Source organism: Coffea eugenioides, chromosome 3 (genome assembly GCF_003713205.1).
Source record: "Coffea eugenioides isolate CCC68of chromosome 3, Ceug_1.0, whole genome shotgun sequence".
Classification (NCBI taxonomy): Eukaryota; Viridiplantae; Streptophyta; class Magnoliopsida; order Gentianales; family Rubiaceae; genus Coffea; species Coffea eugenioides.
The window spans coordinates 17,695,163-17,754,667 of record NC_040037.1 but is presented as its reverse complement, the minus strand read 5'-3'; the positions used below and the strand labels follow the sequence as shown (position 1 = coordinate 17,754,667).

General features: G+C 33.5%; 6 protein-coding genes across 8 annotated transcripts; 5 read left to right on the top strand and 1 right to left on the bottom strand.

Annotated features, from left to right (window-relative positions):
- Positions 1-3,660: 3,660 nt before the first annotated feature.
- On the top strand, positions 3,661-6,274 carry LOC113764686 (putative late blight resistance protein homolog R1B-17). The gene is made up of 2 exons (XM_027308652.1): positions 3,661-5,756; positions 5,927-6,274. Exon 1 carries the CDS (start codon positions 4,280-4,282, stop codon positions 5,717-5,719), a length of 1,440 nt encoding a protein of 479 aa, XP_027164453.1. The 5' UTR covers positions 3,661-4,279; the 3' UTR covers positions 5,720-5,756; positions 5,927-6,274.
- On the top strand, positions 3,782-4,162 carry LOC113766220 (putative late blight resistance protein homolog R1A-3). The gene has a single exon (XM_027310432.1). It carries the CDS (start codon positions 3,782-3,784, stop codon positions 4,160-4,162), a length of 381 nt encoding a protein of 126 aa, XP_027166233.1.
- Positions 6,275-18,500: 12,226 nt separating the features above from the next.
- LOC113765673 (putative late blight resistance protein homolog R1A-3) lies at positions 18,501-22,940 on the top strand. Of its 2 annotated transcripts, none has more exons than XM_027309910.1 (3): positions 18,501-18,949; positions 19,161-22,362; positions 22,570-22,940. In XM_027309910.1, exon 2 carries the CDS (start codon positions 19,431-19,433, stop codon positions 22,335-22,337), a length of 2,907 nt encoding a protein of 968 aa, XP_027165711.1. In that variant the 5' UTR covers positions 18,501-18,949; positions 19,161-19,430; the 3' UTR covers positions 22,338-22,362; positions 22,570-22,940. The 2 variants fall into 2 exon arrangements, with proteins under 2 accessions (XP_027165711.1, XP_027165712.1); XM_027309911.1 differs by having other exon boundaries at positions 18,501-19,947; positions 20,137-22,362.
- Positions 22,941-30,363: 7,423 nt separating this feature from the next.
- Positions 30,364-32,322, top strand: LOC113766219 (putative late blight resistance protein homolog R1B-8). The gene has a single exon (XM_027310431.1). The coding sequence runs from the start codon at positions 30,364-30,366 to the stop codon at positions 32,320-32,322; it is 1,959 nt and encodes a 652-aa protein (XP_027166232.1).
- A 3,963-nt stretch (positions 32,323-36,285) lies between these two features.
- On the bottom strand, positions 36,286-38,927 carry LOC113765561 (pirin-like protein). Its single transcript, XM_027309783.1, has 7 exons — positions 38,619-38,927; positions 38,361-38,410; positions 38,062-38,100; positions 37,925-37,953; positions 37,774-37,836; positions 37,559-37,662; positions 36,286-37,163 (listed from the first exon to the last, which is right to left on the bottom strand). The coding sequence occupies exons 1-7, from the start codon at positions 38,837-38,839 to the stop codon at positions 36,680-36,682; spliced, it is 990 nt and encodes a 329-aa protein (XP_027165584.1). The 5' UTR covers positions 38,840-38,927; the 3' UTR covers positions 36,286-36,679.
- Positions 38,928-52,830: 13,903 nt separating this feature from the next.
- Positions 52,831-58,175, top strand: LOC113765662 (protein CMSS1). Of its 2 annotated transcripts, none has more exons than XM_027309898.1 (6): positions 52,831-53,231; positions 54,374-54,563; positions 54,705-54,777; positions 57,047-57,096; positions 57,432-57,545; positions 57,903-58,175. In XM_027309898.1, the coding sequence occupies exons 1-6, from the start codon at positions 52,880-52,882 to the stop codon at positions 58,027-58,029; spliced, it is 906 nt and encodes a 301-aa protein (XP_027165699.1). In that variant the 5' UTR covers positions 52,831-52,879; the 3' UTR covers positions 58,030-58,175. The 2 variants fall into 2 exon arrangements, with proteins under 2 accessions (XP_027165699.1, XP_027165698.1); XM_027309897.1 differs by having other exon boundaries at positions 54,371-54,563.
- The last annotated feature ends 1,330 nt before the right edge of the window (positions 58,176-59,505 follow it).

The window sequence follows — 59,505 nt, the reverse complement described above, 5'->3', positions numbered from 1 at the left end:
TTGCAAACTGGTGAAATTGAAACAATGCTACCATTATTTTATCATTGCAAACATGTTGAAAATTGGATTCAAGGGACCACTGCAAAAGTTTTGAATAATTGGATAAAATGAAACTGTTGCAAAGCTTTGAATAATTGGACAAATGAGACCCACTCTTTCAAGCCCCTCGGGGTCAGCTCAGCTGGTGATCCCATGGGGTCTTCCTCGTGGTGGCATCGATTCGAGTCTGGCTTCATATACCGCCTGAGTGCTCTTGGGGGGCGGGGTACTCCAGGTGCAGGGGATTAGTTGGGTCCCGTAAGGATTGACCCGGACACCCCTGTGTTGACAAAAAAAAAAAAAAAAAAGACCCACTTTTTCAGCTTTTTTTGCTTCAATTATGCATGTAGCGACTGTTATGCATGTAATAGGCATTATATTCGTACCATGGGAGAGTTTATAATGCATGGGTGTAATAAAGGGTAATTGTGGATACCCCAAACAATATTTGAACTCAAAAGGGCCAAAACTAGGGTTGAATGAACTAAATTGTACGGCTTTTGAATACCATATACTAAGCCTTTCGGTTTAACTCTTCAGACTAATACCACTAATTCTTAGTTGACTGGAGGAAATTTTCCACTTAAACACTAAGAATTGATATCAAACATTTAAAAATAGGTCTGTGGTGTTATACCCATGACCCCTGTATTAAAAAGCAAGGAAAGGGATGGTTCCCTAGCCGTGCCTGACCCGAAGAACTGCCTGTCTCCCATCTCTCCCATTTTCCAAATGGTCCCCCAGAATGTGGAAGGAAGACTAATGAGTAATGAGAAGACTAGAATTAATTTCCAATGGCCCAAGTAACACTGAAATGGGCATATAACTTGGGTTTGAATATGAGATTATTTGGAATAATTTTTTTAAAAAGTATTACATTATTTTTTTGACGTGATATATATGAAATAAAAAAGTGATTGAAAAATATATTTATGAAATAAGTAGATAATTTTGTACAAATAATTAGCGTGCATTTAAGTCCTGACTCTTGAAAAGAAGTACTACTACTAATTAGTAGCAATTTTCACTTCTTTAATCCAATCATTTCTTTACCATTGTATATTGGTAACATTAATTTTGCAAGTTATCGTTTTTACTGTTTATATTTATTATCTTAGAGTTTTATTTTTTTATTGTAATTGCAGACATCCCCAATTCTTTGCTTCCACAATACCAAGGGTTGAAGAAGCCCTCAATTTTTTTTTCTCATACTTTTTACTTTGTTGGCCATGGTTATTAATCTCCAAGATCAATGGTCATGATTATTAATACGAGATAATTAGAAGAGAAAGTGATCAAATTTAGTGGTTTGCTGAAGAAAGAAAACAATGGAAGAAAATTAGAGAGCTAGCTTGAAGGTTCATTATATTTTGATCATTTATATTGTGACGTGTCCTGGATCATTTATATTTTGATGTCTCTTTGTTTTCTGGTCTTCCTAATTATAAAGTTTAACATATTAAACTGTGGATGCTTGAAGCAAAAAAAAAAAACATATTAAAACAGGGACGCGCTATAAGAGAAGGGGCGCCATTGTGTGGGAATGGAATACAATCATTCCCAATAATTCTTTGAAATTGGACCCACTACTTTATTGAGGCAATAATTAGATGTATAATAGAGAGGGGGCTGCTCCGTCTGGACCACTCTTGCTTTGGACAATAAAATCATCAAAGAGTCTTAAATCACTGCTGTTATTGTCTTAAAACATAGGCTTTTATGTGATCCCTAATATCAAATTTCCCTAATAAAATGTTGATGACAGAGTAAACTAATCTTGTTTATCAATTTCCTCCATTTGTAATTAGTTCAAGATAAATTTGGATTTTGGGTGCCTAGCTCCAATTCCACCTAGTTGAATAATTGATTATCATTGCCTGGGGTCCACCTTGATGCCAATTCCACCTAGTTGAATGGTTGGTTGTCTCAATACTCTTCTTCACCTTCTCACCAGAAACAAATAAGCAATTTTCAGGAAAGAAATACTTTGCTAGCTCTGCAGTTAGTGACATTTGTTTCTCTCTTAAAATTTGAGAGTGAAACTGACGAAAATCCCTCCAAAAGAGATGGAGATGGCCTCCACTTGCAGCATCGATCGTGTCTTACTTGATCTAGAGTCGCTCCGGAACAGCTCCGGAATATCCCTTTATCTTCTTTACGATGTTCGTGAAGCAATCAAACACATGAAATTTCTCCAAACATTTCTTATGTGTGCTAGAAAGTGGAGCCAAAGCAATGATTTGTACTTGCAATCTGACAATGTTGTGAAGAGGGTAAGTCTTCCATCTTTCTTATCTTGTATCGAAGATACCTTTCACAAATATGAGGAGGATATTCACTCTCTTTCCCGTGATAAGATATATGTAGTGTTCCGCGAAATTAGGAAACAGATCATATTATTCAAGCAAGAAATCATCCAAATTTACTTTGCTTTGGCAACTTTGGCAAGCAACAGGTCATTTCAATCAAATTCTTGTATGACAGATGATGAACTGTTGGAATTCATAGACCTCATCCTGCAAAATCTAGCGGATTTGACAAATGACGATTTGAATTGGAAAATTACTAAATCGTCCATTTATGCTGCTTTGAGTGCTCAAGTCCAAGATCTTGAAGCAAAGCTGACATTCTTGAAAAGCTCCATTCCCTTTGCCAAAATGCGAGGAACCGCAGATATTCCTGCCTTGCTATTGGCTCACTTTGAAGTGGTGGCGTTGACCGCAGCACGCCTCTCTTACATGTGTTCTTTTTGGGATGATGATGACGAAAATCAAAATCCTGGGTTCTACTCCAGAAGAACTTGCAGCTTCAAACTCCTCAGCATCATTACATACAGCAGTGATGGATGAGCGGATATTGAACAACTTCAACGATTCTCTGATAGGACGTCTCTGGGAGTTGTTATGCTGCAGCTCTAGCTTTGTGGATTCTATGAAAGATGAAATGCAAACACTCTATGCAGAACTGAGGTTTTTGAGAAGCATTTTAAGGGAGCATCATGGATGATGGATGAACAAAATGAAAAAATTGGAGCTCTCCTTAGTGAGGCAAGCATTATAATTTGCTCGCCTTCTCTAAACAGAGTGAAGGAAGGAGAAGTTAGCTTCTCAGAATTCACAGAGGACCTTGACTGTTATGATATGCTGGCCAATACCAACATCCATATCAAGCATTTTAAGGATCAGATCAGTGGCTCAAGTACTATAGAGAGTCTTCCTAATTCCTCTCATATCTTAAGAGCACCAGAAGTTAGCCAGACTTCCAGCCACATGCTATCAAAAGGTAAAATGCCAATAGACCATGAAGTCATGGTTGGTCTTGATGATGAGGCAGAAAAAGTAATTGAACCACTTATCAATCATTTTGAGGATCGGCTCAGTATCTCAAGTACTATACAGAGTCTTCCTAATTCCTCTCATAGCTTAAGAGCACCAGAAGTTAGCCAGACTTCCAGCCGCATGCTATCAAAAGGTAAAATGCCAATAGCTCGTGAAGTCATGGTTGGTCTTGATGATGAGGCAGCAAAAGTAATTGAACGACTTATATGGGGATCAGAACAGGTGGAAATTGTTCCCATTGTGGGAATGGCTGGGCTTGGTAAGACGACTTTAGCCAAAAAAGTTTACAATGATATTCAGTAACCTGTCACTTCCACATTCGCCTTTGGTGTACTGTTTCTCAAGAATTTAACAAGAAAAGCTTGTTAACACAAATTTTGTGCTCTGATGAAAAACAGTCTAGGATGGATGAAGAGCTTAAAAAATTGAATGAACATGATTTGCTTGAAAAGCTCCGTCAAAGGCTATTGAAGAATCGGTATCTTGTTGTTTTTGATGATGTCTGGGACATTGAGGTATGGAATGAGCTGAGAACTGCATTCCCCAATGACAAGAATGGAAGTAGAATCATCTTTACGAGTCGATTTTCTAATGTAGCTTCAGATTCAAAGGTTCAATATGGTGGAGAACCTCACTATCTTCACCCACTCAGTGAGAAAGAAAGTTTCGAATTGCTGCAGAAGAAGGTGTTTGGAGAAGAAGAAGAATGTCCTCAAGCATTGCATGAATTGGGAATGGAGATTGCCAAAAAGTGCTGGGGATTGCCACTTGCACTGTTGTTGTAGCTGGAGTCCTAGCAACTATAGAGCATGATATTTTGGTTTGGGAAAAATTTGCTGAAAGTTTAACTTCAACCATGGTGTCTGGTACAGACCAGTGGAAGAAGTCCTTGGAGCTCAGTTATGAGCATTTACCAGTATCACTTGAAGGATTGCTTGCTGTATTTTGCTGCATTTCGAGAAGATGAAAAAATTGGTGCCAAGAAGTTGATGCGTCTATGGATTGCAGAAGAGTTTGTGGAAATAATTGAAGGAAAGAGATCAGAGGATACTGCAGAAGAATATTTGATGGACCTAATTGGCCGAAACCTGGTTATGGTAAGTAAAAGCAGATCCATTGGTGGAGTCAAAACTTGTTACATTCACGATTTGATATTTGAGTTCTGTAAGGGCGAGGCGAAAGAAAAGAATTTTCTTCAGGTCCTGCCAGGATATGATGAGCTCTCTACCTTTAATGAGCCTCCCAACCTACGTCGGTTGTCCATTTGCTCCAGTGGAGAAGATTTTATAAAGTCAAGGCTATTTTGTCCGCATTTAGCCAGACTGCTATTCTTTGGTGCTACTCCAGGATATAAGAAGTTTGAGTTGCTTAATATCTCCTTCCTTTTTTGCATCTACAAAAATCTTAACGTCCTGAATTTAGAGGGCATTGAGCTAAGGCTGAAGGAGCTTCCAGCTGAAGTCGAATCACTTCTTTGTTTGAGGTACTTAGCCCTTAGTGCTTGGAAAATGCGATTCATTCCACCATCTATAGCCAAGCTCTCACATTTGGAAACCTTTTGTCTAAATTCTAAAGAGAAGGTTTCATTGCGAGATAGCATCTGGAACATGAAGAAGTTGAGGCATGTGTATGTTAGGGGTGGCGTCGTTATTCGTCTGCCTTCCAATGACAACGTTGTTGAAAACCTCTCCACTTTACCCAATTTAGACACACTCTCTTGTTTGTGTCTTTGTGAAGAGGGAGAGAGCCTTTATGAAGAGGGAGAGAACATATTGAGAAGCATTCCCAACGTTCGCCGACTTAAAGTTTCCGATCGTCAGACTGGAAATGGAGTGTTGAACATGAGTCGACTAGAATGCCTAGAATCACTCACCTGGTTGGCCTATTACTGCTCAAGTTCATGGGAACATGTTGAGCCTCCCTTTCCCATGAATTTGAAGGAGTTGAGTCTTCGCAATCTGGGTCTTCCCTGTAGTAAAATGTCATTGATTGAAGAACTACCCAATCTTGAAGTCCTCAAATTAAGAGACCGGGCAATGGAGGGCCAAAGATGGGAGCTGATGGAAGGAGGATTCCCTAAACTCAGGGTCTTGACGTTGGAAGCACTAGAGGTTGTTGAGTGGATGGAGACAGACCCTGACAGTGATGATTACTTCCCGTGTCTTCAGCAATTAAAACTCTTCGGAATTTTTAATTTGAAAATGATGCCTGCTTGTATAGGGAGTATATCTACTCTTGAAACAATTAATGTGAGTGTTTGCGGAGATGGCGTCAAATCTTTAGTTCGGGAAATTGAAGAAGCACAGGAATATAATGGAAACGAGAATCTGAGGATCATTTAAGAAAAATATTGAAGGGCATCAGCTGGTGCAATATCAGGTAATTCTTTTGTCATTCATGCTTTTTGCAGTTAAAGGAGTTTAATTTATATTTACCTTTTGGTAGCTTTTTTGTACTTCAGCTGCCTGTAATGCATGCACGAGCACATTGAAATTGATGAGCAAACAACTAATTATTGCTCTATTTTTTTTTCTTGATGATATCATCAGGGAGTGCTACAGTGGTTTTTCCTCTTCAGATTGTAATTGATCATCTGTGCGGTCTGGCTTTCTTTGATACTTTTGTGGAAGATGGAGATAAAAGTTGGAAAGGATTGATGGCTCTTTTCTTGTCAAGATATGGTGGAAACAATCAATGAGATTATTCAGATATTTTGGTCTTTTCAAACATGTTGGCCTATTTAAAGGGGCTCTACAGCGTCCCACTTTAGAAAACTGCATTTCTCTAGTTTCTAATCTCAACTATGATTTGTCCTGAATACTTGTGGTGAGTTTGATGAGCATGGACTTCAACTCGCAATCTATTTTCGCTTCTCTTTAGGGTAAATTCGCCGTCTATTTATTGCGAGTCAATGGAAAATTTCTCTTTACTACTACTTGATAACACTTTGTGCTAGTATATCAAGACTATAAATGAGTAACTGTTTGTTATATTTTTACAGAACTTACAAGGGTTGAGATTATGATTTTTTTTACAGCAAATCATGTCTCAATTAGTCTTTTTATAGGTTAGAGATATTAACTGTCAGTTAATAATCTTTTCAAGTCATGCCCCCCTTTCATCACACATGCTGGCTAAGGCTTAGTTAACTTTAGCCAAATGAGAACGTAAGGGTAACAAGTAACAACAATGTGGTTTGGTCCTTCTCAACTATGAAGTGATTAATCATGTAATTGTGAATCTACAATACAAAATATGATAGAATTTGCTGACATAACTTTAGACGGATTTGGCTCCTCTCTAGTGAGTTCTTTCTTCGTTTCGTACAAAGCATATTTAGATGTATGACACACGTTTTCAGTTACTAGGAAAGGACACGATCAATTTAAATTTAATTAATCCTAACTCTTGTTAATAAATAAAGATACGTGTCATACATCTAGATGAGTACTGCAGAAAATAGAGAGAGAATCAACTAGAGATGAGCCAAATCCCACTTTAGATTGATTTTCAACTTTGGCGCTTGTGTTTATTCAGTGGATCTTTACAATACAAAATATGATTACTCTTGATCTGTGAGGACATTACTATTATTTAGAGTGAAATTGCTCTAATTGTTTTGGCAATATAGCTAACCCTTTTCTATACTTTGCTACTAAGACGTACCATCGATAAGGTTTTGTTAAACAAATGATTTATATGTTTTGTGGGAGGAGAAAATTGATAGCAATATGAAATTTAAATAGTTAAATTTCTGTTCTTTTTAATTAATTTTTAAAAAAATTATATCTTAGTACGTATTCCTAAACGAAAGCCCACTATGTGCAACGCTTATGCTCCTATGCTAATTTCATCAAAATAGATCTTATAAATTTTAGTTATAAACTTATCAATTTTCATTTGAAGCTTAAAAACACCATGTAAGATAATTTTTATAGGCTTTCCAGCGGTGATTTGTTAAATATGCGACCAAAAGTATATTCACGACATCGTTCTTCCTCTTTAACTTTTTTACTCTTAACCTATCGTTGGAGCTCATTTATCCCTATCCTCGGCAAAGTCATTGCTCGGCCCATATGCTCGGGAGATTAACTTTTAGTCAAATGAGAAAGTAAAGACATTATTATTGCGATGTTGTAAGCTCCTATCTAATTTAACTACGAAATATTTTTATCCAAACACAATCAAGTAGTATTTCAGTTTAATAGAGGACTTTATTTCCTCTAAATCTTGCAGTGGAAAAAAAAATTAACATTTACGTGGGGGCAATATGCTTGTCATCATATACCCAAGTAATTATGTTACTCAATACATTGCTTAAGAAACCGTATTGAAATGTAAAAACTTCATTGTCACTTAATTACTAAGTTGAGGTTAATTTGGAAAAAGCAAATGATATTTGGACTACAGAAAAGCTTTAGGTACTCCACACTTGTCCCTTTTTTTGGTTGAAGATGACATAAAGATCCAAAGCTTATGTTCTATAATAACTTGAATACCAAAATTACCCCGAGGGCATAGTACTAGTAGTGTCCTTATTTAAATGTTAAATCAAACAACGAATTATTCACCTTGTATAAAATTATGGGGGAATTATGTGAATAAATACGAAAATTATGAGGGGATAAAATAGATATTTATGCAAATCATAAGAGAGTTAAGTGAATAATAGTGTAATTTTATCATACACACTTTTAAAGCAAGTGTGGTCTAATCGCTGTAACTGATTATGCATTTCATCCATTTTTCGCTTTATATAAAATCATAGGGGGTTACATGACTATTTTGATACCTTAGATGGATTATCTGACATTGTGCAAAACTATAGGGGAGTTATATCTAATTTACCCTATAATTTGCTAAATAACTCAAACTCTTGGTTTCAAAAGTGCAGTTTATCTACTTTTCTTTATCATATGTTCTTGCATCAGGGGAGTTATATCTAATTTATCCTACAATTTGCTAAATAACTCGAACTCTTGGTCTTCAGAAGTGTGAGTTTATCAAGTTTTCTTTTTCATATGTTCTAGCATCAGGATAGTTCGAATTGGATGGCTTTATATATAGACATAATTCATTGTCACTTAATTTGTGTACATTTTCTGTAACTATGATAATACATTGTTTGGAAATAAATCCCCAGCATAACTGAGAAGCCAATATAATGGTGCATATTAGCACATTAATCACAACTTTACATTAAAAGTGTGTGGAGTTATAAAGAAAATTTTAATTTAAGAAAAATTGTGTGGAAATCCATAACTTTACGTTAAAATATAAGCATATATTAACGGAATCAGTTTTGTGACGTCGGAAATTTCTGTTTAACTTAAAGTCCTTATTTATTTTTCCTACTCAATGGTTGCATCATGGTAAGAAGTGGGATTAATTTTTATTCTACACGCTTTGGACGGTAAAATCATCAAAGTGTCTCAAATCACAAAAAAAAACAGAGCCCAGGTGCGGATGCAGGGTCCTTCCCAGAAATATGAGGATAAATAGTCCAAAAACAATAAAAATCTAAGCGTTATGTCATAGCACTCTCTTGGTCTGGTACCCCTATAACAGTCTCTTTAGGCTCCCCCCTTAGATTATGATAGAATAGGTTATACAAATGTATCATTGCTGACAAAAAAAAAAAAAAAAAAAACCCTACAACTCAACAACAACAACCAATTAACAGGTCAAATTCCAGCAGAAATTCATGTGATATAAAGTTAGTCAAGAAAATTAATATTAGAATCGATGGAGATCTAATGCAGAGGATGGTAAAGTGGCCTGATGGTTATGTATAACTTTTAAAGGTGTAGGTGGGTTATGTATATAAAAAAAATCTATAAGGTACAAAAGTGTAATTTGCCCTATATATATATTAAAATTATTTTAACAAGGAAGAAGTAGGGATTTTTTTTTCAAAAGCTGAGAGGAGGAAGGAGAATTAGATTCCAAGACTTTTAAATCTTAGAATTTCAAGGGTAGCTAATAAAATCATTTTAGGCTTTTAATATAAATAATTTTAACATTTTAACTAATTCCAACGCAGAGGATAGAGTGTTATTTTAACATTTGTTTGGATCGAGTGTTATTTAAAATATTATTTGGAATAATTACTGTAGCACTTTTGTGAAATGATGTATGTGAGATAAAAAAGTGATTGGAAATATAAAAAGGTAAATTGGAAAATGTGTTTATAATGTAAGCGAAATATTATTTGGAATAATATGGATATCCAAACAATGTTCTTCAAAGCGTGGAGTCATGTACATTTTACCACACGATGATTATACGAAAATGCACTAAATTGTATGGGGTGACACTATAGTCTATTCGTTTGTTTGTTGATGAATATAATAGGAAGGAGGCTGATAAGTCCAGACCATTAAACTGTCTCAAATCCTAAAGTCATCGAACTGTCTCAAATTCACCACAACAACGCATCTTGCAAGTGAAAGTGCTCTAACACGCATATGTATTTTTTTTTTTTTTTGAGGGATACTCTGAAGAACCAATCCCACTTTTACAGTTAAGAAGCCAGTGTATAGGTGCATATTGCTCCTACAATGACATTTAATATTGTGTGAAACCACAGTAATTTTGGATGGATTATTAACTTTAGGTGCAAAATATCCAAAATAAATTTTAAGGTACAATTTCATGGTAATTAGTAATTTTAAAGTGCAACCTATCCAGAAATAAAAATTTGAGATGCAAAGTGGAAATCATTCAAAAGGGTGTAAAGTGAAATTGGTTGCTTATCAAGCAATCTTACAAGGAGGGAGGGTGAAAACAAGGAGTCTACTATGGATTTTTGCGGCTAATTGACTTACATTTTATAGTTTTGCTTGTTCATATATCAAGGTTTGAGGACTTTGTCAAGATGTAATTATTTTCATTCAACTCAAAGAATCCATTTAGCTGAAATATCTAATAAAGTCATTTTACAATTTTTTAATCTGTAATTGCTAAGAAAATTAAGCAACAATACTTGATTAAAAAATTGTTATTTCCCCTTCTTTGGATGGCTACATCTTTTCCTAAAGCCCCATGTCTTTGGATGGCTACATCTTTTCCTATCAATTCCCCTTCTTTGGGTGGCTCAATTAGATTTCTAAATTTTGGTTGTAAAAAATTCTCAACTGCTAACCGCTTTAATGTTCTTTGGTTTCATCTTTTTCCCGTTGTCTGTTGGGTTCTATGGTATGATAGGAATAAATTTTTGTTTGATTGTAAGTAATAAAGATTTGCAAGTTTATGTAGCACTCTATCCAATTTTGGTCATAGACCGACTAGACCATGAATTTGAAGCTTCAAGATCATTGTGCAAACAAACATTTCAAGCGGTGGTGTCATACTTGTACCCATTAATAATTTGTGATCAAAATTTTTTAGACTGTTACTTCCGTCCCTAAACCGTTTATTGTTTTCAATCCGTCAAAAGAAAATTCGTATTATAAGTAATTCTAGGCACGCACATTAGTACATTGTCATAGAAAGTAGTTTGCATGACCTAGATTAAAAATGTACACAAGACAATCTCAAGTTTACATGCTTCAATCCAAACCCCATTTTTTTTTTTTTTTGAGGTTATTAACAATCTTAACTATATGAGTTTTCCAAATAAGAACCGAGGAATTTTAAGAAATTCAGGACCATGAATAACATGTTTAATTTATTAAACATAATCAAAATTCGATTTATAGTAAGACTCCGGCATGTAAATATATACAGTCATATTTATTCTCCGGCATTTAGACATTCCCTTCATATAACTTCAACTTTTTAAAAAATAGTATTTTATAACATCTCTAAATGAGATAAACTGGGAAAAATTTTCTACATAAAAAAAAAAGAAAGGAAGAAAGAACTTTTTTCTTTTTTATATTCAGAAAACACGAACCACGTCTATTATACCCATATAAAAAGAAAAAAAGAAAGCAAAAAGAAAAGTAAAAAAAGAATATGCAGAGGACAAAGTTTGTATTCTGTGGTACATTGTTGATCATAGACCGACTAGACCGACTAGCCAAAGTGGTTGGTCTAACGTGTGCAGTGCTTTTCCAAAAGTCTGATATAAACTCAAATCAAAGATTCCATCAAACTAAAATCTCTATTGAAGTCATTTTACTATTTTCTTTTGAAAATAAAAACTAGCTATTGACTTTTGGATTATAAGATTGATTTTTGAAGCATGCATATTGAACAACATGCTTGAATTTTCAACAAAAAAGAAAAAAAAACAACGAAATAAAACTAACGTAGATGACTAATTATAAATTATCATTCTCTTCTTCCATTTCACTTGAAAATGAAAGAAACTATTTTTGTGATAACAAAAATTTCTGTTCGACTTTAATTTTTTCCTTCCTTTTTTTTTTTGGCCCCTTATATGCTCTTTTTCTCTTGAAAATTCCAAGAAAGTCTTACCTTATGGAAAGCGAAAATCTTTTAAATTTTTTTTTTTTAAAAAAAAGGGGTCTAGGTGTAGGGTCCCTTTCTTAGTGGACAATGCCGACACTGGTGCTTTTTACCTACGAAATGAGAGTGAAATAATTCATTCAAAAACCATAAAGTAATGAATTCAAAAATTCTTTGCTTTTTCTCGTGATTCCAGCACTGTCACCACTATGATTGTTTGTTGAATAATTGAATATTCCACAAGAAAAATACTTGCTAGGCGAGACTTGTTAATATTTCTCCTTATGCTACACTAAAAATTTGAGAGTGAAATTGAGGAAGTGCCTTGCATTATAAGAGCTGGAGATGATCAGTGTTAATGTTAAAAAGTATGTCTACATATCATAAGGTTTTGGAGTATTTTTTTTAATCAAACTACTTGATTTGATACTTTGATCAAACAACTTGAGCTCAGTCAGCCAATATTGAGACAGTTTCGCTGCTAAAATGCTGGTTTCCGAGAGATTCGTTTGCAGTCTTACCTAAGAGATAAATACAGCACTATGAATACCTTATTAATTCATTAGCTGTGTATAATATTATTAAATTTAACCACAAGAGAATATGAAAATGTTCTTGCAACATATATCAATTAGCCCAAAATTGTTCAGGTCCCGAAAATCTGAATATAGTTGCTCACGCATATTTAAAATGGAGCAGGTTAGAATCATAAGGCTACAGATCGATTACACATTGTGGATGAAATCTTCTCCCATCTAAAACATTGCCCCTTAAAAGGCTAAAGCTTGAATTAAGGAACAGGAAAAGGGACCGTCCAGTGGCCATTCTTGACCAGAACACTATCCGGTCTCCGTCAATCTATCGAATTCTGCACATGAATGTGGAAGAAAGACTAATGTTAAGAGTTGAATTGATTTTCAATAGCTGTAACAGTATATTATTGTATTAGCATGCATTTCGGTTCTGACTCTTGAGACTTCTGACACTAAGTGTGTTTGATAAAATTGAAATATAAAATCTAAATTTATAAAATTATTAAGTATTAAATCTGATACATTTGAATGTATATCATATTAAGTGATAAATAAGTAATTTATTACTTATTTTTTATAATATATTTGTCAATAAAATTTAGTACTATTTAATTAATTCAGATGTTTAATTTTTTATTATCAAATATGTTTGAACATGTTAAAATCTGAATCTATTAAATTTAAGTATTAAATTGAATTATTAAACAGGACCAAAATCTCAATCAACTCGTGGAAGTTTTCAACGTAAGTAATAAGAATTGATATCAAACATTTAAAAATATGGGTATGCCTTAGCCATGAACCCCTGTGTTAAAAAGCAAGGAAAGTGAGGGTTCTCTAGCCGTGCTTGACCCGAAGAACAGCCAGTCCCCTTCTCTCATTTTCCAATGGACACCCTCAATGTTGAAGAAAGAGTAATGAGAAGACTTTCAATTAATTTCCAATGGCTCAAGTAACACTGAAATGGGCAAATACTTGTGTCTGGATAGGAGATTATTTCAGATGATTTTTTTTAAAATATTGTATCGTTTTTTTTATATAATATATATGAGATAAAAAGATAATTAAAAATATGTTTATGATACAAGTAAATAAATTAGTATAAAAAATTAGTGCGCAATTAAGTCCTGACTCTTGAAAAGAAGTACTGCTGCTAATTAGTAGAATTCTTTACTTCTTTAATCCAATCATTTTCTTTGACCATTGTATATTGGTAACATTAATGCACTCATTAATTTTGAATGTTATCATTTTACTCTTTATAGTTATTATCTTAGTGTTTATATTTATTATGATTAGGACTGTCAATGGGGTCAGGCCACCTGACCTCGACTGGTTCGGCCCAACAAAATCCGATGAACTCGACCTTTCACTGAGCCGATTTGAGTTTGACCCTAAAAATTGCACCCGAATTAAATATGAGCCGAGTTTAGACCTCATTAGGCTCAAATCCAATATAGGTCCAACCCTTAAATTAGCTATATATATATATAATATAACTATATATCCAAAAATATTATTACTAAATATTAAATATATACAAATTACAAAACACAAAAATACATTTGAAGACTTCTCTACTAACTTTCTTGAGAGCCGATATTGATATTGCGTGACTAAAAGTCTAACTTTTCTTATTGGTTGAATAAATTTTTTGGTTGATTTATTTTTGGTCTAGTAACATAAATCACCAAGCATGTTTGGATTTAAGTTACAAAGGTATGAAGAAGTTCCAACTTTTGAAAATGTATTGGCTTATGACCGCATAATTTATTACTATTTTTCATATACTTTGAACGAATTAGATATAAATATTGTTGAAAAATTCTTGATTTATGTACTTTTTAAGAACTATTACTTGTTTATGTTTAGTTTTAATGTTATAGTCCTGTGAATATTAAATTAGTTTTACAACTCAATAGTTTTGGTAATCTATATCTATATAATCTATAATCATTCCAAATAATATTTCAAATAATACTCTATTCATATTTCAAACATGGATGAATTAAAATACTCAACCCTTACTCCACATCTGCTATCAAAACAAGGCTTCTTAATTACGAAGTTTAACAAATTAAACTGTGGATAGTCGATTTTTTCCTACTCACTGATTGCCTCGTGACAAGAAGTGAAATTATTGCAAAAACAGGGGCTTACAATAATTGGAGAAGGGACAGGAACGAATACCGTTATACCGTGTTCATACACGGTTGTGCATTTTACACAAAACCTTCACGCCCTGCCCCCTGTGACCTGTCTGTGGAGCCGGGACCCCATTGTGTGGAAATGGAATACAATAATTCCCAATAATTCTATGAAACCGGCCCTCTACTTATCAAAGGTTCTGCCAATACAACTTATATTCCACTTTATATTCCTCTCTATTATAAACGTATAATAGAGAGGGACTGATCCGTCTGGACCATTCTTGGTAGGGATTAATCCTACCTTTAATTTAGTTATTCTACATGCTTTGGACCGTAAAATCATCGAAGTGTCTCAAATCCCCTAAACTACTACAGTTATTGTGAATGAAAGTCGACTAAAACAGAGCCTTTTCCTCGTACGAACGAATCATTATCTTCTGTTAATGAGAAGCTAGCATACACCATCCCATATCGGTTGATCGTGGGTCTTTACTCTAGATTTAAAGTCCACAGGGGTCTCATTCTATTACCAATTGGCTGAACGTGGGTTCTTTGTGGGTCCCATTTAGATTGCTTTTAGGTCATTTAGCTGATTACTCCTGTGTGTTTAGTTAAATTTATAAGTGTGTGTGTGTTAATTTCCGATTGTGGAAAAAGAGAAGCTAGCATACAGCTCCATGTTATTCCTAAACTTGCACGAATAGTGTGTGAAACCATACTACTGTTTTGAAAGAATTAGAGTGCAAAACGGTAGAATTAACTACTTTGTTTTGGCAGTTCAAGCTTTCAAGGCCTGGCTCAGTTGTACTTATTTATATTCAACTGAAAGAATCCATTAAACTAAAACCTCTAATGTCATTTTACTTTTTCCATAGCAACAAAAATGAAAATTGTTATTTCATAGAATTTATGTATGTAAATGTAATAATAGGATGTGGCTATATGGAGTAACAATGCTTAAATTTTTCAAAGAAACAATCAATTTATAAAGATTAGAGTAAAACAAGTCTGAATTGAGCAATTGGTTAAATTTTTACGCTTTTTCAGTGTGGGTGCAGGGACCTTTGCTAATGGAAAATACCAGAGTGCTCCTTCTCAACTCCAATATGAGTATGAAATAGTCCAAAAATAATAAACTTGTCAATGAAAACATCTTTAATCTACTAAACACAAGATGACTTTATGATAATTCCAACATTTTCTCTTTTGCCTTGCTGATCTTTTGTTTCTTACTCTGTTTGTTTGTTAAACAATTGAGTATCTAATTTCTTTTCTTCACTACCCTACAAAAAAATAATAATATAAAATAAAATGAAAGAAGAGTAAATTTGATGGAAGAAAGACTTGTTGGCCCTGGGGTGAGATTTGTTTCTCCTTTACCTGTACTAATATTTGAGAGTGACATTGAGGAAAATCCCTGCATAAGAGTAGACAAGTATTTGAGGCTGAGATTCTTCGAATTTTTTTCAGAGTACAAAATTAATGTGTTTGTAATACAACATTGGTTATCGAAATGACCCCAATAGAAAATGTTTCAAGAATGCATTTTTTCTGTGAGCTGAAAAGAAGTACTACTACTGATTAGTAGAAATTTTCACTTCTCTAATCCAATCATCTTCTTTGACCGTTGTACGTAACATTAATGCACTCCAGTAACATTATTAATTTTGCAAGTTATCATTTTACTGTTTATATTTATTATTTTAGAGTTTTACATTTATTATTTTAATGCATATCCTTATACTATATAAGAATGACTGTAGGGCAAAGATTTCAACCGCAAGGATAGGGCTATTTTGGGAATATGAGAGTATTTGAAGTGTAATTTGAGTATTGAATATGAATCATTATAACTGATTTGGTTTTTTTTATAATTACTTAAATGTCCTTTCAGACATTTAAAGCTATGGGTAAGTTTAACATGTGACAATATTCGATATCCAATTAAATATTCTGTACAATTGAATTCAGCTTGTGTTTTAGTGGAATTATATAAAAATCCTTTTAATCATTTAATTGTATTAACATCTAAGTCTCTTAATTTCTTAAAGCCTTTCTCAACAGTTATTTGCAAACTTATGATATATAGATGTTAAGACACAATTAATGCTGATTAGTAGAGAAGTTTGGTTTCTTGGCCGTTACCATAGTAACCCCTATCTATTCAAATTAATTTCATTTACCTATAACTTTGTTCCACTACAATCATGTAGTATATTGAATTCAGATGTTGCTATATTAGCTACTACTCTTTCCCATTTTGCAACATCTTTCTCAATATGTTTGTTTTCTTTAGCTAATCTACTTTTTTGGTTGTAAGAAATTTGTAATCTTGCAAGTTGTATGTGCAATACTTTTTTTAGTGTTTTAATTCAATTGCCCATGTTAGATAGACTTGATAGGGAGGAGATCACATTTGTTAATTGTTATTTGTGGTTTAGAATAAGTTTGTCATCATAAATTTTTTCATTAATAGATTGCATCTACTTCTTTTGTTGTTTTAACTATTAGCTACGGTAATTTTCAAATCATTTGCTACTTTTTTGATGATTCCATTTAGGCAATTTTTCACTTCATTTGATTTGCCAATATGTTTAACTATCTACTTAAAACTATTTGGCTGCAAATCTAAAGTATGTACTTCATTACTTTTAATTGTTTTCTTAAATTGAGTGGATTAAGATGTTTTAGTACTTTTTTTGAGGTAATTATTCATCTAGATTAGCGTGTTAGTTATTGTATATCTTTGCAACTAGATAAAAAACTGATGTTTTGTGATTGTAACCCCTATCGAGAAGGAGGTGCTTTGCTATATGTCCTAAATTATATAATAAATCATAATTGATTGATTTGTCAATGTGAAACTTTCATGATGATATGTTCTTGGAATCAATATAAATCAAAGAATTTGGCTTGTAAGAACCGAAATTTCACTAGCAATGATTTCTTCAAGTATGCTAATTTTTCAAATCTCATTTATATGATAAGATAATGAGATAGATTGCCCTCATATCAAGATCAAATTCAAACTAAACGACAAAATTTAACATTCCCAAAATGCATGAGCAGATATAAGTAGATCTTTTATTCTATTAGATTAGACGCAAAGTAATTAATCATATTTTATAATTATATTTTATTGCATATTATATTTTTTGACTCAATATGTAATTTATGATTTTTCTGTTTAATATCACATAATAAAATTGTCATACTTCAATTCTTATACTACAAAATACTAAATAATAATTATTAACTATCTTTACTTATAGGTACTAAACTCCCGTGCATGGCGCGGGCTTTTTCCCCTAGTATTTTATGATATAATTGACACTAGTAATTGCAGACATCCCCAATTCTTTGCTTCCACAATACCAAGGGTTGAAGAAGCCCTCAATTTTTTTTTCTCATACTTTTTACTTTGTTGGCCATGGTTATTAATCTCCAAGATCAATGGTCATGATTATTAATACGAGATAATTAGAAGAGAAAGTGATCAAATTTAGTGGTTTGCTGAAGAAAGAAAACAATGGAAGAAAATTAGAGAGCTAGCTTGAAGGTTCATTATATTTTGATCATTTATATTGTGACGTGTCCTGGATCATTTATATTTTGATGTCTCTTTGTTTTCTGGTCTTCCTAATTATAAAGTTTAACATATTAAACTGTGGATGCTTGAAGCAAAAAAAAAAAACATATTAAAACAGGGACGCGCTATAAGAGAAGGGGCGCCATTGTGTGGGAATGGAATACAATCATTCCCAATAATTCTTTGAAATTGGACCCACTACTTTATTGAGGCAATAATTAGATGTATAATAGAGAGGGGGCTGCTCCGTCTGGACCACTCTTGCTTTGGACAATAAAATCATCAAAGAGTCTTAAATCACTGCTGTTATTGTCTTAAAACATAGGCTTTTATGTGATCCCTAATATCAAATTTCCCTAATAAAATGTTGATGACAGAGTAAACTAATCTTGTTTATCAATTTCCTCCATTTGTAATTAGTTCAAGATAAATTTGGATTTTGGGTGCCTAGCTCCAATTCCACCTAGTTGAATAATTGATTATCATTGCCTGGGGTCCACCTTGATGCCAATTCCACCTAGTTGAATGGTTGGTTGTCTCAATACTCTTCTTCACCTTCTCACCAGAAACAAATAAGCAATTTTCAGGAAAGAAATACTTTGCTAGCTCTGCAGTTAGTGACATTTGTTTCTCTCTTAAAATTTGAGAGTGAAACTGACGAAAATCCCTCCAAAAGAGATGGAGATGGCCTCCACTTGCAGCATCGATCGTGTCTTACTTGATCTAGAGTCGCTCCGGAACAGCTCCGGAATATCCCTTTATCTTCTTTACGATGTTCGTGAAGCAATCAAACACATGAAATTTCTCCAAACATTTCTTATGTGTGCTAGAAAGTGGAGCCAAAGCAATGATTTGTACTTGCAATCTGACAATGTTGTGAAGAGGGTAAGTCTTCCATCTTTCTTATCTTGTATCGAAGATACCTTTCACAAATATGAGGAGGATATTCACTCTCTTTCCCGTGATAAGATATATGTAGTGTTCCGCGAAATTAGGAAACAGATCATATTATTCAAGCAAGAAATCATCCAAATTTACTTTGCTTTGGCAACTTTGGCAAGCAACAGGTCATTTCAATCAAATTCTTGTATGACAGATGATGAACTGTTGGAATTCATAGACCTCATCCTGCAAAATCTAGCGGATTTGACAAATGACGATTTGAATTGGAAAATTACTAAATCGTCCATTTATGCTGCTTTGAGTGCTCAAGTCCAAGATCTTGAAGCAAAGCTGACATTCTTGAAAAGCTCCATTCCCTTTGCCAAAATGCGAGGAACCGCAGATATTCCTGCCTTGCTATTGGCTCACTTTGAAGTGGTGGCGTTGACCGCAGCACGCCTCTCTTACATGTGTTCTTTTTGGGATGATGATGACGAAAATCAAAATCCTGGGTTCTACTCCAGAAGAACTTGCAGCTTCAAACTCCTCAGCATCATTACATACAGCAGTGATGGATGAGCGGATATTGAACAACTTCAACGATTCTCTGATAGGACGTCTCTGGGAGTTGTTATGCTGCAGCTCTAGCTTTGTGGATTCTATGAAAGATGAAATGCAAACACTCTATGCAGAACTGAGGTTTTTGAGAAGCATTTTAAGGGAGCATCATGCGATGATGGATGAACAAAATGAAAAAATTGGAGCTCTCCTTGGTGAGGCAGGCATTATAATATTCTCGCCCACTCTGAGCAGAGTGATAGAAGGAGAAGTTAGCTTCTCAGGATCCACCCAGGTTCTTGATTTTTGTGATCTGCTGGCCAATATCAAGCATTTTAAGGATCAGATCAGTGGCTCAAGTACTATACAGAGTCTTCCTAATTCCTCTCATAGCTTAAGAGCACCAGAAGTTAGCCAGACTTCCAGCCGCATGCTATCAAAAGGTAAAATGCCAATGGACCATGAAGTCATGGTTGGTCTTGATGATAAGGGAGAACAAGGAATTGAACCACTTATCAAGCATTTTGAGGATCAGCTCAGTGTCTCAAGTACTATACAGAGTCTCCCTAATTCCTCTCATAGCTTAAGAGCAGCAGAAGTTAGCCAGACTTCCAGCCGCATGCTATCAAAAGGTAAAATGCCAATAGCTCGTGAAATCATGGTTGGTCTTGATGATGAGGCAGCAAAAGTAATTGAACGACTTATATGGGGATCAGAACAGGTGGAAATTGTTCCCATTGTGGGAATGGCTGGGCTTGGTAAGACGACTTTAGCCAAAAAAGTTTACAATAATATTTCAGTAACCTGTCACTTCCACATTCGTCTTTGGTGCACTGTTTCTCAAGAATTTAACATGAAAAGCTTGTTAATACAAATTTTGTGCTCTAATGAAAAACAGTCGAGGATGGATGAAGAGCTTAAAAAATTGAATGAACATGCGTTGCTTGAAAAGCTCCGTCAAAGGCTATTGAAGAATCGGTATCTTCTTGTTTTTGATGATGTCTGGGACATTGAGGTATGGAATGAGCTGAGAACTGCATTCCCCAATGACAAGAATGGAAGTAGAATCATCTTTACGAGCCGATTTTCTAATGTAGCTTCAGATTCAAAGGTTCAATATGGTGGAGAACCTCACTATCTTCACCCACTCAGTGAGAAAGAAAGTTTCGAATTGCTGCAGAAGAAGGTGTTTGGAGAAGAAGAAGAATGTCCTCAAGCATTGCATGAATTGGGAATGGAGATTGCCAAAAAGTGCAGGGGATTGCCACTTGCACTCGTTGTTGTAGCTGGAGTCCTGGCAACTATAGAGCATGATATTTGTGTTTGGGAAGAATTTGCTGAAAGTTTTACTTTGACCATGGTGTCTGGTGCAGACCAGTGCAAGAAGTCCTTGGAGCTCAGTTTTGAGCATTTACCATACCACTTGAAGGAATGCTTGCTGTATTTTGCTGCATTTCGAGAAGATGAAAAAATTGGTGCCAAGAAGTTGATGTGTCTATGGATTGCAGAAGGATTTGTGGAAATAATTGAAGGAGAGAAATCAGAGGATGTTGCAGAAAAATATCTGATGGACCTAATTGGCCGAAACCTAGTTATGGTAGGTAAGAACAGATCCATTGGTGGAGTGAAAACTTGTTACATTCACGATTTGATATTTGAGTTCTGTAAGGGCAAGGCGAAAGAAAAGAAATTCCTGCAGGTCCTGCGAGGATATGATGAGCTTTCTACCTTTAATGAGCCTCCCAACCTACCTCGGTTGTCCATTTGCTCCAGTGGCAAAGATTTTATGAAGTCAAAGCTATTTTGTCCATGTTTAAGTACTCTGCTATTCTTTGATGCTACTCCAGGATATAATAAGTTGAAGTTGCTTAATATCTCCTTCCTTTTTTGCATCTACAAACATCTTAAAGTTTTGAATTTAGAGGGCATTAACCTAATGTTGAAGGAGCTTCCAGCTGAAGTTGAATCACTTCTTTGTTTGAGGTACTTAGCCCTTAGAGCTTCGGAAATGGAATTCATTCCACCATCTATAGCCAAGCTCTCACATTTGGAAACCTTTAGTCTAAATTCTGATGAGACGGTTTCATTGCCAGATAGCATCTGGAACATGAAGAAGTTGAGGCATGTACATGTAGAGAATGGCGTCGTTATTCCTTTCTCTTCCAATGACAACGTTGTTGAAAACCTCTCTAATTTAGACACACTGTCTACTCTGGAGCTTTATCTTGATAAAGAGGGAGAGAACCTGTTGAGAAGGATTCCCAACGTTCGCCAACTTAAAATTTTCAATTGTGGGAAACAAAATAGAGTATGCTGCAACATGAGTCGACTAGAATGCCTAGAGTCACTCGGCTTAGGGGACTACGGCTTCTTAGGTTCACGGGAACATGTTGAGCTTTCTTTTCCCATGAATTTGAAGAAGTTGAGTCTCGGCAATCTGGGTCTTCCCTGTAGTAAAATGTCATTGATTGAACGACTACCCAATCTTGAAGTCCTCAAATTAAGAGACCGGGCAATGGAGGGCCAAAGATGGGAGCTGATGGAAGGAGGATTCCCTCAACTCAAGGTCTTGACTTTGGAATACGAAAGCATTGAGAAGTGGATAGAGGCAGACCCTGACAGTTATGATTACTTCCCGTGTCTTCAGCGATTAAAACTCTTCGGAATTTTTAATTTGAAAATGATGCCTGCTTGTTTAGGGAGTACACCAACTCTTGAAACAATTCAGGTGGCGCATTGTGGATATGGCGTCAAATCTTTAGTATGGGAAATTGAAGAAGCACAGGAAGATAATTATGGAGATGTGAATCTGAAGATCATCATCATAGATTGAAGGGCATCAGCTGGTGCAATATCTGGTAATTTTTTTTTTTTTTTGTCATCACCATCAATTGGCTTGTAGAAATAATCATGCTTTTTATTTTTAAACAAGTTTAATTTATATTTACCATTTGGTAGCTTTTTTGTACTTCAGTAGTTGCCTGTAATGCATGCACAAGCGCATTGAAATTGATGAACAAGCAACTAATTATTGCTCTATTTTTTTTTCTTAATGATATCATCAGGGAGTGCATGCTACGGTGGTTTTTCCTCTTCAGATTGTAATTGGTCATCTGTGCGGGGTCTGGCTTTCTTTGATACTTTTGTGGAAGATGGAGGTAAAAGTTGGAAAGGATCAATGGCTCTTTTCTTGTCAAAATATGGTGGAAACAATCAATGAGATTATTCAGATATTTTGTTGTTGGCCTATTTTGTGTAATTTCGTTTTGCTGAATTTAATGATGGTTTTGTGCTATTTCTTTTCAAACATGTGTCAATTTGCCGTCAAGGAACTTTGTTATCATTTTGATAGAATTGATTAACAATTTATGTTTGAGCTCATGATTCTTGGAAGAATATGATAGCCCAATTTGGAAACCTCTATGATCATCTCTTTTCTGCTCAATCTTAGGTTTGGATTTAGGATATCCAACTTTGAGATTTGCTAAATTTTCAGGATCATATTTTACTTCTTTAAATTGGAGAATTTTTGCAAAAGAATGTTTTTAACTTGGTTTTTCTGCTGCTTGTGCTAATTGCTCGAAAGGGCATTAGCTCCAAGGAGCTTTAAAGGTGATATGTTTGTATGAATATTTAATTTTCCATTTTTGAATTCAACACCATATGTTTTAGATGATATATAGAGTTACGGATAAAATACCCAGATTGGATAGAAAACGAGTATAAATTTCACAATTGTACAATGGGTCAATGCCTTTATTTATACGCTATGTCAAGTGAACCTAGACAACTAGTACAATGAATTTTGGGCTAATTAACATATAATCAAAAGAAAAAAAAATGAGATTTGGAGATTTTCATAGTTTAAAAAAAAAAAAAGAGCAGCTAACTAAATTCTTCGTGATGCGAAGAACCAAAAAAGTAATCTCACTCTTTCTAAATACATGAATGAAATTTAATTGGATAAAATAGGAATCACATTTTGCCAACATCGGGCCTAAAACACATAAACGATTAAACGTTGAAAAAATAAACAGGAAATGGGGTTCAATGGCGTCTTAAAAAACTGGGCTCTTAGGGACGACGCGTAAGCCCATATGCTCCTCTCAAGCTGAACAATAGACTCATTAAATGTTTCTAGGACATTGTGGAGTCTCTCTCACCTCAGCCCACATTGTATTGATCTTATAAGGCCCAAATTTTAGCAACTATGCATTTCTCTAGTTTCTAATCTCAACTAATGATTTGTCCTGAATACTTGGGATGAATTGATGAGAATGGACTTCAACTCGTAATCTATTTTCGCTTCTCTATTTATTGCGAATCAATGGAAAATTTCTCTTTACTACGACTTGATAACACTTTGTGCTAGTATATCAAGGCTATAAATGAGTATGTTATCTTTTTACAGAACTTCCAAAGGTTGAGATTATGATTTTTTACAGCAAATCATGTCTCAATTAGTCTTTTATAGGTTAGGGATATTAACTGTCAGTTAATAATCTTTTCAAGTCATGCCCCACTTTCATCACGCATGCTGGCTAAGGCTTAGTTAACTTTAACCAAATGAGAAAGTAAGGGTAACAAGTAACAACAACGTGGTTCTACTTGCAAAAACTAGGACACGCGCAAGCTGCAAGTCTTACCTAACGAAAAATGAACAAATTTGTAAGACGGTGTCAGATTGGCCCTTCTCAACTATGAAAATGATTAATCATCTAATTGTGAATCTACAATACAAAATATGATAGAATTTGCTGACATAATTTTAGACGGATTTGGGTCCTCTCTAATGAATTCTCTCTTCATTTCGTACAATGTACATTTAGATGTATGACACACGTCTTCAATTACTAAGAAGGGACATGGTCAATTTAAATTTGACTAATCCTAACTCTTGTTAATAAATGAAGATACGTGTCATACATCTAGATGAATACTACGGAAAATGGGGAGAGAATCAACTAGAGATTAACAAAGTCCCGCTCACTCCCGATTGGTTTTCAATTTTGGCGCTTGTTTTATTCCGTGGATCTTTCCAATACAAAATATGGTTGCTCCTGATTTGTGAGGGTATTACTATTATTTAGAGTGAAATTGCTCTGGCAAGAACATAATTGTTTTGGCAATATAGCTAACCCTATTCTATAATTTGCTACTAAGACAGACTATCGATAAGGTTTTGTTAAACAAATGATTTCTATGTTTTGTTGGAGGAGAAAAATGATAGCAATATGAAATTTAAATAGTTAAATTTCTATTCTTTTTAATTAATTTTAAAAAATTATCTTAGTACGTATTCCTAAAACAAATGCCCACTATGTGCAACGCTTATGCTCCTATGCTAATTTCATCAAAATAGATCTTATAAATTTTAGTTATAAACTTAACAATTTTCATTTGAAGTTTAAAAACACCATGTAAGATAATTTTTATAGGCTTTTCAACGGTGTTTTGTTATATATGCGACCAAAAGTATATTCATGACATCCGTCTTCAACATTTTTACTCTAACCTAGTCTTTTTTTTTCGGAGATAATAATTATTGTATAATCTATTCTATCCTAGTCTTTTTCCTCTAACCTTGTGTTTGGATTGTAAATTATTTGAAATAATTTTGTGAAAAAGTACTGTAGTGTTTTTTTGATGTGATGTATGTGAGATAAAAAGGTGATTGAAAAATGTGTTGATAATGCAAGCAAATCAGTATGTGTAAATAAGGCATAAATAAAGTGAAATAGAAGACAATCCAAACACTTTTGGGCAAATACATTTTTCAATTACTTTTTTGATGCATACATTAAATTGCTATAATACATTTTTCAAGAAAAAACTCCCAAATAATAGAAAGCCGAACATAACTATTTCGTATATTACAATTCTTTCAAGAGCATTTGATACACTAAAATACTCATTATATAACAAGCCACACTGTGATACATTTCAAATTCGCTAGAGGCAGAAAACTATGATGTGATTTGTCTACCACTTATGGGGCAAAGTACAAATCAAAGAAAATGTAGGAAGAACTAGTCTTGGTTCCTCGGATGACAAAATAATTTCATTATTAGTTCCCCATATTGCATCTTTACCATACATGATTCCTTAAGGTATAAATAATTTAACTTTAATTTTTTAAATTCGGTCCCTCATCTTTATGAAATTTGCACTTCAAGCACTCCTCCAGCATCCAACATGCCTTTCAACAGTCTAATGTTAGAAATAAAAGACATCAAATATGTAAAAAAAAAAAACTAAGAATTGAAGATCTAAATGAGAAGTATGCAATTCTTAGGGAAGAAAATATTATCTAAAGTGAAACATACTAGGCTATATAGTAAGACTAGCGCAGCAAACATGGGACTAAAAACTGCAATTTTTACTCGTACTCTATCCATCAATATACTCTTTACCCTTTGTGCTTAGAATAAAGCTTGAGAGTCCATACATGATTTTTATATATTTCAACTCGTTTATTAAATTAAAGCTTTAACTTTCATTTTGTTTCATATTAGTAATTATCGAGTGCCTTAATTAACTCAATTGTAAATATTTGAATGTAGATATTAAGAGAAAGTTGAAAACATATTTGCTTTTAGAGAAAATGAGGAACTTACTTTGCTACATTAGCCCAGTGAACTCAAAAAAGATTTTACAACATATGACCATCATTTTTTGGTGTATAAAATGTACAAACGAATATTTCTAGTTTAAAGTCTTCGTTTAAATAGAATTAATATTCTTATGGAAGAAATAGCAAGAGAAGTTAGACATTCACATTAGATAGAAGTGTATAATGTGAACAAGCATATTGATTATAACATATTTGTGTTTGGAAATTGTGCCTTAAATTTAAGTGTATTTCATGCATTTTTCCTAAGCTTCATTAATACATTCATTCCCTTTTAGATTCATTCTTAGATTCATGTATCTCTTGGAATTTACTAGTTCTTTCATATAACTTCTAAATTCTTGTACTTGTAACAATGATGGTACGTGTATCTATATTCTTGTGCCTTCACACAACTCACTTGGGCACTCTCCTTCCCACAGTATAGGAGTAGCGTAAGATAAATCTTGATGCTTAACCTGAAAAAAAAAATGGAAAAATCGTTCAAAACGTCTCTCACATTTTGCAAAATAACTTTTTTCGTCCCTCGCTTTTAAAAATGTAATTTTACGTCGCTTACAAATTCACATTGGTCAAATTTGGTCCCTAATTAGGTTTCCGACTAGTTTTTGGTCGGAATTCACCACGTGCCTTGCACGTGATCATATTTTAAGGGCAAATTTGTCAAATCAAATTTTATATAATTCGATTCATAATCCCTTACATTTCATAAAATAAATTTTTTTGTCCCTTACATTTCACAAAATGAATTTTTTCATCCTTCACATTTTTCAAAATGAGTTTTTTCATCTTTTATTGATCATGTGTGTGAATAATTTTTTTTAAATCCATGTATATATTTGTTTGATTTCACCTGAACAGTACGAATAGCATGTAAAATCAAATAGAAATAGATTATACACTATTCGTATTGCTCAAGTGAAATCAAATAGATATATATACTTGGGTTTAAAAAATTGTTAGTTTTTCACTTATATTCATTTTCTTTTACTCAAAATTTGAAAATAAAGAAGACATTTAATCCTAAATATTATCGAGTGTTTATATTGAATTAAATTTGGATAGAAAAAGTAAACAAAAGAAAAGTATGACAAAAAGAAATAAGTGATTGGTACTTTTAAATTTTAACACAATCACAAGGCAAGTAATTCAACTGTTAGTCTTAAAAGTGTCGAGTAGAAATTTCAGATTTAAACTGAAATTTGTTAGCACAATTATAGAATTCGAATTAGGACCCATTAATTAGATGACCTTATTATACAACTCAATAAATAAATTATTACCAAAAGAGAAATGTCACAAATATTGAATAGGTTCAAATGGTAAAATCATATAAATATATACATGGGTTTCATACAAAATTGTTAGTTTTAAACCCATATATATATATATATATATATATCTATTGAATAGCATGTGTATAACTACGATTAGCATGTTTAGATGAAATCCAATAGAGATAAATTACATGTTATTCATACTGTTCAGGTAAAATCAAATAGGCATATACGTGGGTATATAGAAAAAAAGCTATTCGTATACATGATCAATGAGGGATGAAAAAATTCATTTTGAAAAATATGAGGGATGAAAAAATTCATTTTTTCAAATGTGAGGAACGAAACAACTCATTTTGTAAAATGTTAGGGACGAAAAAATTTATTTTGTGAAATGTGAGGGACTATGAATCAAATTATGTAAAAATTTGATTTGACAATTTTGCCCTTAAAAATGATCACATGCAAGTCACGTGGTGGATTCCGGCCAAAAACTAGTCGGAAAGCTAGGTAGGGACCAAATTTGATCAATGTGAATTTGTAAGGGACGTAAAATTACACTTTTAAAAGTGAGGGACGAAAAGGTCATCTTGTAAAATGTGAGGGACGTTTTGAAAGATTTTTCCAAAAAAAATATATTAAAACAAGAAAGAGCCTTGAAGGTGTCCTAAGGCATTTACAATGGATTGCACTCTTTAGAGTTAAAGAGTGCAATTCATATGCTATATCATCACTTTATTATCCCCTCTTTCATTATATTATCACTCACTGTAAATTACACTCTACATAGTATAATAGCATGTACCTATAATCAAATCAAGTATTTATCTTAATAGTTCTCAACACATATCTCATAAATAAATAAATCTATTTTTTGAAAAGTAATTTCATTTATTTTTGGAAAACAAATTTATTAACTTTTGTTGAAATTTTTTCATTCTAAAATTTTTTTATTTTCTGAAAAAATAATATTATTAATTTTTGAAAACTAAAAGTATATATTTTTATGTATTTCAAAAATAATACATTGTTATTTTCTAAAAATAATTAGATAATTATTAAACAAATACCCAACACTTTAAAAAATTAGATAAGAGGTTAAAGAAAACAAATGATGCAGTAGAAGAAATGATGGAGTGGGAGAGTAAGAAATTGAGAAAATGTTAACAATATTTATAGACCAAATTTTGAGAATTGAAAGTGAAAAAAAAATACTGCTGCACACTCGTGAAATTGAAACAATGCTACCATTATTTTACCATTGCAAACATGTTGAAAATTGGATTCAAGGGACCACTGAAAAAGTTTTGAATAACTGGATAAAATGAAACTGTTGCAAAGCTTTGAATAATTGGACTAATTAGACCCACTCTTTCGGCTTTTTTGCTTCAATTATGCATGTAGTGATGGTTATGCATGTATAGGCATTATATTCTTACTATGGGACAGTTTATAATGCATGGGTGTAATAAAGGGTAATTGTGGATACCCTAAACAATATTTGACCCGAAAGGGCCAAAACAAGGGTTCAATAAACTAAATTGTACGGCTTTCGAACACCATATATTAAGTCTTTCGAACACCAAATAAAAAGTCCATAACTTCCCCAGTTGAAAGTTGTGGTGTGTTGTGGACTTTTTCTCACTTCAGCCCACCTCTAACCGATCCTGTGTGGCCCAATAATTTTCAGCAACCTAGGTGAAGAATATTAATGGTTTTTTTTATAATCATTCCAAGTCATGTACTTTCATAGTTAGGAGTTTATTCTCGTTGCCCACTATGTTGATTGTAGCACTTCAAAGTTGATTATAAGTAGGGATAATTTCATAAACGTCCTCTAAGGTTTTAGACAATTTCACTGAGCTCCCTTGAGGTATTAAAAATTGTACTTACCGCCCTTGATTTGATACATTTGGTAATCAAACCTTAGAACTACTCAAAAAATTTAAATGAACATCCTAAAATGTCCTTGGTTTATATAGTTTTTATATTGCTTTCCAAAACAATTGTAAAATCTATAGCATCAAATATTAAAAAAAAAGCACCAAATTTTCAATACCTATATTTATTATTTAATAAACAATTATTACAATAGTTTTATCACTATGACAGGCTACTGTACATAGTGCTTTACTAGGGATACATATTCCTTGAAGGTTGGAGAAGAAAGTATTATCATAATTGTTTTAGAGTTTGTAGATTTTTGAAATGTTAGAGGTATCAATAATTTAGTAGTAGTTTTGGACAGTTTCTTTTTAAATCACTGTTGTTTTTGGTGCAAAGAAAAAAAGGATCAACAAAAAATTAGATCAGATTCAAATTTGTCAAAAAAAGGTCACTAATTCAACATTTGGTAATGATAATGACTAGAAGCAATATTTATAGTTTATAGTTCTGTGGTTTTACTGGTAAAATATGAAAAAAAAAAAGAGGAATAAGAAGAGAAAAGAAAAAGAAAAAATAATTATAAATATCATTCTTTCTATATGCATACCCAACAAAGGGAGTTTTATTAAAATGGTAAGACTAATATTGTCATTTTAAATGGGCAACGAAGGCTTTCTTTCGTCCGTCCACGAGGCTCTAAAAAGAGAGAAAGGGGCGGCTATCTAGCGGGAGTCGTTTCGGTTGTATGCCACGAGGTCCCTATGGACAAGGGGACAAGTGAATCATCGCTTTTGGGCGCAGGCAGCCCTCTACCATCTATCCCATTGCATTCCATCGTCTCGTATTGTACTGTACCGTATCAGACCAGATAGATCTATTGAGTGAGAGAAAGGTAATGTAACTAATTATATATTCTTTTTATATTGATAGGGATCCGCATTCATTCCTAGATTCCCGTCACTACGGATTGATTGTCCACTTTAGCCAAAAAAGTTTACAATGATAGTTCAGTAACCTGTCACTTCCACATTCGTCTTTGGTGCACTGTTTCTCAAGAATTTAACATGAAAAATGTGTTACTTCAAATTTTGTGCTCTGATGGCAAACATTCTAGGAAGGATGAGCTTCAAAATCTGGATGAAGATGACTTGGTTCAAAAGCTCTGCAAAAAGCTATTGAAGAATCGGTATCTTGTTGTTTTTGATGATGTCTGGGACATTAAGGTATGGAATGAGCTGAGAACTGCATTCCCCAATGACAAGAATGGAAGTAGAATCATCTTTACGAGTCGATCTTCTAATGTAGCTTCACAGGTTCATTATGGTGGAGAACCTCACTATCTTCACCCACTCAGTGAGAAAGAAAGTTCCGAATTGCTGCTGAAGAAGGTGTTTGGAGAAGAAGAAGAATGTCCTCAAGCATTGCATGGATTGGGAATGGAGATTGCTGAAAAGTGCTGGGGATTGCCACTTGCACTTGTTGTTGTAGCTGGAGTCCTAGCAACTAAAGAGCATGATATTTTGGTTTGGGAAAAGTTTGCTGAAAGTTTAACTTCAACCATGGTGTCTGGTACAGACCAGTGCAAGAAGTCGTTGGAGCTCAGTTATGAGCATTTACCATACCACTTGAAGGCATGCTTGCTGTATTTTGCTGCATTTCGAGAAGATGAAAAAATTGGTGCCAAGAAGTTGATGTGTCTATGGATTGCAGAAGGATTTGTGGAAATAATTGAAGGAAAGAGATCAGAGGATACTGCAGAAGAATATCTGATGGATCTAATTGGTCGAAACTTAGTTATGGTAAGTAAAAGCAGATCCATTGGTGGAGTCAAAACTTGTTACATTCACGATTTGATATTTGAGTTCTGTAAGGGCGAGGCGAAAGAAAAGAAATTTCTTCAGGTCCTGCGAGGTTATGATGAGCTTTCTACCTTTAATGAGCATCCCAACCTACCTCGGTTGTCCATTTGCTCCAGTGGAGAAGATTTTATAAAGTCAAGGCTATTTTGTCCGCATTTAGCCAGTCTGCTATTCTTTGATGCTACTGCTTTTTTGCATAAGTTTAAGTTGCTTAACATCTCCTTCCTTTTTTGCATCTACAAACGTCTTAACGTTCTGAATTTAGAGGGCATTAACCTAAGGCTGAACGAGCTTCCAGCTGAAGTGGAATCACTTCTTCGTTTGAGGTACTTAGCCCTTGAAGCAGAGCGCATGCGATTCATTCCACCATCTATAGCCAAGCTCTCACATTTGGAAACCTTCTGTCTAAATTCTCACCAGATAGTTTCATTGCCAGATAGCATCTGGAACATGAAGAAGTTGAGGCATGTACATGCAAAGATGGGCGTTGTTATTCGTGTATCTTCCAACGACAAAGGTGTTGAAAACCTCTCCACTTTACCCAATTTAGGCACACTCTCTTGTTTGCGTCTTTATAAAGAGGGAGAGAACTTATTGAGAAGGATTCCCAACGTTCGCCGACTTAATATTTCCGATGAACGGACTGGAAATGGAGTGTTGAACATGAGTCGACTAGACTGCCTAGAGTCACTCACCTTAGGTTCACGGGAACATGTTGAGCTTTCCTTTCCCATGAATATGAAGAAGTTGAGTCTTTACAATGTGGGTCTTCCCTGTAGAAAAATGTCATTGGTTGAACAACTACCCTATCTTGAAGTCCTCGAATTAAGAAAGCAGTCAATGGTCGGCCATATGTGGGAGCTGATGGAAAAAGGATTCCCTAAACTCAGGGTCTTGACGTTGGAAGAAGTAGAGGTGGAGGAGTGGACAGAGGCAGACCCTGACAGTGGTTATGGTTACTTCCCGCGTCTTCAGCAATTAAATCTTCAAAGAATTTCTAAATTGGAAAAGACGCCTGCTTGTTTAGGGAGTATATCTAATCTAAAAACAATTCAGGTGGCGCATTGCGGAAGTAGAGTCAAATCTTTAGTACGGGAAATTGAAGAAGAACAGAAAGATAATTATGGAAATGATGTGAATCTGAAGATCATCATCATAGATTGAAGGGCATCAGCTGGTGCAATATCTGGTAATTTCCTTTTTTGTCATTACCGTTAATCGGCTTGTAGATATTTTTAATTTATATTTACCATTTGTCATTACCGTTAATCGGCCTGTAATGCATGCGCGAGCACATTGAAATTGATGAACAAACAACTAATTATTGCTACGGTGGTTTTTCCTCTTGTGATTGTAATTGGTGGTCTGGCTTTCTTTGGTGCTTTTGTGGAAGATTGAGGTAAAAGTTGGAAAGGATCGATGGCTCTTTTCTTGTCAAGATATGGTGGAAACAATCAATGAGATTATTCAGATATTTTGCTGTTGGCCTATTTTGTGTAATTTCGTTTTGCTGAATTTAATGATGGTTTTGTGCTATTTCTTTTCAAACATGCCTTGACAGCAAATCATGTCTCAATTAGTCTTTTATAGGTTAGGGATATTAACTGTCAGTTAATAATCTTTTCAAGTCATGCCCCACTTTCATCACACATGCTGGCTCACTTTCATCACACATCATGGTCATTTTAAATTTGACTAATTCTAACTCTTATTAATAAATGAAAATACATGTCATACATCTAGATGAATACTGCGGAAAATGGAGAGAGAATCAATTAGAGATGAACCAAGTCCCACGTTCGCTTGGTTTCCAATTTTGGCGCTTTTGTATTCCGTGGATCTTTACAATACAAAATATGATTACTTTTGGTCCGTGAAGGTATTACTATTATTTAAAGTGAAATTGCTCTGGCAAGAATATAATCGTTTTGACAATATAGCTAACCATTTTCTATATTTTGCTACCAAGACGTACTATCGATAAGGTTTTGTTAAACAAATGATTTATATGTTTTGTTGGAGGAGAAAATTGATAGCAATAAGAAATTTAAATAGTTAAATTTCTATTCTTTTTAATTAATTTTAAAAATTATCTTAGTACGTATTCCTAAAACAAATGCCCACTATGTGCAACGCTTATGCTCCTATGCTAATTTCATCAAAATAGATCTTATAAATTTTAGTTATAAACTTAACAATTTTCATTTGAAGTTTAAAAACACCATGTAAGATAATTTTTATAGGCTTTTCAACGGTGTTTTGTTATATATGCGACCAAAGGTATATTCATGACATCCTTCTTCAACATTTTTACTCTAACCTAGTCTTTTTTTTTTCGGAGACAATAATTATTGTATAATCTATTCTATCCTAGTCTTTTTACTCTAACCTTGTGTTTGGATTGTAAATTATTTGAAATAATTTTGTGAAAAAGTATTATAGCATTTTTTTTGATGTGATGTATGTGAGATAAAAAAGTGATTGGAAAATATGTTGATGATGCAAGCAAATCAATGTGTGTAAATAAGGTGTAAATAAAGTGAAATAGAAGACAATCCAGTGACTTTTACGTTTTTCGCAAATACATTTTTCAATTACTTTTTTGATGCATACATTAAATTGCTATAATACATTTTTCAAGAAAAAACTCCAAAAAAATAGAAATCCGAACATAACTATTTTGTATATTACAATTCTTTCAAGAGCATTTGATACACTAAAATTCTCATTATATAACAAGCCACATTGTGATACATTTCAAATTCTCTAGAGGCAGAAAACTATGATGTGATTTGTCTACCACATATGGGGCAAAGTACAAATCAAAGAAAATGTAGGAAGAACAAGTCTTGGTTCCTCGTATGACAAAATAATTTCATTATTAGTTCCCGATATTGCATCTTTACCATACATGATTCTTTAAGATATAAATAATTTAACTTTAGTCCTTTACCTTTTAAATTTTTAAATTCGGTCTCTTATCTTTATGAAATTTGCACTTCAAGTCCACTCCTCCAGCATCCAACATGCCTTTCAAGAGTATAATGTTAGAAATAAGAGGGATCAAATATGTCAAGAAAAATTAAGAATTGAAGATCTAAATGAGAAGTATGCAATTCTTAAGGAAGAAAATATTATCTAAAGTGAAACATACTAGGCTATAGTAAGACTAGCCAAGCATGCATAGGACTAAAACTGCAATTTTTACTCGTACTCTATCCATTAATATGTTCTTTACCCTTTGCGCTTAGAATAAAGCTTGATAGTTGATACATGATTTGTATATATCTCAACTCGTTTATTGAAGTAAAGCTTTAACTTTCATTTTGTTTCATACTAGTAATTATCGAGTATCTTAATAAACTCAATTGTAGATATTTGAATGTAGATATTAAGAGAAAGCTGAAAACATATTTGCTTTTAGAGAAAATGAGGAACTTACTTTGCTACATTAGCCCAATGAACTCAAAAAAGATTTTACAACATATGACTATCATTTTTTGATGTATAAAATGTACAAACGAATATTTCTTGTTTAAAGTCTTCGTTTAAATAGAATTAATATTCTTATGGAAGAAATAGCAAGAGAAGTTAGACATTCAAATTAGATAGAAGTGTATAATGTGAACAAGCATATTGATTATAACATATTTGTGATGGAAATGTTGCCTTAAATTTAAGTGTTCTTCATGCATTTTTCCTAAGCTTAATCAATACATTCATTCCCTTTTAGATTCATTCTTATATTCATGTACCTCTTGGATTCATTCCCTTTTAGATTCATTCTTAGATTCATGTACCTCTTGGATTTTACTAGTTCTTTCATATAACTTCTAAATTCATGTACTTTGTAATAATGATGGTACATGCATCTCTATTCTTGTGTTCCTATAAATAGAGGATTTGGATTTTCAATTTAGAAGTAAATTCTATTTTTATTCTTCCTTCTTACATGTATTTTTATTCTTTTGGTCTTACATTTTGGAACTGAGTAATCCATTACAAGGTCAAAACCTTGATTTGTGAATACACGCGATCGATGCTAGTCGTTGTTCGTTGTTCTATCTTGGAAAGTGACCGCCTAGTGACCCATATTGCACCATGGACATATTCCTGTGGGAGTAAGATCACTTTTACGGGCAATAGGGTATCCTACATTTTGACTTTCCTTCTAGTCGTCAATTACTCTATTTCTTTGAATTCTTTTTCCTAAATCAGAGTCCTTGCATTCTAACAATTTGGTCCTATAAATTCTAAACAAATGCACTTAAGCCTCGAATTATTAAATTCCATTAGTATGCCCCCATAAAATTTTTTGATGGACCATAAATTTCATGCATGGACACCATGTGATAAACCAATTATTGGTAATCTACAAAAGGAATCTTATGAAATCCCACATTTTACATAGTGATTTTGCAGAGTGCCCTATATATAGGACCACAAGGTCAATACTATAAACAAAGCCAAATAGATGTGAACAAAAGATCATGGAATAAGTGACCACGTTAAGGAACATATAGCCAATTATCCAATTACGCAAAGATCCTCATTGATTGCCAAATCAATATTTGCCACCAAGTAGCATTCTTGGTGGAGGGTCACCTGCTTTTGATGGAGAAATCAACTCACAAGTAAACCAAACCCCACCATCATATCCACCACCTAAATTTACTCCTACTAGAAGTTATTAGTGTGAATTAATTAATACTTTTTTTTCCTAATTTCTTTTTTATTGAAAAAAAAAATTAAACATGGTTAACTCCTATTTGTCCTTTCCATTACATTCATGGATCATATGATATGAGATTATTGACTTGTACAATGCCTTGTTTGTTTTTAAACCAACAACTCCATAGTTGTGGGTTGAACCAATACTTAAACTTGTGGACCATAATTGAAATGTTTGTCCTTTTTTTTTCTGAAATTCATTGATCATATGATATGATGATTTGTCTGTTTTTTTATCGACAGTTTTATAGTTTTGAGTTGATTTAACGCTCAAACTTGAGATGATTGACTTTTGTGGATTGATTTAACATTTAAATTTGGAAGCCATATAACATGAGATAATCAAACCAGTAACATTATGGTACTGAATTGAACTTGTGCACATGGCAAGAGGACTTGTCTCATTAAAAGCCACATCCTGTTATTCATAAAACATATTCTTGATCTCAAGTAAAAGGAAGAATTCTTTAATAACAATGATGGCAATGGGAAACTTTTTAAATCATGACCTATTATTACAAGTAAAAGAGCTGCTTTAGAAATAGGAAACAATCCCAAATGAAAAATCCACCTACATAAGCTACTGCTTTATCTACACCTTCATTTCAAGGTTTCTAGAACCTTTTCCTCACAAGACTAAAAATATCTTTCTTTTCAGTTTCCATGATTGCTGTGTACTGGTGGAGACAAAGACAGACATTGACAGATAATGACTGTAACCTTTTATTTCTTCTCAATTTTTGTTATAGTTTGTAATATACTTTCTGATGCATTTGAAGATTTGCCCCACTTATTTTGACCTCCAGTGCCTTGCCATTTCAAAGCCATTCTTGGCATAATGATAATCCTCTTCAGTTTGATCAATTTCAGCCTGTGTATTCATGACAAAGGGACCGTATTGAACTACTGGTTCATTCAGTGGCTGCCCTGCTATTAGAACAAATCTCAGTGGCCTGGAAGACCTGTTCCATACACTGAGGCCTTCTCCAGGACCCAAAAGCAAAGCATGGTGAGCAGCAACAGGTGATGAATTCGGTATTCCAAACACCCCTTCTCCATCAATTGTGTACACAAAAGCATTCCAGGATTCTGGGATGCTTTGATGATAGTGAGCTCTTGGTTTCAGAGTGAAATCCAAGTACATTGTTGGGGTTCGCGTATAAACCGGAGAATGGACTCCCATTGATTCTCCTGCTAGTACTTTAACCTCAACTCCATCTTCCTCTGCCCTTGGAATGTCCTCATCCAGCAATTCTTGATACCTTGGCTCAATCCTGCAATGAGTACGGAGGGCGATTTTATTAGAGGAAAGTAGCAATAAGTCAATATTTACGGACTAATGATGTACTACTGTTGACAGTGCATTAGGCACCAGTACCATCCTTACTAAAAAAGATTCTGAAATCATTAGGCACTTATCTGAACCTTAGTGGATCAAATAGAAGGGCTTATTGATCAACACCAATTCGCAGAAAGTAGCCTTCTAGAACACCGTGTATAAACATGACTTTCTAAAATTAATGGAGTAATGTCACAATCCACAAATAGCCTGCTAAATGCTAAAATTCGATGTCTTAATCAGAAAGGTAATCTACATATATTCTGTGCAGTACATGTGTCTGGAATCAGGTCAAAATGGACTAGAAAACGGACATGCCTGGTAACTTACATTTTGTCCTTGGAAGCAAGATTGATCCAAAGCTGCAGGCCTGTCTGTGTTCCTCCTGCTGCAGGCATTTCCGAATGAATTATGCCTCTTCCTGCAGTCATCCACTGCACAAAACCCCACATAGGAATTGCTTACTACTGAATTTTTTCATTAGTTCTTGAATTAGCAGTACAATAATTCAGTGACAAAGTTGTAAGAAAGGTATGAAAATTTACCTGCACATCACCGGTGCGGATTGTGCCCTTGTGACCAGCAAAATCTTGGTGTGTAAAAGCTCCCTAAAGAAAACAAGGCCAAATTTCCGGTCATACCTAAATTCTGGTAATCTAGGACAGAATTTCAGGTACAAAAAGTCGGTCTCTTTACCTGCAACATGTATGTAACAGTCTCAAAACCTGCACAATATCAGGGAGCAGAAAGTAAGATAACTGATCAAATCCAACGTATGGAAAACAGAATCAGGTAATTTGATTGAAACAGAGTTGAATGTATGTGTCATGAACCTCTGTGCGGGTGATCCGGGAATCCAGCAGGGGGTGAAACTGCAAGAACACATTGAATCAACAATCAAAGACCAAATTAAGCAACATTTTGCTTTTGGGCAAAAATTAAGCAGCACTGAAACTGATAAAACAGTGTGAAACACATCATACATCAAAATATAAAGAATGCGTTACCAAATTCAGCACAAATTCAAGAATTCTGTAAAAGTTCTATCCAAAGAATCATGAAGAAAACCATATGCAGAGTTTTATTTCAGAAACACCATAATCAAGAACACTAGGATTTTAGTAAATTGTACCTGCAAATTCATCCAACATGAGGAAAGGATCAATATACTTCAGTTCAGACCTGTCCATCCATTCAACCAAACAAAATTCAGAGATAATCAGAACCCATGTCACCAAATGTTCCAAAAACGCTCAAAATCAAATGAATTTCAGAAAACAAGAATGCAAGAATTTACGAAACCACGTTCCCGGATGCAATGCCTACGGATTACTACAACATAATTTCATTAAACAAACCAAAAAAACCCACAAAAAAAAGAAGAAATTACCTGCCAATGCTCCTTCTAACAACAGCACCATCTCCTTCACTCTGTGGCTTAGCCAAGACTTTCTTGACAACAAGTCTTGGACTATCAAAACCAGAGCTTTGATCTGACGACGTAGACATGGTTATTCCTCTGATAAAACTGTAAACTCCTTTGTTGTTTCTTGTATTTGCAATTCTTGTTGGATGCAAATTCACTAGAAATTGTCTAGACAAAGCTCTCATGTAATATTTGCTTGTGCTTGATTTTCCAACTCTTGCTCTTCTTGTCTATATATATATATATATGGACACGCCGAACAAGAAAAGATGGCCGTGGTGTTCCCGTATAATTTTAGTGTGTGAGTGTGTGTATTTTATAACGACTTTGGGGATGCGGGAAGCCAGGAAGGCTGGGGTTGGTTGGGAATCTAAAGGGGGCGTGGGGAAAATTGGAAATGGGGTCCACTTCTTCCTCTTTGGACCAATGATTTGATGACATCATACTCATGTCACCATGATGGTGGACTACTAGCCTGAGCCGTTGGCCCAAAAAAAAAAAAAAAAAAAAGAAGATTTACTCAAAGTAAAAACATAATTTAAAATATGAAAATATGGGTCTATTTCTGACCCCCGAAGGAAGCTTTATTAGGATTTGAATCTATTTCAAAAGTTTTTCCTTTTGGGCAAAAATTTTTTTAACTAAATGATATATTAACTGATTGAATAACATTTACTTGTTGGGGGTGAAGATGTAAAAATCTTTTTTTTTGGGGGTAAAGGTAAAGTATGCTTCTGTAAATGGGGAAGTGGATTAATTTAAAATTTTGGGGTATTTTTACTGACAGCATGGCAAGACTTCATTGAAAAATTAACCAAAGAAAAATAATAATAAACTTTGGCAATCAGCCAAAAAAATTTTGAGGTCAATTTAATAAAGTGTTTGACTTTTGGGGGGAAAAATGAAAAAAGAAAGATGATGAACTAAAAGCCAAAGGGATGGTTGAAATTAGCTACAAGTGGATAACTAATATTTAGCCCATGCATTAGAACTGATTTTTTTAAATTATAATTAGTTATGTATCGATGCAAAACATAAATAATTCATGAACAATGTTTATACATATTATTCACTTTGTATTAGAAAATTATTGTATTTCAAACATAACTACCATATTAGCCTTTACAAACTTTTATACATAAATTTATTAGAATGTGATAATATTCATTAAATAGTATAATACATAAAAAAGTAATAGGTATTCTTTAAGATAGTAATTAAATTTTCTCGTGAAAATAACTATAAACCTTTTTATAATCATTTTTAGTTCAAGACCAAAAGAAAGCAGCAATCTATTTTTATATGAATGATTTATTAATTTGTACCCAATGTTAATAAATTTTTAACAATGTAACAATCAATCTACACTAAGAAAAGTTACCATATATGGATAAAAAGTAAAAATTCAAATTGATTAAATGAGATATATGTTGTTAGAATGGAGAGAAATTATAAGTAAAATTGATTAGAGGAGATTTAGATGCAAAATGGGTAAAATTTAAATATTCATTCTCCAATAATTCTTTTCGATTAAGCACATCACTTGGGGAAAGAGAAAATGATTAATTGAAGTGAGAACTTTCATGAGTCTAGCCTCTAGGTAGGGTTTAAGTTCAGATCTATATCATGACATGAATCAAGCAAAATTAGATCCTATCCAAACCCATGATTTTGGTAAAGGATTTGAATCTAGGTAGAGTTTAGGTTGAAAAGCTGGATCCAAATTCAAGAGAAACACAATAGATCTGAGTTGCGACTGGTAATACTCTACCCATTTTCATGCTTACTAGTATTAGCTATTGATATGTACATTGATGTTTTAGAACAAATACCCTTTCTAAACAAATACAACTACTAATCAAACAAATACCACTATTTGTCTTTTTGTGTTTGTTTTTTATCTTGATTTTGCCAACTAACAAGTTCCGAAGAAAAGATCTGGTCTTCCTGTGTGCTGTCCATGTTTAGACGTAATTGACAAGAATCTGTTAAGACTTGGAGAAAAGAAGGGGGTGGGAAAAGGTTGGAAGATAAGAATGAGTCCAAATTGAGTTTCTAAAAAAAAATTGTGAACCTACAAACTTTTTTAAATAAATTTATTTAAGAAAATCTCATGAGATCTTGAGGGTAAAATTGTGAATGGTTAACCATTAATCCCAATTTATTAAAATGAAGTAGAAGAAGTTACAAGAAGAGGAGAGAGGAAAAACCTAGCACCCATAAAAATCAATTACAGTATTGATATAAAAAAAAAAATCGCCCATTATTAAAGGGAGGTATATTAGATTTTTGAACTACAAATATATTGTGTCAAATTACTCTCTTATCATACCCATTATTTCATGGTTAATTTGTTATAGGAATGTTGACATACGGGAAAATAATGCTGAATTTGAAAGTTTTGTTGACTTACTAACATTATTTCTTCTTTTCACATCTGTTTTTTGAAGTGTCAAAATGACTATTATGTAGACTTTAAAGAAGAGAGGACAAAATGTTGGTGAAAGATAATATGCTACATATTGTAGTGAAAGCTAGTCCATGTTAAAATTGATAAGTGAAAAATAAGTGTAGTTATGAAAAATTTTGTAATTATGAAAAAAATCGAGGACATATGATGATCTATTCAGCAATCCTCCAATAAAAGTAGAATTATGAAGATTGAATACGGTTTGAATAACAAATATCACAAATTTGCCCTATTTATCCAACATGTGATCAATGTCACATATTTACAAGGTAACAAGTGTTTTTTTTTTTTTTTTTTTGGCATTTTAGAAACATAAGGTTAAATCGATAAAGACTCAAAGAAGCGAGAGAAATACATGAGTGTTTTTGTTTAGATAGTAAATTATGTTGATATATATTATAAATTACCGATTATCGATTGGACACCTATAAATTAAATTCATCTTAAACATGAATGATATGAATTGATTACTATTACGCATATGTAAATGTTTTATATATATACTACCAATGTCAATCTTTTAGTTGCACCTAAATGCTTATGGCATAGGCAACTTTTAAAATATATGACTAAAAATGATACATTGTAAACCCTAAATTTGATTGTGATAAAAAAAATCTATATACGACCCATGAAACATTTTTTATGTCTAAATATATAATCATAAGTATCTCTTATAACATGAAAATTATAAATACATATACCGTGAAAACCTAACTCCTTTGGGTGAAAATGAAAAAAAAAAAAAAATTTCTTTACACTGGGGATGCATATAATTTTTTTGGATACTAATCTTGTCTTTCAGGCTTTTGATTTTGGAACATCTTTTGACCAGTCCTAAGCCTTCATTCTGGTTAATCTCTAATAAATGGCCTATATGATGTCATATACGTCATCCAACAATCATCAATACCATCATTTTCACACTTTGGAATATGCTACTTATACATATCCACACCAAAACAATAGAACACCCGTATGGGTTCTGATGTAAGGTTTATGTCCCTATAACGTCAATGGCTGTTCTTCCTCTGTACCTTATTTGTGCTGTTTTTCCATCTGTGAATCAACTAATCTGATTATTGTAAACCAAGTCAATTGTATAAGAATCACGTAAAGAATTTCAGCAAAATTTTGTCATACTTTCCAGCTTGCAAAATGGGTCCTCAGGAATACAGCTTCCACTTGAAAACAGAAAAGTTTTCTTGGTATAAGATAAGGATCGAAAGGAAAAAAAGGTGCAGATTAGTTTAGCGTCATTATCTCATTTATGGTTTTATTCTTTTTGAAAGCAATTTTCAAGTTAAAAGTTTGCTTAATAACTGAATAATTAGTAGTCTTAATCTACTGCTACAGACTAATTTTCGACTGAAATTGTGCGCTCCAGCTGTTTTTTTTTTTTTTTTTTTTTGCTACAAGAAGAAAATACATAATAGCCTTGCATTAGGAAATTCTAGGGTTAATGTCCACAACGTATTATTGTTAAAATTGCATTCATTTCAAGGATTAACATTCCACTTGTTGATTGAGGCATAGAAAGGTAAAAAAAAAAAATGAATTAATACTCATACTTTTTGAGTAGCTATCACAAATCCTCTAGAGTACAAATCACCAATCCACTATTTATTCGGGTTAATTTGCAAAGTGGAATCGTCACCTGTTTATCCTTATTTTATTTAACTGTGCTTGTATATATCCGGCTTGTCTTTCTCCTGCAATAGAAATGGATCTTTGGCAGAAATTAAATGCATGCGCACCTTCCAAGTAGCAACATGGAAAAATGAGTCATACCAACTATACCATGTTGTCATTGTTGAGTGTTAGAATTTGGAGGCATGTGTCATTTTTTTTTTATTGGAAACCGGATCAAATCAGAACTTTGGAATCTCTTGTTTTTGGCAAAAAAAAAAAAAAAAAAAAATTTGCAATTTTAGTTCCCAAAGTTTGGAAGAGGAGCTATTCTAGTTTCTCAAAGTTTGGGCCAAAATAAATCTAATCTCTAACGTTTCTAGTTTGAAGCAAATTTAGGATAATTGACTGGTTTTTTCAATTCTCATAGGAATGGAGTCACGATGGATCATGTGATTATATGAGTAATTAATTCTTGCTATCATGAAATATTTTATTTAGTTTTAGGCAAGGGTCACGTGTCTCCCTATTGATAAGATTATAAAAAAAAAATCAATTTACTTGTCCCAAATGTGCTTCAAATTTAAACATGAGGGGCCAGATTTGCTTTGACCCAAACTCTGGGGGCTAAAATTGCTTCCACGCCAAACGTTGGAGATCAAAACTGCATTTTTCCCTTGAAAAACAAAAGGAGTTTGATTGGATTCCTTTCCAATTCCCGAAATAACTTAATCCAGTGTTTGATTTATGGGTACGAGGGTTACGAATAGGCACCAAAGTTGTTTACACATGTTAGGTCCACCAATATGATAATTATCTTACCAGAATGAAAATATCAAAACTTACTCCACATCATGAGTCTCTACTTTTGATTTAGCAAATATAATGAAATTTACTCCTTTTACAAAATAAACCTATATGAAGGAATAACATAAACTCTTACTCATAGAGGGATTTATAATTATTCTTCTATATGTTAAATTACAGATCTATTTTTTTAGTGTATATTTATCATACCATTTGTACATATTTTTATAATATAAATAAAAAAAGGATCATATTGGACGATTTCTAATAATTTTGTTAATGAAATTCACTTTTTATCCCAAAAAAAATTCTTATTTAGATTCCACAATGAAAGGCAAAACAACTTCTGAAATGACATAAATCATACCTAAGCATTGCGCTATAAATCATACCTAGGCATTGCGTTTGCCAAATTGGACCGACAATGAAATGAAAGGCGGCCGACGACATTATTGGAAATTTCTAAAGGAAGTGAATTTGCATGATTCGTGCATGCACCTCAAGCAACTTTTACGCTTTTTCCTCTCTTCTTCCCTTCTTTCCTCTTTTCAGCCATATCTAAATAGAGTATTATATATATACATATTTAATTAGATCCATCTTTCAAACATACCTAAAATGAGGATTATATGTTTGGGTCCAGTCTTTTACAAATACTAGTATAATTTATGTCCAGTAATCACAAACTATATACAGATTCAACTCCATCTTAGAGAAATTGCCAATTTGACTATTTATAGATGGACAATCCAATTTTCGGAGCACACTTTTTCATTTTTCAGTCGCCCCTGAAAACTTCCATGTTACATACAGGTCAGAATATAAAAAGGAAAAATGCAGCAGTGAATACCAAAAAAAAATTTTTTTTTAAAAATTCTATTTGAGCTGAAAGAAAGTCATATGAAAATATATTATCTTGAGATCATTAAATTCTACCTAGAAAAAATGGAATGCTATCATATTAAACCAACGATAGGTTGTAGCGATTTTTTAATTTGGCATTATTTTTTTGGTAAATAATACGGATCATTTATTTTAATAATATTTAAGTTGTTATTTCACCAAACTATTGTGGAATTTTTAATAAACTTGGAATGCTTGTCAGCCTATCTAGTTGAAGTCCTTCTTTTTAATTAAAATATATTTAAATCTCTAGTAAGACAAATCCCTTCTTGTGAGCTCATTTGTCGCCATCATACTGATGGGATAGTTGCAATTGAATTGCTATATTAATTGGTCGTATCACAGCCTGGATTGTTGGTCAACCTCTGTATCTGCCTTTATTATTGGTTCGTCTATGTCTGCTTTCAATAGCTGTCATATTTTCAAATAACAATATAGATTTTACGTATTCAATTAGAATAGATTTTCAGTTCTAGAGTTGATTAATGTTTTCTTTGGTCAAAAAAAGGAAAATAAAAATTCTGCAGTCAATAGCCATCATAATTTTTAAAAAAAATAAAATTATGCGTATAAAATTCAATTAGTACAGATTTTCTGCTCTTTAAGTTCTTGGGTGTTTATGCCTCATTCGTTTAGCTTCAAATGCATACGTTACTAAGTCCGAATCATTAGCCTCTCATATTTGTTTGGGTTATTCTTAAAAAATTTGGTGTGTGCTATACATTAGAAATAAATAGTCAACTTTGTCGCCATGAACCATGCGTTTTGTTTGGTTTTTTATAATCTTATTTAGTTTATCGTCTTACTTAGTTGATTAAAGAAATGGATAATAAAGTAATGATTTAATTAACATTTTGATTTACTTTGTATTAGCTATAAGTATAGGTAATAAGTGATTTTCCCTTTAATGTCAAATTAATTGCACCAGACTACAAATTCTTTGTATCTTAAGTTTGATTAGCATAACAAAACCAAAAGAAGAGTGATAATTGTTAATATTCATGTGCAAAAATGATTAGTATATTATGTATATTTTTATATGGTCCAAAGAGGGATTTCAAGTCTTATAAAAGGGACATAGGAAAGGGTTTCAAATGCTAGCAAGACATTTTAGTAATAAAACTAGTTTATTTTTTCAGTTAAAACAACAAAAGTAAAGTTTGAGCCACTTGCAGTAATGAATGTTGATATTGTGCTAATAAATCTAATGACTTTAATATAAAAAGATTATGAAACATCTTTTTGATGTAAAGATACAGCATTAGGCAAATGATTTTGAAACTTTAATAAATGTTTGAGGCATTAGACATTTATTCTTTGTTAAATAACTTGTGAGAAGAAGTAAAACATTATTTTTGTCTACATGTTTCATAGACTTGGGAGAAAAAATCTTTGTAGAAGATGAACTTGGTAAATAGGATATGATATTTTTCATGTAGAAAATAATATTACGATTCCAAACTATCAATATTTTTACTTTACCACCTCAAACTATTAATTTCAAGTGCACTGCTCAAGTTAAGCTAATGTCAAACAAGAATAGATGTAATAAAAGTTTTAACCCTCATAGAGAACTCCTCAAAGTACCTATATATGTTTTCCATTCCCCATATTTCCCTCAAAGAGTTCTTTTTTTTTTTTTGGTCTCACTCTTCTTGCTTCCATCCTCCAATGGCAATCCAATCTGGCCCCTCTTCTCCTGATTTCTTTCTTCTTATCCTCTTCTTGACTAACCTTATCTCTTTTTTTTTTTTTTTTTTTTTTTAGCAAACCCCCACACACATGTTGGAAAGGAACTCGATTTTTTCCTGAGAACATTGAAAAAATCCAAAATAGCATTTGAACCCTTCTTAGGCCCTATTTAGAATTGTAGTGCTTTTGATAACAAAAAAAAGTACTTTTCGATGTCAAAAGTACTTTTGAAAAAACACCATCCCATAAAATTAAGAGTTGAACTTTTGATGTTAAAAGCACTTTTAACAAAAACTCAAATTTAGAACTTTTACAATAGTTTTTGTGTTTTAAAAAATAAAACATTAAATTTAATCATTTATTATTTTAAAGAATGTGATAGTTCATAGTTCTCTCTACTTAAGTAATAAATCATGCAAATCTAGATTCATATTAAGTTTCGTTGTTAACTTCCTTCTTTCCTTTTTTTTTTTTGTTTTGTTTTGTAAGGATGTTCTTCTTTAGTAGTTGGTTTAAAGTGTTGAAATTATTTTTTTGATATATGATATTGAACATTATTTTGCTACGATGTGACAAATTAATGCTACAATATAGTAGCTTATTGAAAAGGTCTGTTTGCATGAAGTAACGAGTAGACTACTTGTTTGCTACCTTGTCATTAATTGTTCTAGAACTATTCCCAAATATGTGTTTGAAGTATAATATAGGATAAGGTAATCATTCTTGAGACATTGGTGGGTAAAATATGAGAAAAATAAAGTAGAATATCTCTAAGTAAAGATTCTCCACCTATGAAGCTACATTATCAATTACTACCTACTTACAGAACTACAAAAAAAATAATTGTTTAAACAAATATGTGTTCAAAGTATAATTAGGATAGAGGTAATAGTTATACAAGCAATAGTAGATACAACATGAGAGGGAAAAAACATGAGAGAAAAAAATTGAAGTAAAATATCTCTATGTAAAGAGTCTCCACCTAAGAAGTTCCAAAACAACTAAGTCATGATGTTCCCATCTTTCATGAAGTTGGAAATGATCTAGCACTTTAGATTTGTATAAATATTTTTGAGGATAAATCTCTGTGCCTAGCTACATGATTGGATCTGGGTATTGGTAAAATAGATTCTTCCATCGTTTCATTGCGCTTTAAATGGCAGCTTGATTCTGGGCTGGACGATAGGCAAATATTAAACACATTAAAAGGAATGATGACTAAAATTCTAGTCTAAACTTGAAATTAGGCAAAAGTCCATTTGGATTCACCAATTTAGAAAGAATTTTTTGTATTACTTAACAAATATGTTTTCAATCACATCTTTATTATATCAATCAATTTTAATCTCACATAAAATATATCACAAAAACAAAAATGATATAGTATCATTTTTAAACAAATTTATCCAAATAAATTTCATTCCAAACGCAGCTTTTTTTTGGACAAGGGAACTGTAACCGCTACCCGAGAGTACGTACTGAATAAACCCGTCCCGTACAATAACCCACTAACCACACAGAGGGATGAAACACACTAGGGAAGCCCTATGCGACGTGCAGATGTTTCAAGAGAAATTCGAACTCAGGTTGATAGAAATGCATAACATCAATTCTACTATTTCAACCAACTCAAGGGACAAGAATAGATTAGTGTTGATACTTAAGTTAACCACTGATGTCAATAACTTTTAATTTAGACACATAAAATGGGAGAAATCGCATTTATAACTTAATTAGTGGAACACTAATCGGTGTTTATGAGATTCTTAGTTGGACTCTCCCTTCCTCCTTATAATGCTTCAAGTCTCCCCTTCAAAAAAAAAAAAGAAAAAAGGGAGTAGAATACTAAGCATGCCTTTGAATTTAGACCCCCTAAAGTGCACCTTTAATTTGCAAGGTTTAAAAGTTCAAGTGGAGTCCATGACTCAATGCATTATATATCCACTCAATGGCTTTTATATCTCCTCCACTTAATATTTGAGCAAAAGGCAATACATAACTTTTTTTGCACACTCATCACAAATGACAAAACAAAAACGAACTGAAAGAAGATAAGTGATAGGTCGGCTCAAGATCATGTATCTGGATATTCTCCAATATGCAGAAAAAGGACATGATTCTAAAAAGTGAGTTTCAAGATTTTAGTGAGTCAACTTCTAGAAGCTTAGTGTTGAGGCTTAGAATGTCAAAGCTGAGTTGACCTTGGAAAAGTAGTGCTTTGAGAGAATTTTGTACACCATCATGGCACAAATTTGGATGATGGGTTTCATAGATAGGGGCTGCTACTGTTTTATCAAAAAGACAAAAAAAAAAAAAAAAAGAAGAAGAAAATACTATACGACATGAAGAAACTAATCTCCAGATCAAAAACTAATGAATCCGTCCATTCAATTCCCTTATGGCACAAGATAATTAAGCTCTAAATCAATATTAGAACAAAAAAATGTTACACTTCTATTGTTTAATCGTCTGAGATTTTAATTAAGTTTTGATTGTGCAAAGGGACACAAATTAGGAAATCCATTTTTATTAAGGGTAGAACTATTATTACTAAGCTTACTGAAAATCGTCCCTTGAGTTCCTGAGCTATTTTATTCGATTTCCTTCGAACCCAATTAACTTCCGTAGCACCAGAAACTATCATAGCAACAACAGAAAAGTGCGCTTAAGTACCGCAACTTGTTTAATTTTAGAAGAAATTTATGAGTTTTGGCAGAAATGTCTTTTTATGAAGGTAAATGGAGGAGGTATAAGAATGCTACTGTGTTGTCTTAAAAAGGAGAAACACCCTTATGATGCTCTACTGGTAAAATGAACCCATAAATTGAATCGTTTCCGGGGTTGGAATAGCGTTAATACATGAGACATTGTTTTGGTTTTAGACTTAGAGGTGTATGATAGGGATAAAAATGAGAAAAAGAACACAAAGGAAATTGATTTCTCACACGTATCTTTTTGTAGACTGCTGCACGGAGGAGAGGGAAAGTGTTCGGCTGCAGCAACTGAAGTTTACATGCAAATTTAAATGGTGAGACTGTTCTGCATTTAGCCAGTATTGGTATGAGATTAGCTATTCAACTATTAAGCAGCACTTTCATGTGAAAAAATGTCACAATCCCATTACTTTCAAAAAGAATGAAATTTGCATTAGTCCAAAACATTGCCCTAAAATAAATGACATGAAGACACTAGATCATATTTGTTTTTTGTCCTTTTGCTTCATGTAAAATTAATGTAATAAACAAGAACATTAAAATAACTAATTGGACAAAATGCAAGATACAGGACTGACTATGGGGGAACAAGTGGGAAAGGAATCCATTTCTAATCTAAAGGAGTACACAATTGCACACCTTTCAGGTTTTACCAAAAGGTGTGCAACGGCACTTGCAGTAAAATTTAGAGGGCGTATAGTAGCCATTCTTTTAAGGGCAAAAAACCTCAGCGGCCATTAAACTATTTGTCAGATCATGTTTTGGCCATCAAACTATTTTTCGTCAGTAATTGGCCACTAAACAACTTAATCAGTAAATCCGTGACCATTTAATCAATAATTGCTCTTAATCTGTGAAATTAGCAGTACACGTGGCAAAAGTGCCGGGTAATTTTTAGTGGATTAGACAGTAAAGCAAGATGGGAGGTTTTAAGTGGCCGCCATTTTGATTGCTTTGCTTGGGCTATGGTGGGGAAGGACTTCCGCACCAGAAAAATTTTGGAAGATTTGCTGCTGCAACATGTCTGCCGAGCCAAGGATGATATGACCCCATTTTCAGATTTGGACTTGGCTCAGAAGCTTTACCAGTTCCTGCAGTCCAAGAGATTCTTGATTGTTTTGGATGATGTCTGCTCTGCCGATGCTTGGGAGTGCCTCTGCATTGCACTTTTGTCTCAAAAACCAACCGCCAGCAGAGTGCTGCTCACCACTCGGGATGTCGGAGTTGCAGACAAGATTGCTTCTTCATCAGTCGACGACAAAGGATTCATTCACCGGATGAGATTTCTTAACCCACACGAAGGCTGGGAGCTTCTCCGCAAGATGGCTTTCAGAGCTCACTCTTCTTCTAGTAAAGGCATCATTCCAGAAAAAATCTTGCCTGTCCTGGGCAGACCACATATCTTCTTGCTGGGTTCCAATTTGTCCATGAGGTTTTCGTCGTTGCTGTTAATTTGCAGAAGCATCTAGGTTTAGCAGAGCGCCTCGACATTCTTGTCTTCTTCTTCGGCTTCTTGGATTTGTGGCTGAAGATTTGGGGCTCCCAATTGAGTCGCTATTTTTTCCTCCATATAATTTTCCATTCGGTGATTGTTTGAGGAAAGAAATTAAAAGAATAATACGGTCGCATAGTTGTTAAATAAAATTACCCTCGTATTTTGTCACGTGTACTGCTAATTTCACAGATTAAGAGTAATTATCGACTAAATGGTCACGAATTTACTGATTAAGTTGTTTAGTGGCCAATTACTGACGAAAAATAGTTTGATGGCCAAAACATGATCTGACAAATAGTTTAGTGGCCGCTGAGGTTTTTTGCCCTTCTTTTAATCTAGAGATGGATTCCTTTTTTTTTACTAGTTTTCTCTTGGCCTAGTTAAACCTTTTTCTAAATATATTAAAGTAGAACTAGTGTAGACGTTGTTGATTGAGGGGGACAAGCCTTTTAAATGATAAAAAAAAAAAAGGACTAGTGTAGATGTTGCTGATTAAGAAAAACAAAATGAACAAATGCTTTTAACTGATCAAAAGGTTGTGGCGTGCAATGCCTGAATTAAAGGCCCTTTAATTAAGGCATTGCACACCACAACATGGAAAGTGAAGAAAATAAGGCCTTTAATCATTTTTACTTAATTGGTTTTCTTTTGTAGGAAAGTGAAGAAAGGAAAAGAAAGAAAATGGAAGTGAAAAAAAAAAATCAGATTTTTGCAAAAAAAAAAAAAAAATCAGAGATGAATTTTTGGATAGATGAAATTTTTTGGGAAGATATTTGGGCACAATGGGCACCCAAGTATTTCCCAACGTTTCCCATCAAATAATGGGTACAATTGGGATGTATCCCATTTTAAACCCAATGTCAAATTACAATATCCATCATACCCAAAGTCCCTTTGGGCATGGGTAGCCCATTGGGATTTGGGACAAATTGCCACCACTAATTAAAGGGACTTCAATCACCTTACAATCAATCACACTTAAAAGGACTTAAATCACCTTACGATCAATCACACTTAGGAAACGTAAAGCAAATATATAAGATACTTAAAAGTAGAATTAAAATTTAAAGACAACGAAATAATGAAAAAAAAATTCATTGATTAGAAATACCTGTCTTGAAGCTGTATTCTTGAAAAGAATGAACTACAAATCTTTGTTTCACTCCTTAATCGACTATCTATTAAAACTCGAATTGAACCTATACTAAAAATATTTAAGCTTGAACAGAGAGCTTAAACTATTAAAAACCTGATACTAATCATGAAGAAAAGGAAATGGAACTGATTTCCTGGCTGATGAGTTTTTTTTTTTTGGATAAAACAGAAGCCAATGTTATTAATAAATTTGGTGGAAATCGTTTAGCACGTTTTGCTTACAAAAGATAGCTGCATTAATGATAGAAAATAAATTGCACATGTCACACATATATCTAATCTGAAAAATCATTATACTGTGAATCACAAACCATCAGATTTGACCAATTGCATGAGCTGCACCATAAATATCTGTGCTTGCCGATTCCCTTAAATCTATTATCCAACTGGTTCTAGTTCAAAATTGATGTCAAGATCTGACGAGAAAATCCAAAAAATTCCAAATCTAACATGTGAATCTGAAAAAACTCTTAGATATAAGAAAATTAATAAAAAAATTAAATAAAACTCCCACTAGAATAGCCTAGGAGAGAAATTAATTTTAGTAGATTACTTTTATATGAATTTAGGATCCCAAATTTGTAGCCTCAGCCTCAATGATGACCAAATCACAGCCTTTTGAAATTTTTTTTTTGTTTTTGTGATTTGTGATTTATTTACATTTCTTTTCTTGTATTTTAGCTTTCTATTTGACTTTAGCTAGCAGCTGATTAAAGTTGATCAGCGAGAACAGCAAGGATCAAAATTTTGTTTGGGTCACAATTATAATTAAAAAAATTTTTTTTATCTCACATATATCACATCATATTACATCACAAAATAATATTTCAAATATTCTTACTTTTTGTTTGTGTCAGCAAATTGCACTATCACAGGAACCAAAAAAAAAAAAAAAAGAGAAATAGATTGCTTTGATCAACCCACCTTTCTTTTTCTTTTTTATTCGTTTCTTTTTTTTCGTCGCACTCTTTCTTATTTCTTATCATGTCTTCTCTTCTTGTCTAATTTGCCACAACTTCAAGCATAAAGTGTCAGAAAGATTATTTGCCTTTCTATCAACTTCTTCTGTAAGCCTCACTATTTGCCTTTCTCTCAACATATTGCAATCTTGCAACTTGCAGGGCATAATTGTAACACAAAAATAACTGTAGGGACTAGACAAGGAAAGATACTAAATCCTACTGGCGTTTAATGCAATTAATCCTAATTTAGATCCTGGTAGAGTCCGTTACCCTCCACTAAACAGAGCAAATAAACCTAAGCCAAATTTCGCCTTCACAACCACCACCACCAGCACTACCGCGCTGCCGCCGTTGCAGCAGCAGCCGGAAGTAGAAATTCAACAGAGACTAGTTTCAAAATGGGGAGTAGGAAGCAGAAAAATCAGAAGCAGCAGCTTTCAAAAACACCCACCAAAAAGCATAAAAATCAAAAGCCTTTGGGGCCCAAGAAATCCGAAACTGGTAATAGTAACACCAATAGCAAAAGCACCAAGTTCAAGAGAATCGGGAAGGGGGAGAAGAAGAAGAAGAATCAGAGCAAGGAGTATAAGGAGGAGAGGAAGAAGAACGAGAAGAAAGGAGTGAAAAGGGAAAACGACGCCGTACAAGTCCAGCAGCCCACGGCGTCGCAGCAGCTGAGTTATTTCCTCCACCAGTATCAATCAGCCAATGGGATTCAACTATCCACTCTCGAACTCGAATCTTTCAAAGGTCTTGCCTGGCCCCGTCTTGCTTATTTAATCTAATTCTTTAATTTAATCTTTTCATTTTTTTTTGGAATTTACAAGGGAATCATGAACGTGGTAATTGAAACAGTGAAGTGCATTTCAAAGTTTTGCTTTTCTCATTATTTCTTTTTTTCTTGTGTCAAATTTGCAATTTTTTTGGCAGTTTTGTGAGCATAATAATTTGACATGGTTATCTTTTGCACACCATCCAAGGGGCAATTCTTGTATTACAAAACTGATCCAGGGCTTTTGCAATTGTCAGTTTTAATTGCACCATGAAATGTATGCAATGTATGCACAAACACAACAGATGTAGATACTAACACATTATCGGACAAAAACACAACAAATTTTATCACTCGTTGAAAGTAGCATTTGTTTTTTATTTGTTTGAATTTACCTTGGATTTGAGGAAGTTGGAATGATTGATACTATAGGAATGTTGAGGTGTAATTAATATTATTAAATTTCCGAACCTTGTGTTTTTTTCGTGTCAAATGTGCTCTGTCTTGGTCAGTCCTACATTTGCCTCGGTTGTCTTCAACAATAGTCATCACGTGTTGCATGCAAGACATGCTATTTCAGATTAAAGGCATTTGTACTCGTTTTTGTAATCCTTAGGTGGTGGCATGCATGTTCGGTTTTTACTTTAAAAGATGAATCTGGGCTGCTTCTGCAATTTCCAATTTCAATTGCACCATACACGCACGATAGATGTTGACACTGACATAACAAGCTTAGACACTAAGACGGTAACACTTAAAAACACAACAAATTTTGTCACTCATTATAGGTTGTGCTCTACAATCAATCCAATTCATTCGAATTTAAATGGAACACATCTGGACCATCAACTGCACCATGGAATAGCTCTGACAACTGTATAGAACTCAATCCTACAAAAGCCAGTACAAATGCCTTTGACATTAGCATAAAATTTTACCATCACGAGCTAAACGCATCGTTTTCCCTAGTTTGCTCTCCTTTTTTTTTGGGTTTTTGTTTGGTTCACTCTTTCTTCTTATGATACTGTTCTTTTAAATTTTTTGTTTTGCATCTTTATTATGATTCTTCTCTTGATTGAATGTATTCTCACAGTACTTCTGTTGTTTGTTTTGGCAGCAGATACATGCATGGTTGAGTTAAGTCAGGATGCAGCACAAAATAATTTGGGAGAACACATGAAAACAGCATTTGGATCCTCATTCAAAGAAGTTCTTTGTGAGAAACAGCTTGGAGAAGGGAATGTTGATCCTGGAAATCCTGCACTTCTTGTAATTTCTTTATCAGCCCTAAGATCATTAGAACTTCTCAGGTTAATGCCTAGAAATCTGAAAACATATTGCTGTAGAATTTCTGAGATTCCACATTGTGTAATAAAAGAATCAGTAGCTTCATTTTTCTAAGCAAGGCCTAGCAATTATCAGAATAATATGGTTTTGTCCTGACTTCACAGGGAATTGCGGCCTCTGACTAAAGAATGCCATGCTGTGAAGTTGTTCTCAAAGCATATGAAGATAGAGGAGCAGGTACACTAGTTTGCCTTTCTTAGAACAGTTTTACTAGGTCTTGATTTCATTAGAAACTGGACAAAAGTTAAGGAATAAGTAGAAATCGAGTGATGCCCTTGTATTGGTGCTATGATTGTGATTATCATCTTTAATTTCTGTGTGCTTGGCTTCTAAGTATTATAAGTTGAAAAAGATTAAAGTTACTGTTGATAGAGATAATTGACACATAAAGACATGTCTAGATTAGGGGATGGAGAAAATTATTCACATCTACTGTTCAAATTGGTTTCAGGTTTGGAGCCATCTTTTATTGTCTGTCGACTCTTGCAACAGATTAGAACCTTTCAAGTTTCAAATAATAGCTCAGGACTTTAGATGAGATCTGAAATGCAATTCTAGGCTTAGTCCTCACCAGTATCAGTAAAGCATGCACATTTATGAGCCTGCTGCTGGCCACAAGTAACTCCCTTGTCTGACAATTTATTGGTCTTCAATGACAAACTAGTAAGCCTAATTTTCTGCTTAGCATGAACCTGGAATTATCAGTTGAAAAATCACTTGAAATAGCATAAAGGAATAAGTTGTTCAAAATCCAATACTTTTAACTTCTGCATTTTGGCTGTTCACATAATTTAACTTCAACCAGGTTTTTGACAATAACTCGAAAAATTACAAGGAAAACTTGGTCCTCATTTTAACTCTGGGCAATGCAACCACTTAAGGATGAGGATCGGGCTAAACTTAGGTAAAGCTATGCATCTTATTTTGGTAATAGAAAGAAGCATCTGAGAAGAAAAAAGCAAGTAGAAACATTTTAAACAAATTCCAAACATAAGATATAGAAATCATAGATTGATATTCTTCTTCTCAAATTAAGTAGGTCTTGATTTTCTGTCATGGCTTTACGAAGACGGTCCTCTATATGCCTGACAATCCCCTTGTATGGTCTTGATCATTAGCTCTGCTTCTACAAGAAAAGCACTAACATTTTGTTTTTGTTTTTTATTTTTTCCTCTCTGTCACTGATCATTAACTTTTTTTCCCTGTTTGCACGGTTTTTTCCCCACTTATATACTTGGTTGTTCTTGTTACTCTCTCCCGGCAAGCATCTTGTTTCACATCCATTGTAGTAATGAGAGATGTAACTGCATGGTAGTCAAATCTTTTTTACTAATCCTGTTTTTCAAAATGTTCTCATTCAGCATCCTATCTCTTTGAACCTAACTTATCTAAAAGCCTTTCAGGCATCCCCACATTTAAACAAATTTAAATGCTGTGTTGATTTGCCTCTTTTGGTGAACTTTTAGCAGTTCGAGAGGAATTGATGCTAGTGTTTTTGTTTTCTAACTAATGCTTAGCTTTGATGAGCTTCTTATTCATTGAATGGCTGATTCATAAAACTTTACTTGCTTTGGTTACATGGGCTTTTTTTAATATTTTTTAATAGTAATCCAGATGATTAGTGCATTTATGTAACTAAGAAACGGAGACAAAAAAACCGGCGAAGCAGGCAGTGCTGAAAATTACATCTGTCTGTTAAACTTGACAAGAAGAAATGGCAATCTGTTCATATTTATTTTTTTTGGAAACTGAAGTTAATTTCCTAAGTGATATGCAGCTTTGATGAATTGTGTTCCTTATGCCATTTGGTCTGGCTGCTAGTTTGTTCATCACTACAGTGTGTCAATGGATGTGTTTTTTCTATAGACAAAATAATTGGTATGTTATTCCTACTCATAAATAACTTTTCTTCTAAAACCAGCCTTTCTTTTTGTTTTTTGCCAATCATGCGTGTACTTGTGTCAACAAATATCTTTGCTATGTAGACAACATACTTGGAATTTTCCTTTCCCAAACATAAATCAATTTTTCTGATAAAAAAGGCTGTCTTTTTTGTTTGCTCAATCATGTACTTATTTCAATTTTTACTAGGTTAGATATTAACTGTCAAGAATTCATCTGTTGGTAAAAAACCATAGGAAAGTAAACAAGTGAAAGTATAAGATTACAGTGTGAGAAACTTGTTCTGCATTTTTCTTTTTGTATGACCTGAAAGAGTGTAAAGCATATTATACTTTTGCAGTCATTCTCTTTTCTTCCTTACGGTGTTGACTTTAATACTCTCTTAGGTTCTATAAAAAATCTCACAAAGTTAAGGAATTCCTGTAGTTACAAAACAATATTGTCTGTCTGCAGCATATGTAATGTTTCTGGTGTATGTGGCCAACTCTTCTCCTTTCTTTTGGTCTTGAAGTTTGACATATTTTCTTTACATGTGTGGTGACAGGTTTCTTTTCTAAAGAATCGCGTCAATGTTGCTTGTGGAACACCCAATAGGTAGCTGAAGCTTCTTTCTTGCATAAGTTGCATGTGGGTCTTTCTCATGCTGCTTATTAGTTTTTTGTAGTTGGCATATGGTTTTGGTACTAGATAATGCTTTTGTTGACTTAATTTGGGTTGCCAATTTATTGTCTCCTCTGTCTGATCAGTCTTCCAGGAGTCAGAAATCTTATAGTTAGACGATTTATCCATTTACTGGAAGGGTTTATTGTAGTTAGAGAGAGAGGGAGAGAAGAGAGAGAACTGTCTTAGGAAATGTCATTTTCCTACCCTTACTCTTAAGTTCACCCGTTGTATATCTTCATTTGCTAAGCATTTTGCATTTGTTGTAGGATAAAGAAGTTGATTGACATGGAAGCATTGGGCTTGTCAAGATTGGCAGTTATTGTTCTTGACATGCACACAGATGTCAAGGGCTATTCCTTGTTCACACTTCCTCAAGTCAGGTTTGATCCGTTTAGCTGATATTCCCATTATGAGTAGGCTTGTGAACCAAGTGATATTGATTTAGGGTCTGCAGAATTTCAATATCTGGAATGCCATGGTTGTCCTTATAGTTGTCTCTCTCTTTCTTTGATTTCCATTTCCATGGCTTCACCCTTTACTTTGAATATTGTCCAAGCATTGCACACACCACCTATTTTGCAGTCAGACAGGGTCAAATGGGGAAATTTGTATTATGCTGCTATTCATGCAACTCAAAATTTTCATCCCTTTTTCCTTGATTACGTAATGCGTGCACATTTTCTTTTCACACGAAAGATGGTTAATTTTGTACCTGCATGGCAAATATCATTTGACAGAGAAGAGTTCTGGGACCTGTACAAGAGCTACATTCATCAACGACTGCTTGAAGGTGATCTGCGAATCTGTCTGTATGGTCAAATACCAGCTATTCGAAGAGCTCCAACGGAAGCTAAAGATAACTGAAGCGGCTTATTCATGCCCAAGAGTTAGGAATATTCTGTGTTATTTGTACCAGTGCAGACACTTTTTTTTTTTTTTTTTGTTAATTTAGGCGGTGCCAAGGATAATATTAAAAGCCTTATTGTGGTAGCGATGAAGTAATAGTTGCAGGAAGCAATGACAACCTGAAGTTGCAAATTTTGCACAGCCTATATGTATACTAATCTAAAGCCATGTAGTTCTGGTAGCTTTTAATCTGGATTAGAATGGAGCTTCAAAATTTTATGCAAAGCTTTCTAATAATAATAATAGAGATTGTGCGCATGGGGGGAGCTATATTTGAAATCTCTAAAATCAGGTTAAGTATCAAAGATGTACATGATAGAGATTGAACAAATTAGTGTCAAAATGGGTGATTTGGCGGGTTTGGATTAGATAAAATAGATAACGGGTATAAACAAGTTAACTCATTTATATTCATTTAATTAGATGGGTATAAATGGGTAAGTAAAAAAATGAATTGGGTAATCCAATTATTCATTTATTTTAACTTTTTATAAACTCATTTAAATTTATTTTTACAAACTAAGTTATCAATTTATACTATCCTTTGCATCCATCATTAGTTTTAAATATTTATTTATAATGCTCAATAAGGTTAATTATCAATTTTTTCCATTCATACTCTATGTCACAAAATTACATACTATTTAATAATTGAATAATAAGAACATAAAAATTTGAACTAAGTACTATAAAAATTAACATAAAAACTTAATTCAAAAATTTTGAACCCTTACCATTTTTTTCATGAGTAAATTTAAAATTTCATTTTGAAAAGGTAAGAAAAGAGGCTAAAACTTGTCATAAATTGGTAATGCTAAAGAAGGAGCAAGTTAACAAACTAAGAGAAAATAAAATGATAAGATAAAATCAATAAATAATAATAATAATAATAATGAAACAAAAGTAGTTAACATCATGACAAAATAAAGAATTTGAAAAAAACAATGGATGGGGGAAGAGAGGAGGTTCGGAGAAAGATAGTTCTAAATCGGTTAATTGAGTTTGATACCCATATCCATTTATTCATGGGCAGGTATAGATAAATTTAGTTAAATGAGTTTGTTTGCCACTTGTAGAACAAATGATTTGAAAAGCAAACTGTCTCAATGCCTGCTTTGGACTGCTTTACCATGCTGGTAAATTCCAAAGCCCAAAAAACCTCAGAAATTCCAGAAGATGTGGCTTATGGTGTTGAGAGTCAAAACTTGTAAGGTTGAAGAAAATGCAATTTCCTGCATGGCCAGAATGAGTTAATCACTCAAAGACTTCAGCTCAAATGATTTTTTATTTTTTATTTTTTACTTGTGTCAGCTTCCCCTTTTTTTTGGAACAATTGACAATGTTGATTATTTAGGTTTAGAGCTAAGGTAGGCTGCATCATGGGTGGCAGATGTACTGTACACAAAACTATATGTTTTTCAAGAAACACCCTCA

Excerpts from the sequence above, each read along its gene's own strand:
- LOC113766220 (XM_027310432.1), top strand. The coding sequence starts at position 3,782 with ATGGATGAAGAGCTTAAAAAATTGAATGAACATGATTTGCTTGAAAAG.
- LOC113765561 (XM_027309783.1), bottom strand. The coding sequence starts at position 38,839 with ATGAGAGCTTTGTCTAGACAATTTCTAGTGAATTTGCATCCAACAAGA. Across the intron at positions 38,101-38,360 it reads CATGTTGGATGAATTTGCAG|TTTCACCCCCTGCTGGATTC; the intron begins GTACAATTTACT and ends GTGTTCTTGCAG. Across the intron at positions 37,954-38,061 it reads CCCGGATCACCCGCACAGAG|GTTTTGAGACTGTTACATAC; the intron begins GTTCATGACACA and ends GATATTGTGCAG.
- LOC113764686 (XM_027308652.1), top strand. The coding sequence starts at position 4,280 with ATGAGCATTTACCAGTATCACTTGAAGGATTGCTTGCTGTATTTTGCT.
- LOC113765673 (XM_027309910.1), top strand. The coding sequence starts at position 19,431 with ATGATGATGACGAAAATCAAAATCCTGGGTTCTACTCCAGAAGAACTT.
- LOC113766219 (XM_027310431.1), top strand. The coding sequence starts at position 30,364 with ATGAAAAATGTGTTACTTCAAATTTTGTGCTCTGATGGCAAACATTCT.
- LOC113765662 (XM_027309897.1), top strand. The coding sequence starts at position 52,880 with ATGGGGAGTAGGAAGCAGAAAAATCAGAAGCAGCAGCTTTCAAAAACA. Across the intron at positions 54,778-57,046 it reads ATATGAAGATAGAGGAGCAG|GTTTCTTTTCTAAAGAATCG; the intron begins GTACACTAGTTT and ends GTGTGGTGACAG. Across the intron at positions 57,546-57,902 it reads TTCACACTTCCTCAAGTCAG|AGAAGAGTTCTGGGACCTGT; the intron begins GTTTGATCCGTT and ends ATCATTTGACAG.